Genomic DNA, 68386 nt, shown 5'->3' on the forward strand with positions numbered 1-68386 from the left:
GTAAATATAGTATCGATAGCCATCTAAAGTAAGTTCAAATTATTTGCATAAAACTTTTATGAGGATGCACATATTCGTGAGCCAAGGGTCTATCGGAAACAACCTCTCTACCTTCACAAGGTATGGGGAAGGTTGTGTACACATCACCCTCTTTAGACCTAATCATCAAAATCTAATGGAATATGCAAGTTTGTTTGTCAGTTTACTTTCTCATGCTTCATCGTCAAACTTTTCTTTTTTCTTTTAATTGAATCTCAAATAATCAGATAAGGGGAAGTATACTAGATATGAATTGCATGAGTTTAAAACCTTCACTTAAGCTATGCTATTTCTAACTCAAAATATACTAATGACCTGCATTTGAATTTCTAGTTATTAGTTCAGAAGCCAAAAATATACTTCTGAGACACCTAGAGCAGCGTGCTGAAGAGAAGGTCAGTATTCATTTTTATCGACATTCATTCTTTCTTTATGATGAATATTTGTGATATGGAGCTGATATACCCTCCGTTTAAAAACTAGCCCATACATACCCCTGTCGTTATTGAAATGACACATATATACCCCCACCGTTACAAATTAAAAATAGCTCACATATACCACTTTCATCTTAAGGAAGAGAAAAAATTATTTTTTTGATTTTTAATTTTAAAAAAATTCATGTATGGGTATATATCTTTTTTGAGAAAGTAAAAAAATAAAAAATAAAATTTTATATACCCATACATGTAAAAAAAATACTTAGCAAAGTTTAGGGCTATATATAATCTTTTTCACACATAATTTTTTTTGACTTCTTTAATTATTATTATTTGAGTTTCTAATTCTTATTTTATTTTTATTTTTTCATTCTTGTTGTAAATATAAGAGAAATAAAAAAAAGTGTGAATGGAAAAAAGAGAAAAAAATAAGAAAAAAATTTAAAACTATTTTGCAGCTATATTGTAATTTAAAACTAATTTTTTGAATGCTATATTGTAATTTAGTTTTTGTATCTATAAAAAAAATTGGGGCATGTATAATAAATTTTACAATAAAAGTAGTGAGAAAAATAAACTTGACCATCTAAATAATAAATTTAAATTAGCCGTTGAATCAAAAAAATAAATTATGCGTGAGAAAGATCAAATATACCCCTATATGTATTATTTTTTTTAATAAAAAACTTTAAAAAATAATTTTAAAAATAATTTTTTCACTTCCGTTAGAAAAAAAGGGTATATGTATGGGTATATATATTTTTTCAAAAATAATTCATTTGTGAAAAAGATTATATATAGGTTAGTAAAAAACGAGGGGGAGGGGATATATGTGTCATTTCAATAACGGCAGAGGTATATATGAGCTAGTTTTTGAATGGAGGGTATATCAGCTCCATATCATAAAGTTCAGGGGTAAATCAGGCCCTTTGTCCATTTGTAATTGTGTTCTATTGTGAGGATTCATCTTGAAATGACTAGTTTTACGATGGCTATCAGCCTATTGCAATCCTTCTCCTTTATCCAGTCTTGGGATTGGCAATATGAACAAGCTTACACATAATCAATGAGGATTCATATAACCGACCTTAGCTTCCTTGGGATTGAAGCGTTGTTATTGTTGTTATAAAATGTGTTCTATTCCTTCGCAGTTAAAATGCTTTTTGTGTTGCAGTTGAGACCAAAGCGAGCTGCGGCTGAGAATCTGGCACCCGAGCATGGATCGAAGCATCTTAGGGTATCCAACTGAGATGCTTATCTTTTTGGTGCTACCCCCGGGCGGGAAGAAGATGAGGTAACATGAAGCGTGGCAGTTGCAAACGGGACGAGAGACAACTTCTAAATTGGTTAAAATCTTCTGGTTTTCTGCATATTTCTGTAAATATTGTTGTAATGATGCAGATGCATGTTCATGTAAAACTATGAAGAGCTTGTTTGTCAGTTGCCATATAGCAGATGAGATGTACACTAGTGAAAATGTTGTTGGATGAGATTTCTCTACACGAGTATTGATATAAGTTTCTTGCTGGATCTATCGGAAACAACCTCTCTACTTTGTGACCCTCGGAAACAATTTCTCTACCTATGAGATGTACACTAATGAAAATGTTGTTGGACGGGATTTCTCAGCATGATTATTGATATAATTTTAATGTCGCGGATCTATCGAAAACAACCTCTCTATTTTGTGATCTTTGGAAACAACTTTTCTACCTTGCGACCCTTGAAAACAGTCTCTCTACCTTGTGACCCTCGGGGACAACCTCTCTACTTTGTGACTTGGAAATCACCTCTTTGTTCTCTTACAAGATGGGGATAAGGTCTGTGTACAATTCACCTTTCACAACATTGGGTGTATTGATATAAGTATAGTATATGCATGTAGTATATGGATCTCTTTTTGTTGTCTTAGAAGGTCTTAGATGTGGGAGAATTACTTTATTTATCCACCTTTAATCACAGATCTCGAGTTCAATCTTTATTAAAGATTTTGGGTTCGATATTTGAGAATGAAGAATTTTTTGATAGGAAAGGTCTCTCCCCATTAAATGGACTCTTATTCGATTCAAAATCTAATTGGTTTCTTTAGAACGTATATAGTAAAATCTTTTTATAACAAATGTTCTCTATAACAATATTTCATTATAATTAAAGTTTTTGAAATTGAGTTGTCATGTACTTGTTATGTTCTATTATATATATTCTCTATAACATCATTTTGTTATAACAACTAAAAAAATATTTAGACTGACGATATTACAGAGATGATCTTAACATATGCATATTTGTATCAAAAGACATTCAAAATTTGAACTATTCGAATTCAGAATTCTACCATATCTTACCTAGTTTATTGGATTCAAAAGTTATTATTTTACTTAGTTAGTGGTTTTTTTTTTTGCAAAAGTATAATCAAGCTTTCGTATAACAATATTTTATTATAACGATTGATTTTTTTTAAAATTAATTTTTTATATTATATTTTACTATATATTCTATATAACATCATTTTACTATAATCAAAAAAATAATAATCAGACAAACAACATTATTAGGCAAAATATGCATAAAATGATTTGATCAATAATTCAAAGAAGACTCAGTCAATTTGTTTGATAATTAGAGACATAATTAGTACTTTCTCATCTATTTCCCATTGGCTGTTAATTAACTAATTGCTTAAGCTTATTTCCATTTCCACACTCATATGGTCCTATCATTTTTCTTAGTCAAAAAAAAATAATCCTGTCTAATCTTAGAATTGAACAAAACATTATAAGTTTTGATTAATCCTAGTTGAAGATTCTTTTTTGGTTATTACCATATGGTCTTGTTATTTGGCTTGTCTTTAGACATCTTCTCATCAATAATTAATACAATGTTTGATTGACAATATCAAATAATATCCATGTTAAGTAATGAGAAATTTATATATTCATATAAAATAATATAGAATATGTAATATGAATACTTGTATCAATAATTATACGAAGATAAAAATATTGATAACGTTAAAAATAAATTAGCTAAATCGAATCTATCGTCAAATAGCCGATAGCTAACATAAGTTTTTGATAATTACTAATTCATCATTAAATAGCATTAACAACATGTTTGTTATTTGGTGACATACTTGGTTCGTCGATTTTTATTTTTATTTTTTTGTTTTTTTTTGTAGTGTGGTAAATTATATAGATTAACTTTTCTATCTCTACGAGGTACGGGAAGATCTACATGATACACTATCCTTTTCAAACTCCACTTTTAAGATTACACTGAATATGTTGTTGTGATGATAAATTATACAGATTAATATTAATTCCTTTCTTGTATTATTACTCATCGTGTAACATTCTTTTCTATTTTTTTTTAAAAAATTATATTCAGTATTTGATATTTATATTAAGATTCGATTAAATTCGAATTTGTATCTGACATTGTGAACAAAATGACTAGGTTTTTGGAGGATAATGATTGGAAATAGAGACCAATACATATGTAATATGTGATACGAAGAATTGACCAAAGAATGGTTGTGGAAATAGAGACCCAATTAATTCTTGAAAGGAATATATCATGTGTGAATTGACCAAGAAATTATTAGGCCTAGAAATAATTTCCAACATTAAAATTTTTCCAAAATAGTTAAATTCCTGACCGAGATTTTACAAATGTTGATTTTCAACTTTCAGTGCAAAGTAGGGCTGCATTTATTCCTATATTGACTTGACTAGAAACCAAAGTTCAAACTATAAATTTTTGACTATTCAATATTTAAAATTTGTTGATCTAAATAATTTAAATTTATGTCGGATACATAATTCACCTTAATGGTAATACACTTCCTATCAAGAAGTCGTCAATTCCAAAAGCTTGACTTTAACTTGCATTAAAATCTTATATGTACTTGGTGTTACATCAATCATTCTAATTTTTCATGATTACATATTATTTTCTGTACTTTGATTATTTTATTTTATTTGTGTCGCTTTCGTTATTTGCTTTTATATAACACTTTGAACTTCTTGTACTTCTTAGCAATATCTAACCTCTTTTTATGTTTCTATTGAATCGAGAGACTCTCGAAAACAACCGTCCTACCTTGGTAAAAGTAAGATCTGCGTACACTTTATCCTCCTCAGACCCTACATTGTAGATTAAATACGAATGATTGTACATTAGCTTCGGGTAGTGTCATGTGGGACACCATACTGCATTGAGTATCGATAAAGGGCAGCTCGGTGCACTAAAGCTCCCGCTATGCGCAGGGTCCGAGGAAGGGTCCAACCACAAGAGTCTATTGTATGGAGTCTTACCTTGCACTTTTATCAGAGTCTGTTTTCAAGACTTGAACCCGTGACCTTCTAATCACATGACAACAACTTTATCATTTACTCCAAAGCTCCTTCATTGGGTATCGATATAACAAAAAAATGATCCAGCTTGTCATTAAAGATTTGTTGATTTGATTGCTTCTTCAAGAAAATAATGACACCTATCACGAAAAATTGTTATGTCAATTATTCTACCAAAATCTGGCAGTCAAACTTTGCATATGCATGGATGAATATATATATATACACCTTGCTCTACGTAGTGTCATGTGGGACACCAATACCACATTGGATATCGATATAAAAATGATATAACTTATCATATTTTAATGATTTATTTATTTGATCGCTTCTTCGTAAAAATATTTGGAAATTATAATATCAACCATTCTATCAAAATCGTTAACGGTCAAACTTTGAATATTTAGAAAGTGAAAGCCAAGCAATTTAACTTAATTGACTATGAGAAAATTATCATTAAGTAAAAGCCATCCACATGTTTGACCATTTTCTCCTCTTGAATATATATTTCTATATTTATAATTATTATTATTATGATTATGATTACTATTTGGGCACAAACTCAATGAATGAACCAAAGTCTTTCTAGCTTATGAATCACATGTTTCACTTTTTTCTTCACTTAAGTATGCTGCAAATATTCCTTTTTCTTCTAATGTTTGGTCAATAATAATTTTTTTTCTCATGTTAGTTATTTATGAGAATATTTGACCAAATAATTTCTAATTTAGTGACTATTTGATATTTTAGATAAAAACAAATCACTTAATTAAAATCATGATTACACTGTATTAATTACATGTTCTCCAAAACTAGAAAAAAAATGATTGGTTGATGAAGTAATCTTGAGTGGATAAAATTTAAATTATCATATAGTTGAATAATTTTTATGAATATCCATGATTATATAGTTGACCACTAGCTTATTATGCGATGATAATGGATGTAATATCGTAAAAAATCACATTCATGAGAATCTTGAAATCATGAACAATATTTTAATATTTTTAAGACCATATAAAATCTGAATGAATCAGGCCTAATCAAAGTAAATAAGCAATATTTGTAAATAAAAAAAATTATAAAACAAATTCTTCATGAATCTTGATTGAAAATTCTTCATTTATCTAAGGAAAAAAGTTAGGTAATAAATTATGATAATTCAATCTAATAATGAGTAAATACAATGAATATATAGAGAATAATTAGAATTGCAAATGAGATTAATCACGTTTTATTCCTTTTGCTACTTAAGAACAAACAAGTCAACGTGTTATGTATGGCTCCAATTAATTCAATTTCCAACTCTATATTTTAAGCAAAAATAAAAATAAAAATACATAGCACATGTAACTCCCATAAGTCAAATTGTAATAATTTATATAAAAATAAAAATAAAAATATTTGGTTTTTTGTTTTGGAATTAATTAATAATCTCATAATTATTCCTACTATAATTATAGTATTATATAATAATTCTGAAATTACTAATCACGGGATAAAACAATAAATTAACACATTCGCCCTTCTCCAAAAGTCCAAATCACATCCAAAAAATTTATTATTTCTATAAACTTATATATTCATGTGGACCATTACACGAATGCAGGGGTGGAGCTAGGCAGTGTTGAGGGATTTATTCGAATTTTTTTGATAAAAAATTATACTGTTTATATGTAATTAAAATTATTTTTTATGTATAAGTTGAATTTTCTTTGACTTCTTTGTATATTTATTTTTTCATATTTTGAAGTTCGTTAATAAAAATTCTAGCTCTATCACTACACATACATATGTTGCATGGATAGAAACAAATTTATTTTCTATATCATTTAATTATAAATGCAATATTAATTTGGAGACAAGGTATAATTTTCTACTATCGTCTATTAATATTGAAACATTATAAAATATACACACATGATCCCACAAGATTTTTACTAAAATCTATACAACGTAATTTTTCAACAAAATGCAATAATTAAAACTTGAATATTTTTCTAGGTCCTTTCCTCATATTTGTTGACATGATATTTGAAATTAGAGTCTTTCATAATTCAATATAATTTTCAAGTTTAATTATTTGATTGTGTAGATATTTATACACAGAGAGTACGTAAAAAAATAAATTTTTGGTAGATTTATGCAAATATCTTTTTTTTAGATTATCATTTAAATTTTGTTCCTAATTTTAATATTGTGCGAATACAACACTTAAAAAATTATTCTTCTAAACACTGTTATACTCTGATTTAATATTTACTCACATATTGCTCAACCTTGCATATAAATCATCAGATTGTCAACTACATGATGGTAAATAATTTATAAAATCTTAGACCATGTCAAACTTTCTCTTCTAAGATTTTCCAGTTCGTTCATAAAGAATCTTTAAATTGTGGTCTAAAAAATTCATATACTATAAAAGATATAAAATACAAATCATTTATCAAACAATTATTCCAGAAAGGGGCAATTTCGAAAAATATCACTAAACTCTTAGGAAATTAATTAAAGTTCATCACTAGTGCGCTATTACCATATCGATTACGTACTAATTAATTACTTTTTTGTCTTAAAAATAAATATTTATCCCCATTTATTATATATTCCTTAAGAATCAAGAATTATTAAAAAATGTAAGAATATTTTAATAAAATGGTATTATTAAAAATAATTAATAATTATTGTCTTGAATTTCTGAACACATAATTATTTCAGAACAATTTTTGTTGGCTGAAGCTACATTTATTTTGAAGCGAAAAGAGTACTTTTAAGCAGTCATATACTTCCAAAAGAAAAACGTTTTTTTTTAAAAGTCTATGTCCTCTATTTCATGGAAATTTCTTCACCAAAAAAATAATAATTGAGTCAGAATCAAAGTATTATAAATAGGTCAGTTACTTCATGTCCATTCTACCAACTAACATTTCAAAGTCTCTTTTAATTTCTACCCAAAAAAATCTCTATATTAGCAAATTAGCTACCAACAAAAAGAACTTCCATTTTTTTAAATTAAGAAAATGGGATTAATTTCAGGCAATAATAATAAAAAGTTTCTTTCAAAGATAGCCACAAATGATGGGCATGGAGAAAATTCAGCATATTTTGATGGTTGGAAAGCTTATGAAAATGATCCATTTCATCTAACACAAAATCCTAATGGTGTTATTCAGATGGGATTGGCTGAAAATCAGGTATGTGAAATTCATAAGTAGTTCAAACACTCTTTTCCCCTTTTTTCGATGTTGATTATTCAAATCAGCTTGCATGCACTTGAGTTATTTTATTGCATATTTGGTTTAATTTATCAATGATTCTATCTACTAAAATTTATATAGATGAGAAGAAATTAGCTAGAGCCTCTACTAACTTTCTTGATAATAGTAATCTAGATCAGTTTGCGTGCATCTGAACCATTTCATTAGATACATGTTATTTACTCATTAGCATAGATATCAGATAATTTCGTCCATCAAAATTTAGACATAACTGAAATTAAAAAAATCACCTATAGTCTGTTCAAAGGCATATGTAGCTCCTTATTATGGATTCAACTAAAGTCAGTATTTCTACATGAAATATACACCACTAAATTAAAGTATGTGTTTTTTTAGTAGAGATAAGTATATGAAAGACTATAAACTTTTAATATATGTTTAAGTTCAACCAAAGTTGTGACAATATATAATTTTTGTTTAGTCTAAATTTATCAGAGGTTGAACTCATCAAATTTAAATCTAGCAATTTGTGTTTACTTGTAATGTCTTTTGCAGCTTTGCTTTGATTTAATTCAAGAATGGATAGTCAACAACCCCAAAGCCTCCATTTGTACATATGAAGGAGTTCAAGATTTCAAGGATATTGCTATTTTCCAAGACTATCATGGCTTGCCAGAATTCAGAAAGGTATGACAAACATAAAACCACAAATCGTAATCGAATTCAGAATTTAGAGTCAGTATATATATGTGTTGACAAATTCACCAAGTATGTACATATAATAAACTGTGAACCTAGTAGCATAAATAAGCGATGAATCGCGCAGAATTCATAAACGTCAAATTCTGTTTTTGTGAATTGTGCAGGCAGTTTCAAGATTTATGGAGAAAGTGAGAGGAGATAGAGTCACATTTGATCCAGAAAGAATAGTTATGAGTGGAGGAGCAACAGGAGCTCATGAAACTCTTGCATTTTGTTTGGCTGATCCTGGTGATGCATTTTTAGTACCTACACCATATTATCCAGGGTAAGAATTTACTTTTTTTTAAATTAAAAAAAAAAGTAATTTTTCGATAAAAGATAAATATTCGTAATAAGTAAAAAATAATAATCTAATAAAAATAACGTAGATGACATGTCGACTACTACAACAAGTTAAATTATACTACTATACCATCAGATCACGTAAAAAATAATTATAGGTGCATTCCATAGTTCTCAAATTAATGATCTAAAAAATAAGATAGAAAACATGTTATAACATTCTTTTCTTTAAATTAAACTTTAAATTTCAGTTATATTGGTACTTGGACCAAGTAAATTGATAAATTATTGGTGTGGGACATATATACAACAACTTGTCTACGAGATATTGGAAAGAGTAGGTCCTCTAGTGATAACCTCAATAACTTTGTGGCCATAAATGACAAATACAAAAAACAAAAGACAGATAGATTGGACATAATGTATTGTTTATAATTTGTCCCCCATTAAAATAGGAAACATAAATCAAAATAAAATAAAATAAGAGATCTAGAGAAAGTTGACTTATTGATTAATTTCCCAAAGTCAAAATCAATGAATAGTCAAGTTGGAGTGTTAATATTTTTTATTCTAATCCAATCACAAAAGTATCCTTATTCACTTTCTATGTTACTTATCATGAATACATAATTAAAGAGTTGCAGTTATCTTTTAGGTGATCAAATAATAAAAAACAAGTCTTTTACTATATTTTTGTTACTAAAAAGGATAAAAATTAGCGATTGGATAACTTTTGTTGCCAAATAATAAAAATCGATCGCTAATTCTATTTAACGATAAATTAGCAACGAATTACAAAAGACATGCTATTAGCTAATGGTTGTTTAGAGACGAATTTCGTGACTAATTCTTGTTTTGTATTGCAGATTTGATAGAGATTTGAGGTGGAGAACAGGGGTACAACTTTTTCCTGTTGTTTGTGAGAGTTCTAACAATTTTAAGGTTACAAAAGAAGCCTTGGAAGATGCATATGAAAAAGCTCAAGAATCAAAAATCAAAGTAAAAGGATTGCTTATAAACAATCCATCAAATCCATTGGGCACAATCTTGGACAAGGAAACATTAAAAGACATATTAAGATTCATCAATGACAAAAACATCCACCTAGTATGTGATGAAATCTATGCTGCAACCGCATTTAGTCAACCTTCCTTCATCAGTATCGCGGAAGTTATGGATGAAGTTGTTGGATGCAACGATGATTTAGTACATATCGTTTATAGCCTATCGAAAGATTTAGGGTTCCCTGGATTTAGGATTGGGATTATTTACTCGTACAACGATGTTGTTGTGAATATTGCACGAAAGATGTCAAGTTTTGGACTTGTTTCAACGCAAACACAACGATTGATTGCTTCCATGTTATCGGACACAACATTTGTTGATAATTTCATCGCGAAGAGCTCGATGAGATTGTCACAAAGACATGGTTTGTTTACTAAAGGACTAGCACAAGTTGGAATTACAACATTGAAGAGTGATGCTGGCCTATTTTTTTGGATGGATTTGAGAAGACTTCTTAAAGAGTCAACATTTGATGATGAATTGGAACTTTGGCATATAATTATTAACAAAGTGAAACTTAATATTTCACCTGGTTGTTCATTTCATTGCTCCGAGCCTGGTTGGTTTAGAGTTTGTTTTGCTAATATGAATGATGAAACTATGAGAGTTGCATTGAGAAGAATTAGACATTTTGTGTTACAAGAAACTAAGGGAATTGAAGTTGCAAAAATGAAACAATGTAGAAGGAACAAACTTGAAATTAGTTTGTCATTTAGGAGATTGGATGATTTTATGAGCTCTCCTCATTCTCCAATGTCTTCTCCTATGGTCCAAGCTAGGAATTAACCATGACGTCCAGGTCAGCTTGTACAGGCATCATCGACTTTTCATCGAGTACCTGATAAGCGTTCAATTCGGTTTATGCACACGTTGACTATTTCAGTGAGTACCTGATGAGTTCTTTAATTAATTGCAGTAGTTGTTGGTAAGTCTAGTTATATATAGGTATTCTTTGTATTTATTTTTATTAAGAGTACTTTTTTTTTGCCTATACTATGATTGCAAAAAGCAATCAAATGGGCTTTTAGTTTATTGTGAAATTATTTTGTTCTTGTATTTTTTTTCTGTATACCTTCTTGTAATTAAAGGGAACTCAATTTGTAACCTTGAGTTCAAGAGGCAACTGCAGAGGATATATATCTATCAATTTTTTAATAATAATTTATATTGTCTACTCTTTTTTTTGTTTTAGATGTATAAATACTTGAGGTAAAGGTAAGCAAAACGAATAGTGAAATAATAAATGTGATATAGAGAGAAAGCAGTGATCGAAAGATTACACAAAATACGTAGCAGAGATAGAAAGACTGTTTTCGATAGATCTACGGTTCAAGAAAATCAGTCTAAAATAGTCTCGAAAAAAAAGTAACTGAAGTACAAGAAGCAACAAAAAATACGTAGCAGAGATAGTAAAAGAACAAAAACTACAACAAAACAATATAATACAATAATCAAGTTATATACAAAAACCAACATATAGTAATAGAAATTGAAGGACAAGAAATTACAAAAGCAATAGTACGACTATTAATCATATGATGAACAACAACACAACGTAGTACCGCCACCTACTAACCTAATCCATATCTGAACTTCGCAACTTCTTTCTAAGATCATGTCCTCGATAAACTAAATTCATCATATAATATTATTCGCGAAACCAGGCATGGCTTAAAGCAGCTTCAGCAGTAATCCTTTTATTTGGATCATAAGTAAGAAATTTGTTCAAAAGATCAATGCCAGAATTAGACAATACAGTATTTGTGAAGGATATTGAAGGAAATTTCTTTCTTAATAAATAATTATGCTTTTTGTTTACAAATTTAAACTTGTTTATTCCAGGAAGTTCTGTAAATTCTAGCCATATTTTCTCATCTGGGGTTCCAAGAATTTCAAAAATCTTGTGAATTTGATCAATTTCCGATTTCCCATCGAAAATCGGTCTATTGGTTAGTAATTCGGCCATGATACAACCTACTGACCACATATCGATTGCAGTTGAGTATCGTTTCATACCCATTAAAAGTTCTGGCGACCTATACCACAAAGTAACAACGTTATGAGTATAAGGTTTCAAAAGATGACGACTTTGAGTACGTCGTGCCAAGCCAAAATCACCAATTTTCAACTCACCTTTGTTATTTATAAGTAAATTTGAAGTCTTTAGGTCACGATGAATCACCCAATTATCATGTAGGTACCTGACACCTTCCAAGAGCTGGAGCATAAGACATTTGACTTCCCTCTGAGTCAATCGACGTTTCATCTTTTCTATTAATACTTTCAAGTCGTGTTCCAAATATTCCATCACAATAAAAACTTTGTCGAGTTTGATCCCTACGACGACTTCTTTAACATGTACAATTGAAGGGTGATGACAAGTGCGAAGAATGTTTATTTCCCTTAGAAATGTTAAAGGAAACCCTTCTTCTTCTTCTTTTTTTGATATTTTTAACCTCTTTAGCACAACAATTTCTCCTGTCTTTTTATCTCTAGCTTTATAAACAACTCCATATGTACCTTCACCTTGTTTTGGATGGTTGTTCCGTTGTATTGTTAGTTTAAATACAATGTGTTATTTTGACTATTTTTTTAGTAGTGAAAGGATTATATCTAAAATTACATATGAATCGATCGTGTCTGAAATTCATCTAGAAATTACCAACCTATTATGCTCTAATCAACACCTTGTTTTGGATGGTTGTTCCGTTGTATTGTTAGTTTAAATACAATGTGTTATTTTGATTATTAGTTAAATTTTATTGTATCATATAGTTTAAATCCATCGTTAGGTAACGAAGAAAAGTATCATTTTGTATAACAACCGATTCAATGTGATCATGTCATTATCTTAATATTTTCTTTAATTATTATTTAATAATTCTATTTTAAACTTTATCCTATATTTCTATAGTAGATGTATCACGTACCTTACTTTTCCCGTAGATTTATCATTCAAATTGTTGACATATGATATTATGTAACAACACAAAATGATTCAATCTATCCAAAAAAGTGTATTCATTAAAACGTTACAGTATCAATAATGGAGGGACTACAAACACTGTTACTCCATCTTTTGTTGAGACAAATAAGTTAACCAATAAGAAAAAAGGGGGAAGTTTGACATTTTCTTCAAAGTTTGAGGGCTAAAGTGGTCAATAAAAATCTTTTTAGGGTTAATTACGCTCATCTCTCTCAACCTCAAGTGCCAAAGTAGACGCCATTCACATCTCCAAAGAGTTTAATGGAAATCTCTCTCTCTGTTTTCATGCAAATCTCTCTGTTGTTAAGAGGTAAAAAAAAAAAAAAAAACTTAAATCCCATTTGTGTATTTATCAATTCTTGAAAAAAAAAATACAAAATTTTCACATTATCCCATGAATTTTCTTGAATTAACGTTGACCAAGTACTAGGTGATGATCCCATGTTGTTGTTTTCTTCACTTTTATTGTTTCATAATTATTATTTTTAATTCTTGATCAAGTGTTATTGGATTAGTTTTTTTTGGGGGGGGGGGGGGTTTGGTTTTGCTTTATGCCGGTGGTTAGTTGATTAGTGCTTCTTAATTGTTCAAAGAATTGAACTTTATCTGTTTAATTGTGAATGTAGCTTGATTTTTATGGTCCCTTTAAGCAAATTTTCTTATGGGCTTTTTGTTTTTAGATTAATTATGCTTTTGGTTTACTTGATTATCCCTTCTTGATATTCCAAAGACTGAAACTTTGATTAGTTTTGTTTTTGTTTTGTTTTATGCCTTATGGTTAGTTGATTAGTGCTTCTTACTTGTCGAAAGAATTGAACTTTATCTGTTTAATTGGGAATGTAGCTTGATTTTCATGGTTCTGTTAAGCAAATTTTCTAATGGGATTTTTGTTTTTAGCTGAATTATGCTTTTGGTTTACTTGATATTCCAAAGACTGAAACTTTAATTGTTAAATTGGAAATGTAGCTTGATTTTCATGAGCCCATATTTGTTGTTTTTTCACTAATTTTTTTGATGTTTCAGAATGAGTTTTTTCATTTATTGGTATTCCTGATCGAGTGTTATTTGATTAGTCTTTTTTTGTTTTTGTTTTTGGCTTTGAACTTTCCCTGTTTGATTGTGCCTGTGTAAAATTGATTAGTGCTTCTTAATAGTCCAAAGATTTGAGCTTTATCTGTTTAATTGGGGATGTAGGTTGATTTTCATGGTCCCATTAGACAAATTCTCATCTTGGTTTTTCGGTTTTTGCTTAATTATGCTTTTGGTGACTTGATTATGGCTTCTTAACATTCCAAAGAATTAAACTTTTTTTGTGCACCCAAGGGTGAGTCGAGGGTTTATTAGAAACAATCTTCTATTTCCATGAGATAGTGGAAAGGTCTACCTCTCTTGTGGGATTACACTGTGTATGATGTTGTTGTTGTGCACTCAACGGTGTGGCCTACTGGTCAACAAAGTGGGTTGAGAACCACAAGGTCTTAGATTCAATTGCGCAGAAACACTAGGTGATTTTCTTCTCATTTGTCCGAGCCTTGATGGATAGAGTACTTGGTATCCATGCTGGTGGGAGATAGCATGTGCCTTGTGGAATTAGTCGAGGTGCGCAGAATTTGGTTATTCTTTTGGTGACTTGATTATACCCTCTTAACATTCCACAGAGTTAAAACTTTATTTATCAAATTGGGAATGTAGCTTGATTTTCATGGTCCCATTGATTTATCTTTGCTGGTGCATCCATTAAATGCCTCTGCATAACAAAATTTTCTTCCGGGTTCTTTGTATTTAGCCTTAAACTTTCCCTGCTTGATTGTGCATACGGCTACTTGCCTATTGCTTCTCAACGATCAAGTGACTTCAACTTTAGAAATTGAATTGGGATTTTTCTATTTGCAGTTGCAATGTCATTTTTTGAGCTCTGTGACAATGGAATATTCGTTTAGCTGGTGCAGTTTATTTGTTTGAAGTTATTTTGCCGGCATAATGATGGCCTCCAAGAAAATAATTGCCATATGTCAATCTGGAGGGGAGTTTGTTACCAACAATGAAGATGGATCTTTGACATATGTTGGTGGGGAGGCATATGCACTAGACCTTGATCACCAGACACTTCTGGATGATTTTAAGCAAGAAGTAGCGGAAAACTTTGAGTGTAGCACTGATGGAATGACAATTAAGTATTTTCTCCCCGGGAATAAGAAGACACTCATCACAATTTCTAAAGATAAGGACCTCAAACGTATGATTAACTTCTTCAAGGATTCTGAACAAGTAGAGGTGTTTATAATTGCAGAAGAAGGTGTTGCTCTAAGTACTCCGAATGCGACTGCCAGTAGGTACTTACTTCTCTTTATATTCAGTTCAATTTGCTTCTTTTGTTTCCTCATTGCATTTGTCATACCTTGAGTATTTCCTTGAATCCTAGCATGCTAAGTTTCTATTTCTTTGGATTGTAGTGGGGTTTTATACGCAATGTGTTCCAGTGAGTGATTTGTTTTGCTACATTTATTTGTTGATGACTTAAATTTCTTTATGACTTGTTTAACTTTGAAGGTCAAGCAGGACAAACGTATCCGAGCCTGAACATACTCCTGCTATACCCATGGATATGATCCACCCTGATGATCTGTTTCAAGCACCCGTTGAAATTAGTCCCCTAGGTGTTTATCCGAGTAGCAATGATGAGAAGCATCGCAAAGCAGCTATGCAGTGGGAGAATGCCATTACTGGCGTGGGTCAAAGATTTAACAGCTTTTCTGATTTCCGTGAAGCTTTGCATAAGTACTCAATTGCCCATGGATTCACTTATAAATACAAGAAAAATGAAAGTCGCAGAGTAACTGCTAAATGCAAGTCAGAAGGTTGTGCTTGGTCAATATATGCATCAAAGTTGCCTACCACCGAGCTAATATGTATTAAGACAATGAACCCGAAGCATACATGTGATGGAGCTGCTGTAAAAGCTGGGTACCGGTCCACAAGGGGATGGATGGGAAATATAATAAAGGAAAAGTTGAAGGTTGCTCCCAATTACAAACCTAAGGATATTGCAAATGATATTGAGCGTGAATATGGCATTCAGTTGAACTACTCTCAGGCAAGACGTGCAAAAGAGAAGGCAAGGGAGCAGCTTCAAGGTTCTTACAGAGAGGCATACAGTCAGTTACCTTTATTATGTGAGAAAATTAAAGAAACTAATCCAGGTAGTGTTGCTATAGTTTCCGCAAAGGATGATTCAAGCTTCCATCGTTTATTTATCTCGTTTCATGCCTCAATATCTGGTTTTCAACAAGGTTGTCGTCCTCTTCTGTTCCTTGACAGCACTCTTCTCTATGCAAAATATCAAGGAACATTATTGGCTGCCGTAGGTGTGGATGGGAATGATGGTGTCTTTCCTTTAGCCTTTGCAGTCGTAGATGAGGAGACAAATGACAACTGGCATTGGTTTCTTTCGGAACTTAAATCTGCTGTACCGATGTCTTGTCCAATAACATTTGTTTGTGATTTCCAAAGGGGCATAAGAGAGTCCTTGCATGATATATTTAATGAAGAGTGTCACCATGGTTATTGCCTGCGCTATCTTGCAGAAAAATTGAATAACGATTTGCAAGGACAGTTTTCTCATGAAGCTAGACGTCTTATGATCCAAGATTTATATACTGCTGCTTGTGCCCCAACACTTGAGAGTTTTGAACGTTGTGCTGAGAATATAAGAGCAATCTCACCTGATGCATACGATTGGGTCACTCGAAGTGAGCCTGATCATTGGGCAAATGCCCTTTTTGGTGGGGCAAGGTATGGCCTCTTGACATCAAACTTCGGACAGCTCTTTTATGATTGGGTGATGGAGGTGAATGAGCTGCCGATAACTCAAATGGTTGATGTATTACGAGGGAAGATAATGGAATTGATCTATACTAGGCGTGTTGAGTCCAGTCAGTGGGCTACAAGATTGACACCGTTGATGGAAGAAAAACTTCAGTGTGAAACCTCAAAAGCAGGGTCACTTCATGTGTTACCCTCACATGGAAGTACATTTGAAGTTCGTGGTGAGTCTGTTGACGTAGTTGATATTGATCAATGGGATTGTAGTTGCAAAGGTTGGCAACTAAATGGGATGCCTTGCTGCCATGCTATTGCTGTTTTTGAATGCATAGGAAGGAGTCCATATGATTATTGTTCCAGATACTTCACAACCGAGAGTTACCATGTAACATACGTTGAATCAATTAACCCCGTTCCTAATCTGGAAAATCCAGCAAACGGTGAAGTTGATGCAGCAGTTATTATTACTCCCCCACCAAGCAAACGTCCACCTGGCCGACCTAAGATGAAAAAGGTCGACGCTTTTGACATTGTTAAAAGGCAGATGCAGTGTAGCAAGTGCAAGGGCCTAGGTCACAATAAGAAGACATGTGGGTAAGTTTACTAAACTCTTCTCTGATGATCATGTTTCTTCTTCTTTTTTTTTTTTTTTTTTTTTTTTGGGGGGGGGGGGGAATTGGGGGTAGGGGAAGGGAAGGGGAAATGGGGGAGCTGGGAGGTAGAGAAGTTGTTTCTGATAGGCGCTCGACTCGAAAGAAATGTTTCCGAAGCAGAATTGCCAGAATAATTAATATATACATATATATGTCGTAATATACATTTATTGGTCATATCCCTGTATCCGTTTCTGCACATCCATAGAGTCTGTACCTAAAATTTATGTGTTGAAAACTTCAAACCTCTTGTAGCCTGTTTGGATTGACTTATTTTTAAGCAGCTTAAAAGTTGAAAACTCCTTATAAGTTAAAAAAAAAGTAGGTGCAGGCCAACTTTTTTTTTCCGACTTATAAGCTATTTTCAACTTATAAACTGCTTAAAATAAGTTCATCCAAATAAACTCAACTATTTATTGGGGCTTATTTTAAGCACAAAATGACTTTAAGTTGGCCAACCAAACACTCAAAAAAAGCTGAAAGCAGCTTATAAGCCAATCCAAACGGCCTCGATCTTCTCCTATATTAGGTATCTTCACCGGTCCTAGGAACATAGATGTGTACGCAATGGGTGAGGATTGAATAAATGCCTGAATTGATCTTGAAGCCTACAACTTGATTACTACGAAACTAGGGAAGCTCTGTGCACTAAGCTCCCGCTATGCACAGGGTCTATGAGAGGGCCACACCACACGGGTCTACTGTACTCCACTTTCAAATACTCCACCTTTTCTCTTGAATTGCACTTCTTTGTACAGTGAATTTCAGCAAGGAAACTTAACAGTAATTATAACTCTTGCATGTTTCGATTTCATCATAAAGTTGTATATATTCTTGCTACTATTTTGAAGTTTCAAGAATTGCATTCTTCCATATTCAAAGTCTGCCTGGGCAGCATAAATCATCTTTTTAATTTTAATATCACTGTCTGCATATCTTGCTGTCTAGGACTGAACAGTGCTTCGTCTTCTTGAAACAGGAAGGTAAATAAGTTCGATGAATCAGATCCTCTACTCCTCACGGGCTTGGAAACTGAAGACCTCGAAGTCACAGAGTGATGTTTGGTACCTTGTCTGCTCGAGTTTTAAATTATAAATCTTTTAGTTAGATTTCGAGTCCAATTATAGAAACATCTGTCATCTCTTGTAGTAGTTTGCTTCATTAGCCAGAACTTATCACTTAAATTCGCGCATTCCAGTTTTATTGTTGTCCCTCTCCCTTGAACTGGAAATAAAATTGTAGAAAAAAGCATTACAAAAAAGGGAAGAGAGGATATAACAGTAGTGTCAAAGTGAAGGCATTTGATACTGTCAATTGTCAAGAGTATACTTTGTTAGTGAAATAGAAAAGGCTTTATACAGATTTCTGATTGGAGTTACCCTGTGGATTAGTCGAGGTGCATGCAATTGGCCTACACATTGTCCGTTATCCGAAATTTAAATATTGGCTATGTGCATTATAGGTGCCTCAATTTACAGGTTTCTTGCAGATCATCGGCGTAAGTATCTGTGTTGTTTCCTTGTTTTGCCATCTCTTGTTTGTGATTTCTATTACTACACGTTGTTCCTTTAGCCGTGGTTATCTTATTTTTTTGTTGTTTCTGCTTGTTGCTACTGCCTCTTTTGGTAGTTCTTTGAGTCGAGAGTCTATCGGAAATTCTATCCTCTTCTGACCCCACCTGTGAAATTACATTGTGTTTGTTGTTTGTGATTGACCAAGATATGCATTAGTTTGTGCTACCATGTAAATTGGTGTGTTAGCTGCTGGCAATGCATTTCGTGAGCAGTGGAATAGCAGAATTCAGCATGACAATTAACCTCATTGTCCATCGAGTTTCTAATCGTGCTCTACTTTCTAGATTATAGAAAGAAAAAAAAATCACGAGGATCAAGGTATTGCCAGCTGAAACTCTTTTATAAAGGTGGTGTCCGACCAACTAGACTATTTCACCCGATACGTGTATCCACACACACGGCCACACGTGCAGGTGAAGAAATTCATTTTTTCCTGACCATATCCACACACACGGCCACACGTGTAGGGGAAGAAAGTCATTTTTTCCGTTTGGAAACTCTAGTTTGTAGTGTCTTTGTTTCAACTCCATCAACTACTAGGTCATCATACCTTGATATAACTATTTATGAGTTCATTTTTTAACCTACCAATAATAACATCAATTCGAACCAATTGAACGATAATGAAAATTCAGCATTTGGTACTCCTTTCATCCCTATTTATATGACGATGTTTGACTAAATGCAAAATTTTGAACTCTTTTGAAGCTTCTATAAGGTAGACTATCAGCAAGTTATTTTCTTCCCTATAGATGTGCTATGAGCTCTTTAGCTTCACTATCCATTTAAAATTGAACAAAACGCGATAAATATGGGGGGGAAATATGGATATATACTCATTATACACACATGAAACGCAACCAGATACAAGAAATCAACAATAGAAAAAAAAGGACAAGTCCGATACACAAAACATGTATTCACACAATTTTATGCTACACACCCCAAAAAGCTATTATGGAAAGCAGCCTATACTAATGCAAGTATGAGTAACAAAGCCAACAAAAAAAAAACTAAATACAAAGCCATGAATACCACCTAGCCAATCTAATCTAGAGGTTGAACCCATTGGTTACCCTCTAAAGTTGGCACCAACTACATTTTGTTCATTTTAGACACCTCAAGTAAGGTCCTGATGTGTCATTTCGACATTTCTTTGACAATCACCCAAATATATAAAGTGTGTGTAATGCACTCGTCGATAACGTGTCAAAGTGGCGAACTAAACGAAGACGCGTGGCATATATATGTCAAAATGACGCATCGAGACCTTACTTGAGGTGTCTAAAATGAACAAAGCCTAATTGAGGTGTCTAAGTGAAAGTTAGTGCCAACTTTAGAGGGCCACTAATTGGTTCAAACAATATATTATACACCCAAACATACTTAAATTTCTCAGACAAAGCCAACAACAACCAAAAAAAAAAAAAAAGAGCTTAAACTGGTAGAGTAGATAAGACACTTATATTTATTTAATTGTGTATTCCATATGATTCCTCAAATGCTAGTTTAATTTTTATGATGAATTAAGCACGTGAAAATTCTTGTTTTGATAATCAATAGCGGTGAGACTCGAACAAGACCTTTTCCTATTCTACTAACATGTTGAAATGTGCGATTACCTGACTTAAAAACTTAAATAATTAGGAATAGTAAATTAATTTATTAAAATTAAAATAATAAGAGAAGTAAGTAAGCTGTTTGGTGAGTCAAAGGTAAGGTGAGTTCCATGATTAAAAAGTTAATTGAGAATGCTACTTACATTAGCTTATAGACATGCCAAAGGGGTGGTTGAGTAGATACAGAAATTATCAAAACATTTTATTTCACATTATAATATGACACAATTTTTTATTAGAAATTTACTTATATCGAACGTTTACATCAAATTAATGAATGTAACGTATTATATTTTGGGGTTGAAGAAGATTCAAGAGTTTAATTATTCACCAACTCAAATAGTATGTGAATTGATTTATAACGTCGTGAGATAGCTCAATTCCTATATCTGTCAGTATTTTAAGAAAAGAAAAAATCCAAATCAAAGAGACAAAAAAGGAATTAAGAGTACAAAATTCACATGGAAAATTATAATAATGTTTTTTTCATGATTGTTAAGGCATGGACTCAATGAAGTAAGGACACGACCATTGTTCTCTTGTGGAGGAGATGTAGGAATAAACAAACAAAACATAATCACATTTCGATACAAGTAATTTAAGGATTAATTTACTATTTCAACTCTTATGGAGTATTCATTGAAAATGATTCTGATGGAGTTAGTGACTTATTAAAATAGAAGACGCTCTGACGTTTAAATAACAGTTTGTCCATAATTAAATTATTTATGCACAAAATATAAGAATATAAGTAAAAGAGTTTATGTTTTGTAAACTAATAATATAAAGAATTTTAACGTTTCATTAATGTGATTAATGTATATTTACAATGTCTGAGATTATTTGGTTGGTGGAAAAAGAAATTTAATCACCGCATAGAACTTCGTACTATTATATACTATATTGTTTGGATTTTAAAAAAAATTATGTACGCTATTCCAAAATTGATGTATTATTTTATGTATGATATAATGTGAAATACAAATATAGTTACTAGTACTAGTATTATATATCAAGACAAAATAACAAAAATAGCCTCACACTCTTCAAACTTGTTATTTTCTTTTTCTAAAAAAATATTCAACATAACATCATGTTATGTTATATTATAATCTCGATATAACTTATCTTCCAATCAACCGATAATCCCTACCAAACACAGAATTTATATAAAACTCATTTATTGTTTGTCTACATTTTGCTCCTTTAGACTAAAGAGTCACAAACACAAATGTTTGTTGCACATGCTGTGACTTGGATTTTATGTCGATTCATATTTTGAGGTTCGATTAAATTAGATTTGTGTCAAAAAAAGATATTTTAGATTAGAGGCGAAAAAAATATTTTTTATGAAGAGTTAAATTCAAAACCTTTAATTAAAGATGGAGAATTATCTATCAGTACTAGAGGTGTACATGGATCGGGTTGGTTCGGATTTTTTACAAACCAAACCAAACCATTTGTGTCGGGTTATTAAATCTATAAAGCAAACCAAACCAACAAAAGTCGGGTTTTTCGATATCAATTTTTCTCGGGTTTTTCGGGTTTTTTCGGGTTTTTCGGGTTTTTCGGGTTTCTCGGGTTTCTTGGGTTTTTTCGGATTTTTTTGGGTTTCTCATAGTATCTAATAAAAAGCACAGAGCAGTGCTTCTTAAAAAGAGTTCTACTACAAAATATCAACATATAAGATGGAGGCACAACACTGTTTGAAGTTTTAACTTTATAATATAACTTTATAAGATAAATTTTTTTGTATATTATTTAGATGGGCTACTTAAGTCCAAATCTAAATGTAAGAAAGAAAACAAAAATTATGAAAAAATTTTAAAAAATATTTATAAATTACATTTTAATAAATATTTTTATGTATAACATAATTTAAAAGTAGTATATCTATAATCGGGTCGGTTTGGGTTCGGTTTGACTTTTTTTAGTTAAAACCAAACCAACCCTATAATGGTCGGGTTTTTTTTTCAAACACCAAACCAAGTCAAACCAAACCACTAGTCGGGTTGTTTTTCCGGTTTGGTTCGGTTTGTCGGTTTGGTGCAGTTTATCGGTTTGTCCTGTACAGCCCTAATCAGTACCATATCATAGTCATTGGTGGTGATGATTTAAGATTTAATTTTTGGCATCGCATATTGACGTCCCCTCTCTTTTAGAAATAAAACACTTACCAATAAAGACGACATCATTTTCATAATTCAAATTTATGACTTCTGATTAAAAATAAGCAATAAATATTTATTTATTTTTCTTCAAGATAACATAGTACGTTTGGAAGATTTGTGCTTATCCATAATTCATGTTCTAATCATATTTTATTTGTATTAAGCTGTTCAAGGCGTGAATGCCATTATCTGCTAATTATATTAAATCTAGTGAGAATGATCATGACTTTTTATCAATTAATATACCATATAATATAATCTTATCTCCCTATATCTATCCTTCGCAATTCACATTGAATATGTTGGATTCAATTGAACCTATTGTTATTCGTCGTATCTCTCGCTCCTATGCAATAGCTCGCAAATCATACAAGAGAGGTAACTCGTATTAGGTAGATTTGGTGTGACGAGCTCGACCCAGAAGACAAACTCTTACTTTCACTGGTAAGAGATTTCAAATTGAGACCTCCAACATGAACGTCTGAAGCTCAAACCACTGGACCACCTCAAAGGGTCAACATGAAATTAATTTAATCGATTGTAAAATAGGTTATTCTTTTATTTTCAGATTACCATATATATAATACTTGCTATTAAGATTGATTTATGAATTTAAGTGAACCTAACCTAATTAGATACATCACACTTCTTTGGATGCATTTTTTTCCCCGAATCCCGCATGAACATGAAATATATTATGTACTGAATTGTCGTTTTTAACCTAATGGTACAAAAAAAAAATATAGGCAGTGCACAAAATTTAAACTCGGAATCAATTACTTTTCCCCTTTTAGTGATTAATCATCAATGTGCACTAAGATGTCTATTAATTCATGATTATCAACTAATCTTTTCTTAAGCTCATGCTTATCAACAAAGATACTTTCTGACATCCCTTGTAAAGCAGCTTCTAATATTTTGTTTGGAAAAGGCAAAAAATACTCCTAAACTATATGAAAAGGTTTAAAAATATCCTTTATTTATTTTTTGGTCTAAAAATATTTTTTTTACTCATTGTTTTGATTTAAAAATATCCTTCCATCCACCTTTTTGGTTAATTAAAACCCTTGAAACTAACAACCCTCATTTTATTTTTTATTTTTTAAAAGTATTTATCATGTGTCATTTTCTTATTGGATGAAATAAAAATCTCACCTCCACTAAATTTTTATACCTCTTCAAGATCCCAATTTTTTCTTTAAAAAAATCTAATAGTTATTTTTTTGATGTAGCTTTTTCTTCTTATTTTTCTATAAAGTTTGTTTCGGGATCATGAAGAAGGATATTATTTTTTTGGATAAATTATGTGGAAAAAAATTTAAAAATAATTTTTTTATTTGCTGTAGTTTTTTTTTAATTTAATTTTTTTATGGTTATCAAACATGTATATTGTTTTGGTTTGGATAAATTATGAAAAAAAATGAAAATTTTATTTTACAAAATCTTTTAGTTATATGTATTATTACAAGATAGTTTTATAATAACTATCTAAAAACTATCTTGTAATCAAAAAAATTTATATATTTTTAACTATATTGTAATAACTAATTTAGTTTAAAATATTTTTTTACTATCTTGTAATAACTAAAAAATAATTTAGTTATACGTATAACCAATTTTTTTTAGTTATTTTATTTATACGTATTGTAAAAAATAAGTATTATTAAACAGTAAAGAAAAATCAAGCCAAGAACAAAAAAAATCTAATTTTTTTTAGTTAACCAGATAAAAAAATGTAGCTTTTAAAAAAAATTGGAGGGGGGGGGAGGGGTCTTGAAGAGGCATATTATTTTTGGCTTAGATAAATTATGAAAAAAATTTAGTGGAGATGGATTTTTATTTCATCCAATAAGAAAATGACACATGATAAATACTTTTAAAAAATAAAAAATAAAAAGAGGGTTGTTAGTTTGAAGGGTTATAGTTAACCAAAAAGGTAGATGGAAAGGTATTTCTAAATCAAAAAGATGAGTAAAAGGGTATTTTTTAGATCAAAAGGTGAATGAAGGATATTTTTAGCCCTTTTTCGTATTTTATTTTATTTTATTTTATTTTATTTTTAGTTCTATTAATTTTTAATTATGATAATCATGATCCAAATGTTTGGAACTAATTAATTAACCACCTAAAAATCTGATTTCGATCATCATTGAAGTTCACTTTCAATTTTTTAACTAGGTTGTCTGGATAGGGATGGATATATTTAATAACTGTGATATTCGAGCTAATTTGTGGATAACTCGATATATTTCACCGTATACTTTTCACTTTAATTTCCATCAGCAATATATATCAGATAAGTATTGGTTACAAATTTACGCAAACCTTTGTAATTTTGGTTTAATTTTGTATATTTAATTATTAACAAAATTACAAAATATCTTAACCCTCTCGAGGAGCTCCCATCCTTTTTTTTTGATAACTCGAACTCACAACCTCGATATATTTCACCGTATATTTTTCAAGAAAAGTATTTAAAGTTTAGGAGCCAATAAATTAACTACTAAAAGCTACTTGTGATATTCTTCTAAGAAATTAACAATTACTTTAATTTCTTGAAAAAAGAAATTGAAGTGGATAAAACATTCATTTTCTAGGTTTGGTTGTTTTTAGAAGGAAAAAAAATTTGTCCTACTCTTTTATTTATATATACATGTTATTATAAATTAAATAAATCTAAGTCTATGTTGTAGGCCAAGCATTTAAATACAATTTACACACTTTTTCATCCAACACATTGCTTTTAAGTTTTGAGTATTCTAAAAAAACACTATAATTACTTCCAATTATGCAACTAAAAAAGAATACAAATTAATACATGTCACCTAATTCTTGGAAGTTGGAACTTTAATTTATTGAATAAACAATAAGTTCACTTTTTTCCAATTCTTTAGAGAAATCTCATAGGACTTTTTTTTAGGTATGCAGAAAGGAAGATTATGAAAAAAAATAATATATAAATAAATAAATTCCCTTGCAAGATATAACAAAGTTATTAGTTGTGTTACAAAGTTTAAGGATGATCAGTTAAATACTTAAATATATTTCGACGTTTGAAAATTTATATTTTAATGTATTTCAAATATTATTTATATATATATTTTGAATGTCCATTAGCAAAACTTTTATTTCACCACTGACTTACATTTAATGAAGTGGTTAAAAATTATGCGACAGTAAAATTTGAAAATCTCAATATAGAAACTAGAACAATGCTTTGGTAACTTAACTTTATCTGCATAAGTTTTGATGGACAAAAATATAATTCATAATTATGATAACACTTATAGAAGAAGAGACATCATAAACTAATTAAAGCACATGCAAGCTAACTCGAATATTAATATTATTCAAAATATAATAATATAGGTTATTAACAATCAAGAAATATATATTTCAACTTGATGAATTCGATCAGATTTTTAATACGCACTATGCTTCTTATATTTTTAGATTCAGATGAATTCGATATCAAAATATTACTAACAATCAATAAGGACAAAGAATGGGGAAAAAATTAAACTTAACAAAATTGAATGGAGATTGTGAAATCTGATGAGTCACATTATTCATCAAAAATATGATTTTTCACTGCAATAAATAAAGAATTTAGAGATAATTACTTAGCGACAATAATAAATATGGATATTTATAATCAGTACTCTATATAAATATCACTAAAGACTTTGATGACTCTGGATGCAATAAAATTAACTGAATTGCCGTTTAATATTTTTGCTACAAAAAAAATATTAATTATCACTAAATATCTCTTTTGTTATAATGTTTCTCTATTTTTAATTAAAAATTTTGTATTCAAACAGAGAAAATGACAAAAATTACTAATAAAGAGTACTTTATCGAATTTTTTTTTAAAATAGACACCAAACACTATTTGGAAAAAAAAGTACGTAAAACAATAATTGGTCGGCGGTGGAGGGCCATAAAATGGTAATACATTTTCAAGATTAAAAAAAAAATGATTGTAAGCTAATAATATAATAATTCTATTCTTATTTGGGTCACTTTGTCTTGGCCTTATAAGACATGGTTAGAAGAGGGAGACTCCTATTTTATCTTTTTTTTAAAAGAAAAAATTATATTATTTTTTATATTATTGATGGAAGAATGAGGAGATTTAAATTTGTATTCGATATTTACACCAATAAATAAGAAAATTAAAAAGTCTAAACCTTCATTTTAAATTCAATTTTTTATTCATTATATTTTTTATTCAGTCATTTCGAAGAACACTTGTCTCTCTTTTAAATATAACTTTTCCCTTAAAATTATAATAGACTAGACTATAGCTAGTTCTTCGTTTCATCACGATTGATCAGGGAGATCAGTCACTACCAAAAGAACGGTAATTTTCTACGAATGTCTCATCAGAATTTGGCTTGTCAATAAGGGATTTCGGATGAAAAATCTGTTAAAGACATTATTGACGAGCCATATTTTGAAGAGTCCATAGAGATTTTCTAATAATAAGTATTATTACATGAATTCTTATCTTTTTTCCTTTTTGTTGAAATCTCTTATCAACGAGTCAATTTCTAATAGGCATGTTGATTGAAAATTAAAATAGAGCATGGTAATATGAGTACCCTACCCACCCACCATAGCCAAGAAATTGTCATGCTTCACACTTGATAATCTCTCCCATGATCTTTGTCTGGTTGGTGTGACCTTGCATACATGATCGGTTTTAAATATAGATAAAAAAGGAGGATTACGATAAATTGATAGTTCACATAAAATCTATTCATTCATGAAAAATCCTCATAATACAAAATTATGTGATCCCATTTACTTGGGACTAAGGCATAATACTAATAATTATTATTATTCTATATATGACCCACCTTTTTTTTTGAAGCATCTACATGTGTATAGTTCAATTATTTTTCTACCAAAAGAAATGCAATAATTATTATTATTATTATTATTATTATTATTATTATTATTATTATTATTATTATTATTATTATTATTAGGCACCTAGCATGGGTAATAATAGGAATCAACATATTGTATGCATGTTGCCATGTATATATCATTAAGGGAAATTTACAATGTTTGGGACACGATGTGACACCAAAACATATCATAAGGTGTGATGGAATCAAAAATTCTAACTAAGAGATTTTTTTAAAAAAAATCAAAAATAATATGCACATGAGATTTAAATTGGCATATTTCAAATTGACGGAATTCAATATCTTTTATATATACTGAGTATATAGAGTGCATGCTTTTATTTAGTTATTATAATTTTACCACGCTCCCTTACATGTGAGCTTGTTTTGTTTTTCAAGGTCAAGTACGTAAAGATTCTTTTTGATGATGAGTGAAAATGAGATTCGATCTTTGAATCTCAACTAAAGTTTAAGCTGTTAGAAAGAACACATTTTTATTTACTTAATTGTATTCTTAATGGTGATCAGTATCGGAAAAATCTGATAGAAAGCATTTCTTCCTTTAATGGGTTGTACGTTAAGCGAATTCGAATTAATCGAGCTCCAACGCAGGTAACCAAATATAGGAGGGAGGGGGGGGGGTGAAATAATAATAATTGTTCTATGGTTTTTCAAGAAGATGATTTGGTGGGTCTTCAATTTGGTTCACTTAGGTGTTTGTGGGTTTGTGAAAGGGACTATTGCACTTGCAGGAACCATTTGCCCCCACTTGATGCCTCTTGATATTGCACACACCTTCATGACTTTTTCTCCATTTTGGCCCATGGTTTTGATACTTCAACTTCTTATCAAAACTATTTGAAAAAATAAATCCAATATATATTTTTAAATTTTTTTTAATATATACGGTGTTTTGGTACTCAAAATTGAAGTCTAGCTAATATGAATTAGCACTACAAAATTTCACGTTATGATCAAACATTCCCTATCAAAAACGACTTTATTTTCAGAAAAATTCACTATATGTTTTTTGGTACATTTTATTTAGATATTGTTCGTAAATAATAAAAAAGATAGCTTGTGATATGTAGCGCGCACTTCACTTTTCATCGTTCCCTTTTCAATGTATATTTATCTAAAATATCATGTATATCCTTTTTCAGAAGTTTTCCAGCCTAGAAGCATATCATATCAATTCTTCTATATGAATTGTCCTTGTCGGTCCGTTCTCTATCATGAGCGTCACATTCGTGATAGGAGATAACCATTTATATAAACAAGATTTCTTCTCTTTTTTCTTTATTTATTAAAATAAACTAAAATTGTGGTCAAGTAACAATGTTCCAATTAGGCTAGTGGTCAATTATCAATCAATGTACTTGATAGATTGATAATACTAGTTTTGAAAATACATATTTTGGTCTAGTGGATTTCAAATGAGTCCTTTTCTTATGTTTCTTTATTGGTACCTTCTAATAACAAGTCAAAATCATTTGATTATTTGTGTTGAGCATTTGAAAATGTGAAGTTACCTAAGTTGTTGTCAAAAGAGTACTATAGTACCTGTAATTATTAAGAAAGTTAAATATAGCACATGAATTTGTATGAATTAGTACATTATACACATCATCATGTCCATAGGACTATATACATCAATGGCCCCAAAAGAAAGCAACATCAATTTTGTGTACAAATTTAGCACAAATATAGTCGAGAGATGGATGTTGGTTTAAATATACGGATTCAATAGAGTTAAATAGTTCTGATCCAAATTCTGTATAGGTTAGTAAATAGTATTGAAATCAAATTCAAAAACTAGTTAGCCTTTGAAATCTGTCATTGTCTTAATTAAATTTGCATATGAGTATAATGTTCGATAAAGTTGCAAAATTCATTATTATTTTCTAAAACAATTTAGTAGTTTCCTTTTATTTCAAATTGTTATAAATTGACAGTTCAAAGATTGGTGATTTTATTCTCTATCATTTGTACTTTTCGAAAAATGAAGTTTAATTACTTTGATTTAACAAAAAAATAAATTATATTTTTAGTTTTCATTAAGATAAAGTCTGATGTATGGAGATATAAATTGACAATTCAGAATGTAAAAAGCTGAAGAGCCCAAATCATAGGACAAGTCTCCTACATCTTGGAATAGGACACACACACACTTGACACTCTCACATCCCTATCTCTAGCCCATCCATACAACCCCCCACTTACCAAAAAAATATATTCAAAATTATGTATTCATTATATTCCGTCGCTGATCTCGAATTTGAATTTTATAAATAAAATTATTTTTAATAAGGAGTGTTTTCGTCTAAAGCGGAACTTTCAAGGCATAAATTTTAATTAGTTAGGGTACAATCAAACATCAAATTAAAAATTGAAAAATGACAAATATGCTCCTGATATATTATTTGAAATTGAGCAACTTTGTCGTTTGTTAAATTTTTGATCTAATATTATCCATCACACTATAATAGAAATAAAGGATTTTCAACTGTAAATCAATGAGAAATCCATACAACAACAATAACATACTCAGTATAGTTCCACCAAATAAAGTCGGAGGAGGATAAATTATACGCGGACCTTATCACTCATTATCTTATCAAATCAATTCGATATAATTTTATTTTTTTTAATTCAATTTCAATATTTTACAGTATGATAAATTAATAATCGTAATTTATTAAACTTCAACATACACATAATCATATACTAATAAAGAATAACAAGTTCTATTTTTCAAAAATATTTTATTTTCAATTTCAATATGATAATTCAATATCTACCGCATATAGCAGAACCAAATAAAGTCGAAGGTGTTTATTTCATACCCCTTTGATAGAACATTTATACTATTGATATATTATTAAAATTATTCTTTATCCACTGTGACTTAACTCTTCGTATTTTGAAAGTAAAAATTTTGAATTTGCACTCGGCAAATCACAAATTTGAATACAATAGGGGCAAATTTGAACATTTACCTAAAGAAAAACCACTATATAAATCCCCATTCCGCCATTAACGAAGAATCTCAGCTCAGCTCAAAATCTCCCTTTTTTTACACACACTATTTACTCACAAAAACACTTTTTTCTTAATGGGTTTTCCACTAGGCTACACAGATCTCAGTTTCCCCAAATTATTCCTCCATCTCCTTTCAATTCTAGGTTTCATCACAAAACTCATCTTCAATCTTCTCACAGTTCTCGGCTTCCCTGATTTCATCGAACCCGAATTTCCATACCCGAACCGAACCGGAGAAGAAGAGACGACCCGGTTGTGTTCGGTGTCGGCGGCGATAATCCGGGAGATATTACCGGTGGTGAAGTTTACCGATATAGTTGACCCGCCGGAGAACTGCGCGGTTTGTCTTTATGAGTTTGATTCCGGCGATGAGATTAGACGGTTGATGAATTGTCGACACGTGTTCCACCGGAGCTGTGTGGACCGTTGGATGGATCATGATCAGAAGACGTGTCCGCTTTGTAGGAAGGAATTTATACCGGAGGATATGATGGGGATTTTTAATGAGAAATTGTGGTTGGCTTTTGGGGTTTCTAATTTTTACGAAGAGTAGTACCATTAGTGGTTCGTAATACAGTCAAACTTTTTTATAACCACGTCGTTTTATTTTTTTACGGTGAAATATTAGTAGGCAGAACATAACGAAAGAGGATTACGAAATCTTGGTGATCTTCTCTATCTTTCGTAACCCAACGATATAGTATATATTACATAGTCTATGGATTGACAACTTACTCATTCAGGGACGAACGTTTTCAAAATGGGGATTATCGGAAAAATTTAATATAATAGACGCATATTGACATTTCAGCCTTCCTTATCCCTTTCAGGGTCTATCCAAAAGAGAATCTAATATTTCTTGATCGTGAATATTTAAATTGATTATTTGATACTTAAGAATTCTTGTTTAGACAGTTATAAAGAAGTATTACTCATAATCATACGCATATAAGAAAAGAAATTGTAAAACATTTTTGTTGGTGATTGGGATTTTGGGTTTCTCTCTTGGTATATGTATTCGCTATCGACTAACTCAAGTTCGCATAGGAATAATTTAACGTAAATTATTCCTACTAAAAAGGAGTGGATATATATAAGGTTTGAATATGAGATCTCTTTGATTAAAATGAGAGAATATTTACTAGTATATATGCTTGAATTTGAAAACTTTAATTAAAAATAAAGAAATTTTTGCAATTCTATCACGACTTTGATGATTTGTGGTTGGATTTGGAATTCTTTAAAAGGCAATTCATTAAGTGATTATATAAATTCAAGTAATTTTTTAATATAATTATAAAATTTTAATAAAAGTTATTGAGTTATCTCGTAGCTTTCTTTCTATCTCGACCCTGCATGCAATAAGTTGGTAATTTTTTCTCCATACAAGCTAGTGTCAGTCTCAAGTAAACATTTGTTTCTACACTTGGGAGTTTGCATATAGGATCATAGGTCTTAGGTTTTTATATTTAGCTTCCCTAACCTAGGATTCCTCAAACAAAAAAAGAAAAGAGAAAAGACTATTTCCTAGCTAGGTCTTGATCAGTGAGTTAACCAATAAGTCCTAGTTCAATTTTATCAAAAACAACTTCAGTTAAAAATGTTTGAAGTTGATATTGAAAATATATAGCACCAAATTTCAAGCAAAAATGTTTAGCCTTCACAATTTCATACATCAAACAAAATATTCTAAGTTAGATGCGAGTTTTCAATTTTAGACACATACGTCTGAAGTCGTGTCCCAAGTTAGTAAACTTGCAAAAATTCTTTAACATCGAGAATAAATTAAATGACGAGCCTAAAAAATGGATATTTGTGCACTTCTCCGCTTCTAATTGGGCGGGTAAATGGACTCGGACCACGACTTGCATATGGGCCCGGACTAAACTGATATTTGGGCCGATTTGGTTGGGTTTGGCCCAACCCAATTGCCAGGGATGTATTGGCCCACTATCATAAAAAAACATATGAAATATGATGTAGGATAAACAAATTGTGAATATTAAGGTTCTATCAAACGGAATGAGGTGCATTTTTGGAGTATTTAATATGGGTGTGATAATATATTTTACTTAAGTCCGAGCAACATAAAAAATCATCGTCAGACGTTACGCAAAAGATAAGGGGGTACCTGCTGAGTTAGGCAAAATATAGATAGAGATGTATTTTCGAAATTCATATCGGATGGATTATAGTTTTGTTTCGTTTTCAGGCTTTAGTTTAGTAGCAAGAGAACAATACGTGATAGGTGAGTTAAGCACACATCACAGGTTCACACTGATTTACATCAAACAAAAACTTATTTTTTTAAGTGTTTGATAGAGAAGCACACCCATTATCCATCGAGATTTAAACCGTACAATGTTGACCCTCAAAATTTTCACAAAAGGAGCTTCATTTCAATTTGGCTTTCTGCCTTTATATAGGCAAAAGGTAACTTCTTACCAACAATATTTTTTTTTGGTCAGAAGGAACTAATGAGGGTGAATTAGTTATAGTTTGGGCCACATCCCGGCTCAGGGATAAAATGTTTTCAGCTTTAATTATTCTATTAAAAAGTAGTTCCTACAATGTCTGTCTGATAAGCTTCTTCAACACACGCTGAGGGAACTTCAAAAAATGTTGAAACATCAAAAACTTTCATCTGCAATCCTTTCTTTGTCAAGGCATCAACTATCCGGCTCTGTTTCCTGTACACATGCACCAACAATATTGATCGTGGTAGTGAACTAATAGTATTTCTAATTTTTAACAAAAGATCGCTAGTTTGAACCACATCCATCCCCAACCTCTCCCTTGTAATGTGGGATTTTCTAGTGGAAAATCAAACTTTTTTACTCCTACAATATTTGTTAACAAGTTTTAAATTTTTGTTCCTAAAAAATTCTTACAAAATTGTAACATTTTTCAAGTGTAATGCATCTTCGACTATAACTTTAATTTCAAATAATGTTATTTTTAAAAATAAAATATCATTTGATTCATGTCCAAACGTTTATGAAATCTTTTATTAAGAAAAATGATATAGTGCACAGCTGCTACTTAGCTGTGCCATGATGATAATGATATTGTATTTGTACATATTTAACCAAACTCTTAGTCAACTTGTATTTATTTGATACATACATTAATGCATTAGTTATACATGAACATATTAAATCACGTAATTACAATTATTTTTTCTATATTTCATTCCTCCAACTAAATGATTAAATTTAGGTGGTGCCCGTAGGATTATATTATTATTATTATTGAATTTATGAATAAATTATTATTATAGGTTGTGGAATTATACCAAGCCCGCAACAACTATGGTTTCACCCTTGTTTCCAACTCTTAAGGGCTCGTTTGATTCGTAGACAAGTTACATAAAATTCATATATTAATTCCTATCTTATTTGTGCATATATTTTTACGATTGAAACAAAACAAATAACCAAATATTGTATAATTTCTTATTGATTTTTAAATGAAAATTAAATTTCCTCAAACGCAACCAAATATGATACAAATTAATAATGAGTTTTATTTGGAGATTATGAGCCCGTTTGCGGGAGTTTTAGTGCACCGGGCTGTCCTTTTTTTTTATGAGCCCGTTTGGATTGACTTTAAGTTGGTCAAAACCAACTTAAAGTCTCTTTTTATCTTTTGGACGTGTTTGCCTAATGCTGACTTTAAGCCATAAAGTTCTTAAAGTCAGTCAAAAATGAAAAGTTAGGATTCCTAAAAAAAAATTCCAAAGTGTTTAAAGTCATTTTCTTTGACCATGAAAATTACTTTTATATCCTTTATATTTTAACTAAATTCTCAAACTACCTTTTTTTATTCTTTTAACCCTAAAATTCACATCATAAGCATTTTTATCCAAACAGTCAACTGCTTATTTATAAAAATAACTTTCAGCACTTCAAAGTTCTAAAATCACTTTATACATAAAAGTTACTTTTTTTAAGCTCATCCAAACGGGCTCTATATCTCCTCTCACCTGAGGTGATTACACAAAACATTCACTTGTAACTTATCGAGGATATGACCTAGATAAAAGGCTATAAAAAACGAGAATTAGTATAGAAGGTTAATTAGCGGACAGTTTGGCGTCATTTAGTTCCCCTTCTATGTATTATTATTGTTATTATGCTCCTATTATCTTAGCTTATGCTTTGTTTATATTACATATGTCATTTCATTTGCCTTAGTAAGCATGTTACTTATTGTTGCTATTGGTTTTTCGTCTAATATATTCATTTTTTACAATTTTTGATATGTGTCTACTTGAATCGAGAATCTATCGAGAAACAATCTATCTATCTTCACAAGATAGAGGTAATTGTATACACATTATCCTCTGACCACATTTATAAAATTAAACTAAATATGTTATTAATGTTATTATTAGATGCTGTTTTTTTTTATAAAAAAAATCTCAACTAATATGAAAGCCTACAATAAAACTCTAATTAAATTTGAATCGCGCTTTAAAGAGTCCATTCAAAAGTGACACTCCACTACCACCAGAAATTGTCTACAAGACTTGTGTCATTGTTGACCATCAGCCACCATTTTACAATCTCCCCCCCCCCCCCCCCAAAACCCCTCTTATAAATTCCCTCATTTGTCAACCATTCTTGATTCAACTTCTAGCAAACTCAACAACCCATAATTTAGGTGTTTGGTTTTGTTTCTATTTTTGTATTTTTTTTGGGTACCATAAATTTGACATTCTTGAAATTGTTACTCTTCTTTCTCAGGTTTCCTCTGCTTTTGTCTCAAATTTTCTCATAAAAATGCCACCTTTTGTTGGATCAAATCCTCTTTCAAATGGGTTCAGACAAAAAAACATCAACAACAACAACAAGATAGATTCAAATTCCAACATAGTCACCATTGATGTTGGTGGCCAACTTTTTCAAACAACCAAACAAACCCTAAATCAAGCAGGTTCAAAATCCCTTTTTTCTACAATTTCTAACAATTTAGATAATAGTTCAATTCCATTTATAGATAGAGACCCTGAAATTTTCTCTATTTTACTATCCCTTTTAAGAACTGGAAATTTACCTTCAAAAGCTAAAAACTTTGATATTCAAGATTTGATCTTTGAAGCAAAATTCTATGGTGTAGAACAACTTATTTTGAATTCCCAATCAAACCCATCTCAGTTTGAGCCTTTTGATCTTGAAAATTCTCTTCTTTTACCTTTAAGTGGTAGAGATTCACCAACAGCAATTTCCACAACAGAAAATGGTTCAGTACAAGTAGCTCATGGTTGTAAAATTACCTCTTTTGATTGTTTTTTGAAGAGAAAATCCACAATTTTGACTCAATTTTCAGTTATTGATTCTATGTTGTGTTTGAATTCAAGAATTGTAGCAGTTGGTGCTGTAGACTTTTCTGGTTTGCAGATTCTTGATCTTGTTAAGGGTATTGTTGAAAAGAATCTTAATTGGGAAAATGTGACTAAGTCTGGTTCAACAGTACAAGCTATTGGATCATCAAGTGAATTCTTGTTTACGAGTTTCGAATCATGTAGGAGGAATTCGAATTGCATTATGATATATGACATTAACGATGATTTTAAACCTGTTACTAAGATTGGTCATTATGAAATCTTTGGTGCTGAATTGGATTCAGCAATTCCAGCTACTAAGTTAAGATGGTTACCTAGTCATAACTTGTTAATGTCTGCTGGTTCACATAGTGGTCCTTCTGGTGTAGTTGGTAATATTAAGTTTTGGGATTTAAGGTCTGGGAATTCCGTGTGGGAGATAAAGGAAAACGTTGATTGTTTCTCCGATATCACAGTTTCTGATAGCTTGTCTGGTATTTTTAAAGTTGGAGTACACTCAGGTGAGGTTTTTCTTGCTGATTTGAGGAATATTGGTTCTGAGAATGCTTGGTTTTGTCTCGGTGATCAAAGAAAGGTAACGAATGGTAAAAAGGATGGAATGTGGTGCAAAATCGAAAGCCATGGGAATCAAGTATTTTGTACTAAAGGAGGAAATATTGAGTTGTGGTCTGAGGTTCTTCTCGATGATTCGATAAAAGGTAGGTTTGGATCAGAAGGCAGAGTTTTTAGGAAGAACTTCATGGGAAGAGCAAAAGATTTTTGTGGAAATAGGATAACTCACATCAACTTTGGAGGAAACAGAATGTTTGTTACAAGAAAGGATCAACAATTTGTTGAGGTTTGGCAGAGTTCAGTTAGGGGATTTTAGCCGTGGCGTTGAAGCCAACTTGTTTGAGACTGAATCGCAATTCATTGTTTGATTGATTGGTAAGAGAAGGTTAGTGACTGGTTGAAAAAGCTGCTAAGAAGAATAGTTTTCTTTTCCCTTGCAACCTTTCACGCCAAGGAGGGTTGAAGGGATCGATCTCAATAGCCTTTCCGATAACAACTTGTGCTACCAAATATTGTATCTATTACCTTCCATCGACACAAATAATGAGGTCACTGTGTTCAAGTTTGGACCAGTTTGCGAGTACCTTAACTAATTTTATGGCGTACTTGTAACCTCCCACCAGCTCATTGTGTCCGTCAAAACTTGAATACAAATAAGAAGAGATCATCTAGTATTTTGTTGTTGCCAATCAATGTATATATTGTTTAGGTGAAATAATGTTGTTTTGTGTTGGTTCTTAGTTCCGTCTTTATGTTGATTGTCATCTTATTGTATAGCCATAAACTGGAATCAACTTAACCAATGCTTTAATTTTTGTGGATAACCTAGAAATCCTCGGGGAAATGGCTTACGGTTTAAAACTCGATGGATATTTGGTCGACCCTTCTACCATTCTAATAGTGTGAGACTTTTGAGAAACCGTGTGGGCATGGTCCAAAACATACAATATCACACTATGTTAAAAGTATATTTGAATTGACTTGGCCCAACAAACAAAATACAAAGACAGAAAAGAAAGACATGATAACATAGTCAAATTAGGATTTGATGAACTGAGATTCTCAATAGGGGTGACAAAATTAACTCATGTAAACATGACTCGCCTACTCCATCCGAGTTTAACCTGTCCATTTATTAACTCCCCACGTCTTGATTCGTCCAAATTCAAATTGACTCGCCCATTTTACAATCATAATGCCAATCATATAATCACTTGGGGTTGGTCAAATCCAAGCTAAATTCCCACAATTTCTTTGCTAAATTTGAATCTTTAGCCAAAAAAGTAGTTGTGTTTGTAGCTATGTTGTTGTCTGAAAAGTACTCACCACTTACCCCTTTCACCTGTGGATGCAAAGCCACATAACATGTAGTTGATGCTCCCTATAATCAAAGGATAAATAATGTAAGTCAAAATACATATATATATTTAGTATAATCATACGTAGGGAAGAAACTATAGTATTAAGCAATAATGTTAGGAGAAACAAATTCAAAAATTGACGATAAATGCAGGGGCGTAGCCACAATATCAAATAATAATGTTGGGGGTGGGGGAGTGAGGATCAAGTTTGGCGATAAAAGTAAGGAACGTAGCTATAATATTAGGTAACAATATATAGTGGGGTAGGGATGGGGGATCAAGATTTGGCGATACATGCATGGACGGAGCTACAATATTAAGTAACAATATATATAAGGGGGGAATTCAAGATTTGGCTATAAATGCCGGGCCGAAGCTATAATATTAGATTTGGTGATAACTGCAAGGGCGGACTACAATAATAAATAATAATAATGTAAGGAAAAAAATTTCAAGACTTGGCGATAAATATAAGGGGCGGAGCTACAATATTAAGTAATAATATAGAGGGGGTGGGGGTGCATATTCAAGATTTGGCAATAAAATACCCTATGTTTTTCCTCATTGAAAGTTAAATATTACCTGTTCAATATTCTTGAGCACATATCTCCCAATCCAGTTAACTATTCCTGTACAAGATGGATTCAATCCTAAGATTCTTACGACTGAACTCGTTACATGTTTAAAATTATAAATTCAGAATTTAATATTTGTTGAAATTTAAGTGATTGTATAATACTTTATGATCTTGCGATTTCTGTACATGGAGAATATAAGGGGGACCCTTGGCTACTCATTAAGGAAAACCAACCAAATTACTCTATTTGTTGTTTTTAGTTAAAACTTAATCGATATTCCTGATTGGCACAGAAATCTCTCACTTATTATGTAAGAACCACGCATCTTTTTATGACAATTCCTACATTTGAACCTTTATTTGTTACACATGTTGTGAATTTATCCACATATTTTGCTTTAGTTGGATCCAAAATACCAATGAATTTTAAATGAATGATGGAATATAAAAAAAAAGTGAGTTAAAATATTTTACCATGAAGGATAGTGTTGTAACGCATAATGTTTGTGGCAATTGGCCCAGGATGAACAGAATTAACAGTTATATTCACCCCTTCTTCCTATTTATGAAAAAAAAAATTAACAGAGGCGGAGTCAGAATTCTAACTATATAAGTTCTGAATTTTATAATGACGACTTTAAGCGATAATACCTTTAATTGCATAGCGAGTTCATTTGCATGCAGTATATTAGCAAGCTTTGATTGGCCATAAGCATGAAATCTATTGTAGCTGAAAACAAATAAATAAGAAATATTAAAATTCTAAAAATAGGATTGTATAGAATATAAATATAACACATGTGTTTGGTTTACGGTATAAATAAATTGGGATATACTTTTATTTTTAATTTTATAAATCTTAATCTTTTCAGAAGTTTTGATGAGAAATAAACACAAAATAAAATAATCTTATATTTTATCATTTTGAATTAAAAAAATTGCAACTAAAAAAATGATAATTAAAGAAGTTATTTAATTGTGGATTATATATATACCTCTCTTTGCCATTAATTTTATCAAAAATAATTCCTTGAGAATATGCAAAATCATGTGCTGCCGATGCAACATTTACTATCCTTCCTTCTTTTTTGCTCTTTTTAGCTGTATTTTTCATGTTTTCCAATAAAAGATTTGTCAAAAGAAAATGACCTGCACAAACAAAAAATGTTAACACATCATATTAATATTTTCATCTCATCTAAAAGATAGAAGGAGAGTCTTATCGTAATTGGTAAAGTTGTTGTCGTGTGATTAGGAGATCACGAATTTGAGCTATGAAAATAACCTCTTACAGAAATATAAGATAAGGCGGCATAGATCCTCGTGATCTGACCCTTCTCGAAATTTCATACATAACGAGAGCTTAGTGCACCGGACTGTTGTTTATCTCATCTAAAAGACTAAAGATAGAGTAGAGTTTTATTTACTTAGTTTATGTCTTCAAAATGTCATCACGTGAGTTTGATCACACTTATATTTACTTAATTGTATCTTCAACAAGTCCCTTCACGTGTGGGTATGACCGTCTAAGCACACGTATTGAAGCATATATTTTTATCTACTTAATTATATTTTTAATATGTCGCTTCACGTGTGGACCTGACCACCTAAGCACACGTATTTAACATATACTTTTATCTACTTAATTATATCTTTAATATGTCGCTTCACGTGTGGACCTGACCACATAAGCACACGTATTCAAACACATATTTTTATTTACTTAATTATATCTTCGATATGTCGCTTCACGTGTGAACCTAACCGCCTAAGCACACGTATTGAAGCATATACTTTTATCTACTTAATTGTATCTTCAACATGTTCTTCATATGCAAACTTGGTTCTTTAACATGAGCTAATTAAATACAAGATCATTTTTTAATATATTTTTTTGTGAGACTCAAACTCATGACTGATATTTGCTCTGATATCATATTAAAATATGTTTAATTATCTTATTTAAAAGATTAAATTATTGTAAGATCATAAATTTATTTAATTAATTTATATCTTCAACAAATTAAACATAATTGAATAAATTGAGTTACCTAAATGATTAACTGCAAACTGCAATTCTATCTTGTCTTGAGAAAGTGTGAATGGTGGAATCATAACCCCTGCATTATTACTTGCAAAGCCAAACAATAATATATTAAATAATATTTTATTCAAATGGTCTATTGATATTATTATCAAACTTTTTTTGAAAAATATTTTTCACTCTCCAACAAATATTTTAATTTTTTTTTAGAAAATAAGTCATTCTCTGGAAAATAAAAAAAATGACTTTAGTCATAAGGAGGAAAACATTTTCTAGAAAATATTTTTTTAAAAAAAATAAGTCATTTAATTTTCGGGCAATCGATTAATACCAAAAAAACATCATTAAAAAAGAGAAAAATGACTTTCTTCTCTTATTTTTTTCAATTGATATTTCAATTTTAAATAGTTTTTGAATTTTATAAAGTGTTAGAATAGTGAAACAAAAAAATTTGAAAAATATTTTCCGTCATACCAAACACAATATAAAGCTTGTACATATACTGTTTCTTACATCAAAAGGTTCAAAGGATGACCAGCAGAGTTATATTCTTTGGAAAATTTTCTTATGGACTCCATAGAACTGAGATTTAATTCCATAAAATCAATTTTAGCATTTGGAATGGATTTAAGTATATTTTCTTTAATTTTTTTTCCATTTTCCATATTACGAATTGCCATAATTACATGCACGCCGTGCAAGGCGAGGACACGTGTCGTCTCTGTGCCAATGCCACTTGTTGCTCCTGAGATAAGTGAAAACGTAGACAAAATTTAGTCGATGATTCGACTTTAATATCTTATAATATGTTAGGGGATTGGAATAACAAAGCATCATATGAAAGTTAACAAAGCAAATTATGAACAACATTCAGTCTATTAAATAAAAGTTAGTTAGAAATCGAGACTGAACTTGATAAAGACTTGATTTTTAGAAAAAGTAGGTGACATTATATACATATAATCTGTTGAATCTCTTTCACATAGTATAGCGACACCTACTTTTTCTAGAAGTCAAATCTCTATCAAGTTCAGTCTCGATCTCTAACTAACTTATAGCTAATAGGACGGATAACGTAGTTTGTGTATCTGTTATTATCGTTCTATTCTTTCTCAATTGCCTAATATTCTTTCCATACGAGGAGGAGTCCCTCAACAATAATAGCTTCCTTGAGATTGACCTCCCCAAGTGTCAAATATAAATATTTTTTAATGAACTTCATACGGAACTACTTACTCACCTAAAATTCACTTTGAGAGATATTAACAAAACTCAATTTCCTACTTTATCCAACATAGTCGTAGAAAGGATTGCCCCTCACGCGAACTATATTCTTCTATTGGTAAAATTGTGTCAAACCTTTTGGAATTTACCAAAATGAGTAGCTTTTCTTTTGCTAATTGCTACTAACACGACACACTACTAGAAAACAAGGAATTAGTGACGTGCAAATTTCCGTAGTTAAACAGCAAAAATCTCATGTTAATCTCATTTAGCTATGAATTAATGATGGATTATAAGAGAATTAATTTAGCTAGGAGCTATTTAGCTTCGAATTAGCTGGGAATCACCAAAAAATTCTGTACCTAATTATGTGTTTTCAAGTACTCAAGTGTACAACATCTGCCGTGCTAACTAGGTGCCTTCTTTCCTTACCTAACGAAAAAAGTCTTATAAATAGGGATCGATGATGAAACAAAGAACAAAATTTTACAACAGCTTTTTCGTAGACGTTCAATATTCCAAAATAGGAAAATCAAACATAGAGAAAAGTGAGGCAAGAAAAAAGAAAAAAGTAACCTGTAACAATGGCAGTGAGTCCAATTCCATTAATTCCTTGAGTAACTTCCTCAGCTGTTGAACAAGATGAGAAACCAGACGTTCCTTTTCTTCCAAATATCCACATTTAATTTTAGTTTTAGTTTTAGTTTCCCCTATGAATTATATTCTTGGAAAATTCACTCACAAAAATTGATGACAAAATGATAAAGGAAGTGCATTTTTATTTGCTCTATGAATTCTTGGAGAATTCACTCATAAATATGTAAAGGTGTTTGATTCGATACAGGGTTTAAGAATTAAATGAAGATTTTTTAGATTTGTAGTTTAATACTCTCTTCGTTCCACACTTATTAAGAAAACAATGATTGATATAGTGAGTTTACCATTTTATCTCTATTAATTGATAGAGTTTTAAATATTTATTCACTACTTTTTTCAAAGACATTAACTCAATATTAATAAACTGAGGATATAAAGAGTTAAAGTAAAAAATTTAAAATTAATTTTTTACGAAAATATAAAAATATGTCATTTTTCTCGAGACTAATTAAAAAGAAAAAAGTGCCGCTTGTGTTATTGATGGATAGGACAAATAAATCGAGATAACATTTACTGAAGATATATAGATTAATTAATGTGTTGAATTATTAAAGGTATACTGCCCCGTCCATTTTTACTTGTATACTATACTAAAAATAGATGTTCAATAATATTTGTCCAATTTATGAAATCAAGAGATGATTTTAACTTAGTTTCTAATTTACTCTTATCATTAATTAGTAGTCATTTTCCTTTTACATTTTTCAAGATATTGTATTTATTATATTCCAATGATGATATGGTAAAATTACCCTTTTATTTGTAGTTTCTTAAGAATTGTGCAAAGTCAACAGTGGACAAGTATTGTTGGACGGAGGGAGTATATAAAGGTATAAAATAGTTATCTCCATGTGATCTTTAGGGCACGATTTCAAATCATGGAAACAGTCATTACTATTTGTATAAGGATAGACAGTTTATAGTTCTTTTTTGAATCTTATGTGAATACGAAATGTTTTGTACACTGTGCTATCCTTTATTATTGTTAAGAGGAGAAATCGAGAAAGAGTAAACAAAACTTCAATATTTTTTTTAATGTTTTACTCTCTTGTTAAGGGAGAAATCGAGAAAAACTATAGACAATGAACATAGATGGCTAAAAATATCAAAGTTTTTTTAAAAAAAAATAAAAAATATAACAAGATCTAGAAAAAAGAATCATATTATAATATTCAATAAGTACTTTCATTATATATATACAGTAGTAAAAATTACGATGAGAGTTACATTTATAAAGTCGAGAAACTATTTTAAAGGCGGAATAAAATTCGAATTATGTAATTTTACAAAAAAATTAAGCAATAATAAAACTTAATTTCGACGGCACTAGGGAGAAAGTGTTAAAGGCTTGTCATAATGAGTAAGAGGAGAGGTAGAAGTAGGTCGAAATAACTAAACAGGATATGAAACACTTGCAACTTACTGATGATACGACCCTAGATAAAAAAATTTGAAGGTCGAAGATCAGGCTAAAATGTTAGTAAAAGTAGTTGAGTGTTGGGCCATTGCCTAGTCCCTGTTAATAATATTGTTTTATTGTTATCCTATTATCTTATTCTTCAATTTTATTATCTCCTTGATTAAATTATTTGTTGTTAGTGTTCTTCTCCTTTGTTTAAGTATTGATTCTTCGTTATTGTACTTAATTTCTATATCGCATCTCCTTGATTAAATTATTTGTTGTTAGTGTTCTTCTCCTTTGTTTAAGTATTGATTCTTCGTTATTGTACTTAATTTATATATCGCTTTACTTGAGTCGAAGGTTATACTAGAAACAACATTTCTACCTTCTCAAGGCATATATAATACAGCATACACGCGCCACCCTCCCCGAACCTCATTTGTAGGATTACACGGACTATATTGTTGTTGTTGTAAGTACTTGATAAAATAAAACCCATTCATCGCCAAAGCTTTTACATACAACTTGATAATTTATTTCACATAATTGACATTTGAATAGAAGAAAATACACAGTTTAGAAAGAGAAGAAAAAAGGTAAGAGACTCTCAAAGAAACTTAAGCCCTGCTCTTGAATGGAATGGCTCTGATGATTATCTGATGGTAAACTGCAGCAAGTGCAGCTCCAATGAATGGTCCAACCCAAAAGATCCACTGAAAAAAATCAACAAAAAAATAAAAAAAATTATTAGCTATGAAAAGAAAGAAACGAAAGCCTTCGTGGTAGTTTAGTGGTAAGAGCACAGCACGTGATGTGTGATTATGTGAATTAGGCACATGTCATGAATTCAAGCCAGGTGTTTCCTATCAAAGAAGCATTGGTTTAACTTAACTTATAGCATAAAGGCATTCGAACCGTGTTTAAACTAAATGTTGGGCAAGGGGAGGTCAAATATACATCCGAACTATTCAAAAAAGGGTCATTTTTACCCTACGTTATATTTTTGGCTCAAAAATATTCGAATTGTTACGTTTTTGGCTCAGAAATACCCTCTAACTATCAAAATAGCTCAAAAACACCCTTCTTACTAATGGTTGCTCCAAAACAAGGAAAAATGGGTCAATTTTTCCCTTGAACTATTTGATACAGTGTAATTTTACTGGTTATCTCGGTTATCAAAAACAAAATAGAAATGGCAAGTATGAAATATGATCATCACATGAATGTAGGTTAAAGGGACTTACATGGTCATCCCAAGCTTGGTCTTGGTTGAAGATGATAGCAGCTCCAAGGCTCCTAGCAGGGTTGATGCCAGTTCCGGTAATTGGGATGGTCGCCAAATGAACCAAGAACACCGCAAATCCAATTGGAAGTGGTGCCAAAATCTGTATGACACAAGTACAAAAGTTAAGAATGTGGTTCTTTTACTCTTCAAACAACAACAATCATGCCTAAATCCAATGCAAGTTAGGATTTTATGCATTTGTTATCAAAAAGTCATTTTCTTTGTTGAATAAAATTGGAATCAAGCAGAAGTCTGACTTTCTGAGATAATAACGATTAGTTGAGTGATCATTTGAGAAATCAACCCCTATGGTAACTCATCGATGTGAGAATCAGTATCTTCGCCCAAATCCCTAGACCATATTATCAATGGTGTGGTCTCCCATCACATAACTACATCAACCAAAAGCACTTGCTGACAAACCATGATAGACATGCTAGTATGGGCATGATTTTCCTTTTGATGAGTTGGTGATTGGGCCAGCCTACATGCACCTCAACTATTCCACTAGGTATATGCTACCTCCCGCCAAAAATAGTGGGAGGCATCACTTGCTGACAAACTACAATAACACATGCTAGTATGTGCATCATTTTTTCTAAGACCAAGAGAGTATGCTCTCAATCATTCTACTCAATCAAAATCTCCACCTATGTTGTTCGGACTCTTCAAAAATGTCAGGTCCCTACTAAGCAGAATTCGTAAACTATGCAAAGGCTCTTTGAAGACTTTTTCCAAAAAAGTGTCTGATCCTCCAAAAGTAGTGTATTTATGAAGGATCCGACAACATGTGCAGCAAAATTTAGGATAGTCCGAGCAAAAAAGCTCCCCACACCCTCCCCCTTTTTCCTCCCTTTCCATTAGCAAAATCCTTCAAAGAAAGGAAAAGAGAAATCCTTGCAATATGATGATCCAAACACATTATCAGTAAGAAACAATTTTTCGATTAAAAGAAACAAAAATAAAGTTATCGGTGGGGCAAGAAAAAACTTACGGGAACATGTGAATCTCTAGCGTTCCTCTTGGCATCAGTGGCAGAGAAAACAGTGTAGACAAGAACAAAGGTGCCAATAATCTCAGCACCAAGGCCATCACCTTTCGTGTATCCGGGATTAACCACATTGGCACCACCGCCAAGTCTCTGATACGGACCCTGCATGAATCCCTTAACAACACCAGCACCGCATATGGCACCGAGACACTGCATCACCATGTAGAACACTGCCCTGGTTAAGGAGAGCTTCCTTGCTAAGAACAGACCAAATGTCACAGCTGGATTAATGTGCCCTCCTGTTTCAGTACAAAAAAGTCAATTTCTTGAAAGAAAAAAAACAAAAAGGTAAAAATCTATGCTATTGATCCTCTTTGATGGCGTGGTGGGGGAAAAAGTTGACATTTTTAGTACTTTCAAGATACCACGAAAAAGTTCACATTTCTAGAGCAAGAGAAGAGAACAAGGGCAGCAGTATGAACTAATTTTGAGCTACCAAATCAAAGAAAGCTGAAAACTTTTTGAGGGTATAATATTCAAGAATTCATAAATTTAGTTTCTAATAACAGGATGAAACATAACTAACCATCAAGCTAAAGAATGGAAAACAAAGAAAATCAGCCCACAAAATTACACAGCAAGAAAAAAGTTGACATTTTTAGCACATGATAAACAAAAAAAGTTCAGATTCTTAGCAATTAACCAACCTGAGATACCAGTAGTGCAATACACAATAGCAAAGAAAGCTAAAACTTTTTATGGGTATATAATCAAGAACTCATAAAACTAGCTTCTAATAACAGCATGAAACATACCCGATGATACACACAAAAAGAAGTTGACATTTTTAGTACCAGAAACAAAAAAAGTTCAAATTTTTAGGAGCATTTAACTAACCTGAAATACTAGTAGTGCAATAGACAAGAGAAAGAAAAGCTAAAAACTTTTTTGTGAGTAAATAATCAAGAACTCATAAAACTAGTTTCTAAATAACAGCATGAAACATAACCCCATGATACACAAAAAAAAAAAAACTGACATTTTTAGTACAAATACACTAAAAATATTTCAACTTTTTAGAGAAAAATGAACTGACCTGAAATACTAACAAAGGAATAGACAAGAGCAAAGAAAGCTAAACTTTTTATGGGTATATAATCAGAACTCATAAAACTAGTTTCTAATAACAGCATAAACATAATAACCCCATGATACACACACAAAAAAGTTGACATTATTAGTACAAATACACAAAAAAAAGTTCAATTGAACTGACCTGAGATACCAGCAGTACAGTAGACAAGGGCAAAAATCATACCACCAAAAGCCCAAGCAACACCTTGAATACCCACAGAAGAACACAAAGTATCAGATCTTTTAAGACCCATTACAGTCAAGATTGTGATGTACAAAAACAAGAAAGTTGCCATGAACTCTGCAATTCCAGCTCTGTAAAAACTCCATGATGATAGTTCACCAGGTTCAAATAAAGGGGCTGCTGGTGCTTCATTGTAATCTTTATCTGTTTGTGCTGATGTCCCTAAGGGTTGTGTTTCTCTGAATTTGTTGGCTCCAAGATTAACATCTTCTTCCTTGTTTTCTGCCATTTCTTCACTCACTAAGATTTCTTGTGTTTTTTTTCTCTTTCTTGTGTGTGCTCTTACTCTTAGTAAAAGGAGGAGTTGGTACTGAGAAAAGAAAAGGGATTGTGTCCTTATATAGTGGAGAAAGTCATTATTTGCTAGATTGTCCAAAGTCATTAAGAAAAGGAAAAAGAGTTGTCCAAAGTTACTATCTTATAATAGATGTTTAAATTATCATAATATTAGATAAGTAGACATACACACTCACAAATTCTTATGCTAAATAAGCAGTCACATATATTCAACATAGTAAATCTTATGTGATTTGTCATGATAATTGAAGTGTCTACTTGTGCACGCCTGAAATTGAAGGATGTACATGATTAAGGTCAAGTTAAAGTACATATTTATGTATTAAGAATATGTTTGAATTGACTTTTGGCTCGTGACTTATAAGCAAAACGCATAACTTAGAATTTCTAACTTACGGCTTTTGACTTATTTTTATTATTTTAGCTTTAAAATAAATGTTTATAAGCACTTTTTAACTTTACTCAAACACTTTAAAACTGCTTAAAAACTATTTTGGCTTAAATGCGCCTAAAATAAGACAATCCAAACGGACACTAAGTCTTTTCAAAATTTAAACAAAAAAGAGTTGACAAAATTAAGGGTAGATTAATGTGTTAATTATTGAATCTTCAATTTCACTTTTGATACCATAATCATAATATAATACCTGTTGAAATATATAATATGCACTTTGCACCTAAATTACTTTTAAAAGCTAACTTAAGAGGGGATAATTATCCGAGTAAATGTGAATAATTTATTTGGAGATCTAATATCGAAGGTATGATTCTAATATTATGTTAAGAAATGAACCTTAAACGTAATTTAATTTAAAAGATAGCTCATGAAAGGATGAGGTTTTACTATTGAGGAATGTGTGAACAATCTATTTGATTGGGCTGAAAGGGGGGTGATACACTAGCTCTGATATCACGTAAAATGAATCTTAAATCTAACTCATTAGCTCAATAATAGAAGATTGTCCAAGTCATATTAAGAATCTTAAAAAGTCATTGAAAACATTAAATTGATTGAACCAATAATTATATTCTCCATACACCACTGAGTGTTACTTCATTATTTTTTTTGGTAACTAACTATAGTATTTTATTATCAAGAACAAACATTACAACCAAGCAGCTATCACAACATGCTTGACTTAAGACTCAGTAGACAAGAGTTCAACATTCTATTGCTCAAAAAGTAAAGCTATTCAATACATTTCTTAAGGTGGACTTAGCTCTAACTATAGCGATGTAGACTATCTCTTTGGCCATATACTCTACAAAGCTACTCTTCTTCTGAAATACTCTATTGTTTCTCTCAATCCATATCGCATACACATTCTGCCAGAATGATTTTGAAGATTTGAGTTGCTACCGTCTTCCTTCTCCCATGCTGAATACACCATTTCAAAAATTGATTCCTATTAGCTGGAATAGGATCATGGTTATGGCTCCATGTAAGTAACATGTTCCATAGGCAGATGGAGAATTGGCATTGCACAAACAGATGCTCTATGATTTCATCTGTCATTTGACACAGCACAGTGTTACTTTATTTCTTGAGGTAAAAATAAAAAAAGTTTAAAGTAGATCAAAAATACTTAATTGTTTATGTTATTTTAACCTCTTTTGACAATAAAATATAAATGTTTAGAAATGACATAAAAATGTGATTATATTTTATTGATTTATAAATCAAATTATTTAATTATTGATATATTATCAACATTAACAGAAGGGAAGGAGTTGGCAGATTCTTGTATGGTTTTATTTCTTTTTCTTATTATTCTAATTTAGAATATCACATTATTTATTTATTAAACATATATGCATTTTATTAGCTGCTCTGGCCCTACTAATTAATCATCTAATCTTCAAAAAATTCTGATAATGTGGGCAGCTAAGCCAAAAAAAAAAACAATTGAGATTAAATTTCCATAAAACTTTGTTGATTTTATCATTAATCTTAACTAAGCAACCTAATAAAAGCTCTAATGTCAAACTTTAAAACCTAATTATTTTAATTTATTTTTTATATAAAAAAAAAGTGGGAGAATCACAGACACAATTCTTTAAAAAACGATTTTCTGTTTTGATTTTTATGGCAAAAAGTCTTTCCAAAGTCCTTTTTTTTGCCTTTTATTTTATACTCAATATTCATTTTACGATCCATTAATTCAAATTTACGATTCTTTAGGTTTAATTAATTTTAACTTACATCGATAAGTCTCTTTGAGGATGAAGCATCGGGTTCATTTTTAGGGCTCAAATCAGAAATATTTGATTAAGCATTCATTTATGAGTTAATATAATAGTATATAGTTCCAAAAGATGAAAATTTTGGATGCAAGAGAGAAAAAGACTATCCTATCGTAATACGAATATAACATTAGTCTCTATTTTTACGGTTCGAACTTGTGACCTACCGAACAAAATAAGCCGTCCAAAACCTTATCAAGATCATTAATATATTATCGACTATTGTCACAAAAATCATTAGTAAAATTTATTTATTAACAGAACCGCCCTAATCAAACCGACCAATCAATAATGTTCCATATAATTTTATAAGATGTAATTGATTAGGAATACCTATATTGGATATATTATTTACTGGCCAACTCTTAACTGTTTCTTATTAATGAATATACAATGGTAATAATAATGATTATAATAGTTCACGTCTTAATCACTACAACTATATTTTATTATAGAAAAAGTTTGTTACCACAAGTTTTTCTTATGCAATTAAAAAAAATTATGTCAAAAATTATGTTTTCATCAAAATGATTGTTTAGTGCTTAATTTCTCATGTTATATAACATGAAAGAAAATGTTATATCAGTTTAAATTTTGTACACTAGCAACGTATAATATTTTATAATATCGAGTTAAGCTATTTATAATAATAGGTAACTATTTGTAACAACTCATAAACATGATAACAAAATGAGATAGAATCATTAGGGTCTTATACATTTAACCAGACATCTCGTATTTGAATTCTGAGAATGGGATAAGAAACATTTCTCCGTTAATGGATACTATGTGGCACAAATCTGAATTAATCAGATCAGTAAGTCGAATGTTAGAATTGACATTAAAGCGTTTTCGCTTTAGAAGATACTAGGTAAAAAGGCAATGTAATTCCAACTAAATATCATGTTGCAAGGGGCAAAATTCATACAAAATCCAAAATTGATCACAATTAGCAATAGACCCTTGTGTTCTCCTGATAATAATTGTTGCCTCTCAAGTAGACACTTCCTTTGATAAATATAGTGTTTCCTGTGGAAGATTGTACTATGTTTGATAGTATCCATTAATCAAAATTCCTCCTGCAAAAGTGACATAATTCTTAGAGATTCCATATGATCTAAAATCAATTAAGCATATAACATCAATGAAGTAGAAGGAGAAGCATGAGATCTCGGGTTCAAATCACAGTGGATGGCAACAACACCAGGTTATATCATAAGTTTTGGTGGCAGAGTTGTCTGCTACATGTGTTGGCAGGAACAAACTCGTAAATATCATAATAAGCTTTGGTGGCCAAGTTGTCTAGTACATGTGTTGGTGGGAACAAACTCGTAAATATCATATGTTGACCAACACAAGAAATGGATTTAGTTGAGGAAGCAACATTCCCAAGAAAGAAAGAAAACTCTTGATCCATTCAAAATAAAAAATAATCAATTTTTGGAAGTTTTAAGATGAAAGGCAATAGATGGCAACAAACACTAGGTGAATACATATACCAGCGTAGACCAACACAAATAATGGATTTAGTTGAGGAACCAACACTCCCAAGAAAGAAGGAAACTATTGATGCATTCAAAATCAACCATAGTCAATTCTGGAAGTTCTAAGAGAAAAAACAGTAGACCATGTAAAACTCTAAAGCAGTTAACAACTTCTACATTGTATTTGGCACTTTTGTGGAACAACTGTTCCTTCAGTTAAATGGTGCTCTAAGAAAATGATCTCATTTCGATGCCCCATCAGCATTTCACTTCTTACTTCATAGATTATCATTTACCTGATAAAGACAGTCGTGCAAAAGATTTCCTGGTGGATGCCTTCAACACTAAGCATTTCCTTCTACAACTTTTTGGCGCGACCTCTTCCTTTTCTTCCTGCTTCTCACAGTTCCCTCACCATTCTTGCTTTCCTGCACTTGGAACTTCCACATTCACCAAGAGGGGGGGAAAAGGTGGGGAGGATAATATTACAGTTTATTACACTAATTCAGATAATTCGGTGGCTTAATTACTTACCAAGGGGAGTGAGGGAGCAATTTTCACATGTGGCTATCAGATTTATCTCCATGGTTTTCCTTCATTTAGTGGTGCACGTATATCCTTAGTAGTACTAATCTACACTTGTAACAACTTCTAATCTCCATTGTTTGTAAATTTCACTTTTCAGAACCTCACTATAAGTCATAGTAAAAATATTGTTCTATAATTAAGAAATTTGTTGACTTAGAATATTATATCACTCTGCCTAGATAGTTAATCAAAATTGGCATCTTTTTCTTTTTAACTTTATACAATTTTGAAAAAAAAAAGAATTATATTTTTTTCATGTTTTAATCTATTATTCGATGTTTATATTATTAATTAAAAACTATCAGTGGAGTTTACACCTGATCAATGATAAATACAATAGCCCGACTTCACCTGCGCTTTTAAACACAGGATGTAGGTCTTTTGAGACAATTTTCTTTCATATGATTTTAGGTCTACCTCGTCTCCTACTATAACCTTCAACCATCAATGTCACACCTAAGAGAACTACTATGCGTGGAGGTAAAAACTATGTCAATATGCAATGGCAAGTTACTGCAAAGACACATCTTTAATTATTGGAAGAAAGTTGCCCATCATATTGTTAACACAAACCTCATTCTATACATCAGTAAAATTTACTGTCACCAAGCAATTTTTCATTTTCCCTGATACTTAAAGAGGAAGAACGGAAGATTTGCTCTATCGTTTTTTCTAAAGATAACAAACTAATAAATACTCGATCAGAACTAATCAAGTCAAACCAATTTGGATAGTGCATACCATCTCCCTGCAGATATTTATAGAGGTCAAGCGCTATAGTAATTAATAAGTGAATAATACAAGAACTACTGACAAATTTTACGAGGTGTTGAATGTAGACGTTCTTTTTTCTCTCTTTAACAAAGGAGTGGTCAAACAGGCAGAAAAGAATGAATACCCTTCATCTCTATATGAATAAATTAACCAGCTTGACTTCAGTTACTTTAGAAACTGAATCTCACCTTTCCCAAGGTCGAAAAATTTGTATCCAGAGACTTCTTTTTCTTCTTGACTGAGAGTGGATTTGGACCCTGTAGAAGGGAAGGCATAAACCATAGAGTCATTCAGGGACACGTTTAGCAAAACATGCCTTATGGCAATAACGTCCATGAAACAAATATTATGGTCCACCATTTTCTATTTTTATTTGTAGAAAACACGTGTACTTGGGAGTCCCTGATGATTAAATAAATCAAGATTTTACCATGACTGCAATTTTAGAGAAACGTGAAAGAGAAAGCCTATGGGGTCGCTTCTGTAAATGGATAACTAGCACTGAAAACCTCTTAATCAATTTAGAGAAGCAACAGGTAAAACAATTCACTTACAACATAATACATTCATCTCTGTCAATATCTCTTTCAACTCAAAGTTAAGAGAGGGCGATGCACACAGCAACAGTTAAATGCAGAAGTACACTTAAATGATATAATATCACTCACACGAAAAAACATAACCTCTTATTTCGAATATATATCTAGCCATCTCGCATAGAGAAAGAAAAAACCTTTGCTGAGCTTAAAGATCACAATTTGCCCACAAGCTAAAATAAAAAAGAAACATTTCAATTTAGAAGAAGAAAATCATTTTTTATGAATCAAGAATATTCCGGAGTAACTTTTGTACCAGCAATCATTCATGAAATGACACACACGGAAGTTCGTGTCAAAAAACAGCAAAAGATGCATTTCCAAGGAATTGGCGGGGATGAGTTTTGAAGCCCATGTCTTTCTACATATACCCGTCACTATCTTAGTGTATTCTGCTTTAATAAAATGTTTGCTTACCTATCAAAAGAGAGAACTTTTAACCAAGACATTGAACATTAACATGTAATGTTTCACATGATAGTGGAGAATTTGTTCCTAAACAACAACATTTTAATAGGATGGGAGAAGCAACAAGTTAAATTTTAAGCTGTGCAAGGGAAAATAAGAAATTATTATGAACCCTAACCTTAGCCTTCTTTCTCTTGAAGCTAACTTTATCCTTGACATCAATTCCATTGGTCTTAACATTTGTATTGATGATCTGAACCTGTGAAATATCATCTACCTCTTCCTCTGATGCATCAGAAGAATCCCCGTGTTTGTCATCAGACAGTCTCCTCTTTTTCCTCTGTCTAAGCATATTGAGCTCCAGGTCAGTCATATGAAGACGTTCTTCTTCAGCAGATTTGGCAAACTGACGTTGAAATGATGACGGTTGTTCGAGAAATAAGGCATTCCTAAGAGCAAAAATTACAGGCACACCAGGTATCTATCCCGGATCAGGAAAAGGAGAAACAGAAGGTCAGAAAAAACAGGAGAAAACCAGTTGGTATATAGTATATACATAACAAAATTGTTCTCCTAAATGTTGGAGATCTTTCCAATTCATTTTAAAGTAATGGCCTGTTTTCCCAAGCTTCCAAAATATGCTTATTTTGAGAAGTGTTTTTCAAAAAATAAATTTTGGAGAGTAGCAGTTTGTGCTTAGCTAATCAAATTGAAAAGCACTTCTGCCAATATTAGAGCGGCAATTTGTGCTTGTTCATGGTTTCAAAATTGTTTTTGGGAAAAAAATTACTTTTTTTGCAGCTTCTGTTGCTACTTAGAAGCACTTATTTTTATCCTAAAAGATTGTCCAAACACCTCAACCCTCTAGAATAAGCACTTTTTCAAAAAATAAGTAGTTTAGACTTCCGAGAAGCTTGTCCAAACAATCTTATAGAGTTACAGATACAAAATAGATTCTGGTTATACTCTCGCGAGTACATAAGATACCATTCAAATTACCAAACAATGTGGAACTGTTAATCTTACCCCCCCCCCCCTTGCCCATGGCAGGAGACAGAAATATTTGACAGTTTTATCATTGTAGTCCCACATACTAGGAGAGAGGAGATCAACGAGTGAACCACGATATAGTTTTGTAGATGCACAAACGTCTCTTGTTTTTACCACTTCCCACTTAGATAGTTAAATATCTTTTGACTACTCATAAAAGTCAGAGATAAGCAAATTTAGCATTTTTTTAAAATGGATTAGACAAGTAGCTGCCGAAGATTTTTCTGACAAGACATCCTAGAATATGGGATTTTCCAGTTCACATGTTTTACTAAGTGATATGACTGATATTACAATATAGGACATTATAAATTGAGGAAAGTAAGTTCAAATACCTTTTGAAGACTTCTCCGCAAATCGGCATCTTGAGTAGCAACAAAAAAGTGTTCAGAATTGTTCCCCCCGATAACTTCAGTTATGCAATCTACAGCACTTTTCTGCGTCTCATGATCACATCTACAATAGAGTAAGATTCAAATTATGCGGCATAACTCAAAAGAATGTCCTGAGAACTGAAGCAACACACATCATGCTTTTGAGAGGAGCAAGCAAGAAAAAGAGCATAAATGGCTAACCGTGCAGTAATAAGGTTATTAGCTGCATTCAGTGCTTCCATATAGGAACCACCAAGGCTCTTCAACTCCGCAAGAACGCATCTGCAAGCAAAAAGGACAGGAAGTGACCAAACAGTTTAAAAGTGAAACATATTTAGCTTGTCCTCTAAATTAATGCAAACAAAGTTAGATCGTGTAAAGACCAAAGCAGAAGAGAGAAATGGAGCTGTTGAAATAAACCTGGTTGTAAAAAGTTTAACTGTGGCGCCTAGAATATTTGTCAATGCAGTATCAGCAGGTGTTATGCGATTAACAACAAGATGATGCACAAATGTTCCATCACAAAGGATTTTAAATGGCTCTCTAAACCCGAAACAAGCTGTGTAAAACCTCACAGCTCTCCTATGCCGCTTCTGCTTTTTCACTCTCATCTGTCAGCAGGCAAAAATAAAGAGAAATAAACTTCAACAGAAAAAGATAAGGAATACGGATGAAGCTAAGTGTAAATTTTATTCATTAAAATTTTAAGAAAATTATTCATAAACAAAGGGATATCTTATTTGATATATGCATCCATAAATTGCAACGACATACAGTTATAACTTATAAGAAGCTGAAGGAATTTTCAACTGGAGAAAACTACAACACTCCTAGTAATAAAATAAAGAAAAACTCTAATCTTTTTTTTGAGAAGGGTAACTTTATATTCACAAAACAAGCTCATCATCCAAAAAAAAATGATGAGGCTCATCAGCTACATACCCTTGCTGGGCACTGCAAAAGGCATAAGCACTAGACCATGTTTCATTACAGTTTTCCTATAAAATCCACAAAAAGTTCTATATCCCCCACCATCCTGTTTACACCAAAAATAGAGTAAGCTAAGCCAATTCATCTTGATTTTCTGGATGTTGTTACTCTTGTTTTCAAAGCATCTTGCATTCCTTTCCTTCCATAAAGTCCACCATACGCATGATGGGATCAGTTTCCCACCAGTGCTCCTCTTTTTCTCTTCTCCCAATCTCCTTCCAGCTAAGCAGTAACCCCTTAGTGGTCTTTGGCATTACCCAGCACACACCCAAAATACATAAGAACATGTTCCACAGATTTACAGCTGTTTTGCAATGTAGAAACAGATGTCCATTGACCTCAGCCTCTTGTTCACACATAAAACACCTTGAGCAGATCTGTCTACCTCTTCTCTGTAAAACTTCATGTGTAAGGCATGCTCTCCTACATACCAACCAGGTAAAGCAAGAAACTTTCAGGGGGATTTTGATGTTCCAGGTAAATTTCCAAGGCGATAAAGGACCTTGTGCTTGAGGTACATTCCTTCTCCAGTAACAAGACTTTACAGTGAATATTCCTCTGCTATGGAGCTTCCAACATGCCTTATCTGGAACATCAGAGATCCCTGGGAAGGTGCTAAGAAGTTGAAATAAGTTTGCAACTCTGACTATCTCCCAGTCATTAAGAGGTCCTTCTGAAAATAAGATTCCAACCCTGTGGACTCCGCACCTGAGAAACAGTGGTTCTGTCTTGTTGGCTGAGAATGAATAAATCAGGAAACTTAGCCATAAGGCTCTCCTCCCCTATCCAGTTCTCTCTCTCCAGAAGTCTATTTTCATTCCATTCCCCACCTTGAGAGAGGTGTTGGCCTTGAATTGGGGCCATAGTCTTCTGATGGTTTTCCATACATTGCAACCAAAAACCCCTAGAGCTTCTTCAGTGGTCCAATGACTCATTTGGCCATATTTTTCTATAATAATTCTCTTCCAGAGAGACGTGTCTTCATTGCAAAATCTCCACAACCACTTTTGCAGTAAGCATGAATTTTGTAGCCTGAGTTTCTTAATGCCTAGTCCCCCTTGTTTCATGTTGAGGGTTAAAACATCCCATTTCACCAAATTATAGCCTTTGTTCTCCCTGTTTCCATTCCAAATGAAGGTCCTTCTGAGATGGTTGATTTTCTTTACTATACTTTTGGGGATAGGAAACAGACTCATCATATATAATTGCAGGGCATCTAGCACAGATTTCACTAGGGTCAACCTACCACCCAAAGATAGGTATTGGCTCTTCCATCTAGCCAACCTTTTGTCACATCTCTCCAACACTTCACTCCATACTTCCAACTCCTTATTTATTGCCCACAATGGCATTCCCAGATACTTTGTGGGCAAAGATCCAATTTGACATCCCAAGTTGTTAGCTAGCAAACTCCATGTTGCCTACTAGGTTTACTGGATATAGAAAGCTCTTTTGCTAGTTAACATGCAGACCTGAAATAGCTTCAAAGATGGTAAGAATTGCCCTAATATGCCTAATCTGAAGAACACCAGCTTCACAAAAAATAAGGGAATCATCTGCATATAGTAAATGAGTGGTTCCCAACTCATCATCTCTATTCCCCTATATCTGAGCCTTGAACCCCTTTAACCAACCATTGGTATTGGCCTTTCTGAACATAAGATTAAGTCCTTCCATAGCTAGAAGGAAAAGGAAGGGTGTAAGAGGGTAAAACTCTAATCTTTTACTGCATCAGAAAAGGGAAAAGAAGTAGAATAAAACTAAAGACAGAAGGAAAGGACCCCAATAGTTCATGGACACACAGAGGCCTAATCTCAAGGCTCAAACTTCAAATTCATTACTTGCAAATACATATGTCGAGAAGTCATAGATTCATCAAATTCATTAGTATTAAAGTTCACATAGGAACAGAAGCACCAAAAGAAAAAACTTTTCAGGCCTTACGTGCAAGCCAAAATACAGAATTCTACATGAATGTAAAAGAGTTGCAATGCAACTTGAGCAAGTAACTTCTTTTAAGCTGTTGCAGCAAGCACACAACGACAACAAGAAATTAATATTAATATGGATAGGAAAAATATGAAGCAAAAGAGAAAAGACTGAAAAGAGAAAAAAAAAAGTAAAATAACTAGAGGCCTTAGTCTCAAGGCTCAAACTTTAGAATTGTTACCTGCAATATATTGACAGGTCAAATATTTATCAATTTCGTTAATATTGAAGTTCACATAGGCAATAGGAGCACCAACAGCAAAAAGAATTCCAGGCCTTAAGCACAGGCCAAAATACAGAATTCTCCATGAATACGACAGAAATTGAGAAAGTAACCTTTTTTAAACTGTTGGAGTGACATACAACTAGAAGGAGAAATTAATACAACAACAACAAACATAACCAGTGTAATCTCACAAGTGGGGTACCTTGTGAAGGCAGAGAGGTTGTTTTCGGTAGACCCTCGGCTCAAGCAAAGTGTATAATATTGATAAGAAAATATGAAGCAAAGGAGAAGTCTGAAAAGAAAAAAAAATAGAGGCCTTAATCTGAAGGCTCAAACATAAAAATTGTCACTTGCAAGTTGCATTATATCAACAAATCAAAGATTTATCAAATTAGTTAGTATTGAAGTTTACATAGGGTAATAGCAGCACCAAAAGAAAAAACTTTTCGAGTCTTGGGCACAAGCCAAAATACAGAATTCTACATGAATTTCAAATATTTATCAATTTTGTTAGTATTGAAGTTTACATAGGCAATAGGAGCCCCCAAAGCAAAAACTTTCCGATCCTTAAGCACAAGCCAAAATGCAAAATTCTACATGAATATAACAAAGTTGCAATGCAACATGAGCAAGTAACTTCTTTTAAACTGTTGCACCAAGCAGACAATGAGAACAAGAAATCAAATATTCATCAATTTCGTTAGTATTGAAGTTTACATAGGGCAATAAGAGCAACAAAAGCAAAAACTTTCCAATCCTTAAGCACAAGCCAAAATACAAAAGTCTACATGAGTATATCAAAGTTGCTTTGCAACATGAGCAAGTAACTTCCTTCAAACTGTTGCATCAAGCAGACAACGAGAACAAGAAATCAAATATTCACCAATTTCGTTAGTATTGAAGTTTAACTAGGGAAATAAGAGCACCAAAAGCAAAAACTTTCCGATCCTTAAGCACAAGCCAAAATACAAAATTCTACATGAATATAACAAAGTTGCAAGGCAACATGAGCAAGTAACTTCTTTAAACTGCTGCATCAAGCAGACAACGGAAACAATAAATCAAATATTTATCAATTTCGTTAGTATTGAAGTTTACATAGGGCAATAAGAGCACCAAGAGCAAAAACTTTTTTCGAGCCTTAAACGCAAGCTAAAATACAGAATTCTACATTCATGTAACAGAGTTACAATGCAACTTGAGCAAGTAAGAGAAGGTGAAATTGCCATTGATAAGAAAAATATGAAGCAAAAGAGGAAAGTCAGAAGCTTACCTGGACCGGTTAATCGTCGACCGACGATAACTGCTAAAGAAGTGAAGAGTGTAAACTGTGAAGCAATGGAGACTCGACGATTTGAAGGTTGACAGCAGTCGGCGCCGGCGTCGGCGATTTGGAAAAATAAAAACCCTAGAATTCACTGAATTGGGGCTTTTTGTTTATTTGTATCTTTACGGGTCATGGGAATTTTGTGAATTTGGGTTTAATGGGCCTGACTATACACTATATACACTCCGTATATTTATAAAATATTTGATTAAAAAAATATATTTTTTGAAATTATTGTAACACCCGCTAAGAACATTATTAGCTTGTTTGGATTGATTTATTTTTAAACAACTTATAAATTAAAAATTGCTTATAAGTTAAAAAAAAATAGATGCAGGCCAATTTTATTTTTTTTTACTTATAAGCTGTTTTCAACTTATAAATTGTTTAAAATAAGTTCATCCAAATAAACTCAATTATTTATTGGAGTTTATTTTAAGCACAAAATAACTTTAAGTTGGCTAGTCAAACACTCAAAAAAAGCTGAAAACAGCTTATAAGTCAATCCAAACGACCTCTATATATGGTGTTCCAATTCTCGATGAAAATGATACTTCTTCTGTACTTTGGACATAACTTTTAATAGGATAATCCAAATTAGGTGAGTCAAATTCCTGAATAATCCGAACATCATTACCTACAACTTCTTTGAAGACCATATTTTAAGTTTCGGAGGTTAAGTAAGTCAAATAAATTAATTGTTGCAAGACATGATGTTGTGATGAAATGGAGTATTTCTAGAAAGAAAATCATATATCACTGTAGGATGCTCCAAATTGGTTGATTCTTGAACGACATGAAAGTATACTTCTATAGCAACAATTCATATGAAGACACTAAATCCTAATGAGGAAGTTATCTTTTTCAAGCGCAGCTCCGAAAAAAGGTATTCCGTTAAAGGAAGGTTCATCTCACTTACCATAGAAAGATCTAGATCCATTTGACATCATCATGACATCAATAGTCCTCCATTTGACATCACTTATGACATCACATTCTTCCATTAAATTTTTAGATTTTTCTTTATAATTATTTTAATTATTGTTAGTTCTCTCTTTCACATCTATAAATACCCACCTTATTTCATCATTTTGTTCATCAAGCTTTCTCAAGCAACTACTGTCTCTATACACTTCTTTACTCATTCTCAAAATATAGTTTTAGTTCTTAGTAATGTACAAATACTATTTCGGTGATTCATATTCTACGGTAGTACACCAAATGCTGCGGCGAGGAGAAAAGGTTAGGATTCAAGAGTGTTCACTAAATCCTTCGATTCTGAGTAATGCTTCGGATTTCAGGTATGTAAGGCTTCAATGAGAGTATTTCTTTCGCTCTCATGCCTAAAGTATTTTGATTAAATAATAAATTATATTTATTTTCTTTAAGCTTTACTCTAAGGTATGTGAGTATTGATTTATGGATCATTTTATCCATGAAGCTCAAATGAATTATCAAAGTTTTCTATTTAATTCAAGTATGAAACTTTATGGGTTTTCATATCATGATTCTAAATAAATAGATTATTAAGTATTTTAAAATTTAATTACCTATCTTATATTAGCGTATGTAAGGTTTCAATGAGAGTATTCCTCTCACTCTCATGCCTAAAATATTTTGATTATATGATAAATTATGTTTATTTTTTAAAAGTTTTACTCTAAGTTATGTGGATGTTTATCCATGGGTTCTTCCATCCATGTAGTCCAAAACTCTTTCAACTAAATCTCTTAATTTCAAGTAAGATTTTCTTATGGGTAATTCTTATTTCTACTTAATAGCATGAATCATGGTTAAACTAATGATTATTGGTCTATTTTGATCCAAAATGATTTCATATATATGAATTGATGGTTTGCAAGTATTTTCTCTATTTAGCTCTTTAAAGATTCTTGAAATTCATGATGGTTGTTTAAAGCATGATTTTTAATAATGGATTTCAAAGTATTTATGCATAATTTCATTTACATTCATGTTTGAAAGTTGAAATAATTTGAATTCACCTAGTTTTACTATGTTTTCAATGAAGTTTGACTTGAAAGCGTTGACTCCAAATGAATGTTTATGAAAGCAATGTATATGATCAAAAGGGAGTCTTATGAAATAAAAGAATGATGAAATGATATGAATGATGGATTTTTTATGTAATAAGGACAATTCTTGCATATTTGAACTACCAAAGGTTTTAATGAATTATTCTACCGAATATGATGTTTTGAATTCTCAAGCTATATACTATGACTATATTGAAGTATTAAACTATTCTGTGGGATTGACTTAGCACCGAATGGGTCATTGAGGTGGGATTCAGTAAGGAAATCCTAGTAGCAACCCTTTGTCTCATTAACTATGTGTCAACATAGGAGCCTTTGTAGGCTTATGCTAATGGATCCACAAATAGCCCTTAAAGTTAAAGTCAAAGAAATGAATGAAGTTGACGGAGTTCTACCCGGCAATTAGTCTCCCCGGCCAACGTAGGGGGTTAGGTTGGATTTCATGTAAGCTCGCATGGTCTTAAATGTCGGTTATGGTCATTTTTCCACAAAATAAATGTTTTAAAGGATATCTATATGATTGATTATGCATACATTGAATTACGTTTCTTATTACATAAATGTTTTAATGTTTCCTCAATATTCATGCATGCTTATATACTTAATACATTTAAAGTACTAACGCATATTCTTTTGCCTACATGATATCACCGTGTAGGGACCGGTGTTCCTCCTTGTTCTCCTCCACGTGGCTAGTTGAGATTTCGTTTGAAGACTATTTTTGGTAAGTTTTCATGTTCCGGAAATAATATTTTTTTTATTTTTGTAGCTTATGATATGTTTATTGGGTATTAAAGGTGTCAATAGAAAATAAAAAGTTGTGACATTTATGAAAGATTATGCCTTTTTCAAAGAGTTGTGGCTGTTCCGAAAGATTGTGACTTTTCAAAAAATTGTGATCATTCCGAAAGATTGTGATTTTTTCAAATAAAATTATGACTTTTTTAAAAGGTTGCGACTTTTCTGAAAGGTTATAACTTTTATGAAGAATTGTGACTTTTTCGATAAGCCACAATAAGCATCTGTTCACACTATCCTTTGTTGTCTATAAATAGAGGATTTTTCTCTCATTTTTAAACATCAAATTTCTCCCTCTTCTGAATCTATATTTTTTTACAAATAAAGTTGAGTCTTTGTGTGAATTTGTTGCTGGCTTTTGAGTTCGCTCAAATTATTGAAGTTTGAGGTACTGCTACTTCTTTAATAGTTTATCCATTTTATCATGGGAGGAAATAATTCATAACCTCGGGTACAGTGAGAGGATTAAATTTCTTAAGGACACCCAATAAATTATGTGGACTCGGATACTATTTTTTATTTTCGTCTTTATTATTTCTGGTTTGCTAACTTTGATACAAAAATAACAAGCTTAAGGAATTTAATTTTTTTCGGTATCTGAGATTTTTGAAAAGGGACACGAAAGATCTTAGAAGCCATTGTCATGATATTTATATAAATTTTCTATATTTAAGCAAGTATATTATGAAGAAATCTTAGACTTGATACTACAAAGTAGTATTTTTTTTCTTTACCATAACCTTGGTCAAATTAAAGATGATTAAGTTAAATAATGTGTTATTGTCTTAATAGTTTTGACATGTGATAAAATTGAGAAATACTTTAATGTGTATTTCATCCATTATTGAAGGCATATTTCAAGGATCTTAATCCAAGAACGTAGATGGCAAGATATTTTTTTTCAGAAAAGAAGAAGAAAAGAAATGTTTAATATTCAATTTGAAGAATATAAAAACTTCATCGAATATTAAATTTATTTCAGAAAAGAAAATATTATTTGATCTAACTATGTGGAAGCTCCATAGAATTTATCATTCATAGATTTGAAGTCAATCCAACAAACTTGGTAGTGAGGGAATTTTTTTTTGAAAAGAAAATCACATCCCTATGATTTTCTAATTTTATTTTGGAGACTAAAATTTGTATAGTTTTCTACTCTGTGTGGAATTCGATTGTGTCTGGTGTTTGAAAATCAGACTGTGCATTTGGTTTGAAGATTATATAAAAACTTCACTAATTTATTAAACATTATGTTTGAATGAATATTCCGACTTGAAGAGTATAAAAGCTTCGTCAAGAATATAAAGGGTAAACGATTTGAAGAATATAAAAACTTCATCGTTAACTAGAAACAGTGTTGTATTTTCGGTTTCTGGAGATTAAAACCTCTTGATTTTCTGCTCTGTCTTAATTTAAAATTTATTTGAAGTCATAAAAACTTCATCGGAGTGGTTTGTCTAATTGTGACAGAAAGAAAAAAATACTAATGGCATAAAGTTAATGATTTTGTGCTTGTAATGAATATCTCTATAAATTAAACTTTGACAATATGTAAAGATTGTCAGAGGAAATGAAAACACTACAATTCTTTTGTAGAATATTATTTTTAAAAGAGGTTTATGCTGTCAATATGTATTTTGATAGTATACATTTGAAAGCATGAGAAAATAAATATGTGAAAAAATTATTTTCAAATACTTGGAAATATATTTTTGAGATCATATTTAAAATGTGGGGGTTCTTTGCTTGTAATAAACATAAAATTAGATTTGGTGTCTAATTTAAATATGGAAGCACAAGATATGAATTCAATGAAATTCCTATATTATGTTAGACCCACAAAATTCTTGGAGTATATATTTTGGTTGTTGAGTTTCTCTTTAACTAGTATATGATATGATATGACTAGTATGAAACTATCAAGTTTTATATATATACTTGTTCAAAAGAGTTGTGTTCTCTTATAAAAAAGTGTCACTTAAAATGTTGTGATCTTTTATAAAAATACATGTCTATTAAAAGTATAATTATTTGTATAGCCATGAATATTGGTTTGAAAAAAAAATCTGTCATGTTTTCTGCTATAAAGAAGCATTTGGTTCATATGGTCGTACTGGACCTAATGAGACTATGTTCATGGTAATTCTGCAATAACCAAAATTGAAAGATATGGAAAAGTCCTCTTGGAAAGGACATCTAACAAGGTATTGACTTTAAACAATATTTGTATTTGACAAAGTTGTAATAAGTAAGAACAAAATATTTGAAGGAAAATATTAACTTCATGGAGGGTCTTTTCAAACTCAATATTTTTTGTCCTTCTTACTTTTTTGAATCAAATTGTTTATGGCTCACGTTTGGGACATATCAATTACAAAACCTTGTGAGAACTGATCAACTTAGAAGTTTTACCTAATTTTGAGTGCAATAAATCAAAATGTCAAGTTTGTGTTGAATCTAAGTATGCTAAGCATTCTTATAAATCTATTGAAAGAAATGATCCATTTGAGTTGATTCACATTGACATTTGTGATATGAAGTCAACACCATCTCGTGGTGGGAAAAAATATTTTATAAATTTTATTGATGATTTCACTATTATTATGTTTATTTGGTGAATGGTAATGATGAAGCAATAGAAGTATTCAGGCAATATAAAACTGAAGTTGAAAATCAGTCGAGTAAAAAGATAAAAAAGATAAGAAGTGAAGAGGTTGATAATATGAACCTCATTTTGCAGAAATATGTTTGGAAAATGGAATCATCGATTAAACTTCTGTCCGTTACTCACCTCAATCTAATGAAATTACAGGAAAAAAACAACTCAAACTTTAAAGAAAATGATGAATGTCTTACTTATAAGAGCAGGTTTTACCACAAAACTTGTGGGGAAGCCATCCTCACAGCAAAACACAGTCAATTCTATATGAGAAATGAAAAGGAAGAAACCCCAACTTTAAATATTTTAAAGTGTAAGGTTCAAAATGGATTTTCAAAAGAAAAATGAAAGCTGATGGAACTATTGACAAATATAAGGCAAGACTTGTCGTCAAAAGATTTAAACAAAAAAAAAACCTTGATTATTTTAATACATACTCCCCTATAACTAGGATTACATCAATTCGGATGTTAATTGCACTAGCTGCAGTATATGGCCTTAAAATCCATCAAATGGATGTAAAAACAACTTTCTTAAATGGAGAATTGGAGGAAGAAACTTACATGGAACAACCCGATGGTTTTGTGGTTCCTAGTAAAGAAAATAAAGTTTGCAAACCTGATAAGTCACTTTATGGACTAAAACAAGCACCCAAACAATGGCACGCGAAGTTTAACCAAACCATATTGACAAATGGATTTAAGATTAATGAGTGTGATAAATGTGTTTACATTAAAAACACTCTAAACAAAGTTGTTATTGCTTGTTTATATGTGGATGATATGATAATAATGAGTAACAACATTGCAAACATAAATTCGAATAAGCGTATGCTTTCTAGTATGTTTGATATGAATGATCTAAGAGTTGCCGATTTGATATTGGGAATTAAGATTCACAAAAGTCCTCAAGGTCTAGCATTGTCTCAAACTCATTATATCCAAAAGGTACTTGAAAAGTACAAGTACTTAAACTTCAAAAGTGCAAAAACACCAATTGATGTGAACTTTGATCTTACTAAGAATAAAGGTGAAAGTCAGGCTCAATTAGATTATGCAAGAGTATTGGGAAGTTTGATATACATCATGAACTGTACACGATCAGACATATCTTGTGCTATAAGTAAATTGAGTCGATACATAAGTAATCCCAACTAAGATCATTAGATGGCAATGAAACGAGTTTTGGTGTAGTTAAACATACTCAAAACTATATTTTGCATTATAACAAATATCCAGTAGTATTAAAAGGATATAGTAATGCAAATTGAATCACCGAGTCAAATAAAGTAAAATCAAAGAGTGGATATGTATTTACTCTTGGTGGAGGAGCAGTCTCTTGGAAATCATTCAAACAGACATGTATCGCTCGCTCTACAATGAAATCTGAGCTTATCACTCTAAATAAGGCCGGTGAAGAATCCCAATAGCTCCGAAATTTCTTGAAAGATATTCTTTTTTGGCCTAAGTCTTTGGCACCAGTATGCACTATGATAGTCAAATTGCAATATGTAGGGCAGAGAGTATGATATATAATGAAAAGTCTCATCATATAGGACGAAGACACAATATCATCAGACAACTACTCTCTAGTGGAATTATCACAATTGACTATGTAAAGTCAAATGATAGTGTGTCGGATCCACTTACAAAAGACCTAACAAGAGAGGGAGTTGAAGAGATCATCAACGAGAATAGGACTATGGCCGAGGACAAATCATTGTGGCGGTAACTCTACCTAGAAGACTGGAGATCCCAAGATCTAGGTTCAATGAGATCAAACAAAGTCATTGATGACGGTTCAACATTGTCAAAATAATTTTTATGATCCATTCTCATGATGCGACAATGTTTAGTAACAAGGATAAGGCATTAGGATAATGATATCTAAGTTTGATACAGGGCACATCAAATAGTGTTTCTACAGGATAACACATTTAGATATCACCTATGTAAGTGTAAAATATAAGCCGCTTCAAGGAGAATCCTGTAAGGCCAGTTCTCTACGCACTTATGAACTAAGAAGTGTTCATGGCTGAAACGAACAAAACAATGAGAACCAAAAATAGTTAAAGAGTTGATTGTGTGACTTATGTTGTCTAGGTATACACAAAGCTCGATGATTCAAAGATATCAAATCTACCAATTGATCGAGTATATCCGATATATGTTCACTACGGAAAGTTCAAAGGAAAACCTATTTATTCAGATGCAATTAATTCTTACTTACAAATCACATAGTTTTTTATGCATATGTTTTAACAATAGTCATTTCTCCATTTATGTGGGGGATTGTTGAGTTTTAAAGGTATGAATGAGAAATAAAAGATTGTGACATTTACGAAGATTGTGCCTTTTTCAAAGGGTTGTGACCGTTTTAAAAGGTTGTGACTTTTCAAAAAGTTGTGACCATTCCGAAAGGTTGTGACTTTTCGAAAGGTTGTGACTTTTCCAAAAAAAATTAAGATTTTTTTAAAGAGTTGCGACTTTTCTGAAAGGTTGTGACTTTTGTGAAGGATTGTGACTTTTTCGATAAGCCACAATAAGCATTGTTCACACTACCCTTTATTGTCTATAAATAGAGGATTTTTCTCTCATTTTTAAACATCGAATTTCTCCATCTTCTACATCTATATTTTTTTACAAATAAAGTTGAGTCTTTGTGTGAATTTGTTGTTGGCTTTTGAGTTCGCTGAAATTATTGAAGTTTGAGGTACTGCTACTTCTTTAATAGCTTATCCGTTTTATCTTTGAAGAAAAT

General features: G+C 31.5%; 9 protein-coding genes across 14 annotated transcripts in view; 5 read left to right on the forward strand and 4 right to left on the reverse strand.

The window, feature by feature from the left end:
- LOC129888674 (DET1- and DDB1-associated protein 1) overlaps positions 1–2110 on the forward strand; it is a 6361-nt gene extending 4251 nt beyond the window's left edge. Inside the window, exons 3-4 of the mRNA XM_055963632.1 lie at positions 373–434; positions 1654–2110. Coding sequence (XP_055819607.1) covers positions 373–434; positions 1654–1728 — 137 coding nt within the window. The 3' untranslated portion in view covers positions 1729–2110. The remainder of the gene's footprint in view (positions 1–372; positions 435–1653) is intronic.
- Positions 2111–7766: 5656 nt separating this feature from the next.
- Positions 7767–11317, forward strand: LOC129888675 (1-aminocyclopropane-1-carboxylate synthase-like). Its single transcript, XM_055963633.1, has 4 exons — positions 7767–8031; positions 8611–8742; positions 8922–9082; positions 9966–11317. The coding sequence occupies exons 1-4, from the start codon at positions 7858–7860 to the stop codon at positions 10948–10950; spliced, it is 1452 nt and encodes a 483-aa protein (XP_055819608.1). The 5' UTR covers positions 7767–7857; the 3' UTR covers positions 10951–11317.
- A 228-nt stretch (positions 11318–11545) lies between these two features.
- LOC129889675 (cyclin-dependent kinase G-2-like) lies at positions 11546–13391 on the reverse strand. Its single transcript, XM_055965084.1, has 2 exons — positions 13352–13391; positions 11546–12690 (listed from the first exon to the last, which is right to left on the reverse strand). Exons 1-2 carry the CDS (start codon positions 13389–13391, stop codon positions 11813–11815), a joined length of 918 nt encoding a protein of 305 aa, XP_055821059.1. The 3' UTR covers positions 11546–11812.
- On the forward strand, positions 13371–18999 carry LOC129888676 (uncharacterized). Of its 4 annotated transcripts, none has more exons than XM_055963636.1 (4): positions 13371–13460; positions 15044–15483; positions 15701–17566; positions 18605–18999. In XM_055963636.1, the coding sequence occupies exons 2-4, from the start codon at positions 15131–15133 to the stop codon at positions 18681–18683; spliced, it is 2298 nt and encodes a 765-aa protein (XP_055819611.1). In that variant the 5' UTR covers positions 13371–13460; positions 15044–15130; the 3' UTR covers positions 18684–18999. The 4 variants fall into 4 exon arrangements, with proteins under 4 accessions (XP_055819611.1, XP_055819610.1, XP_055819609.1 ...); XM_055963635.1 differs by lacking the exon at positions 13371–13460 and adding an exon at positions 13496–13580; XM_055963634.1 differs by lacking the exon at positions 13371–13460 and adding an exon at positions 14266–14749.
- Positions 19000–30927: 11928 nt separating this feature from the next.
- Positions 30928–31771, forward strand: LOC129890307 (brassinosteroid-responsive RING protein 1-like). Its single transcript, XM_055965876.1, has one exon. It carries the CDS (start codon positions 31024–31026, stop codon positions 31501–31503), a length of 480 nt encoding a protein of 159 aa, XP_055821851.1. The 5' UTR covers positions 30928–31023; the 3' UTR covers positions 31504–31771.
- Positions 31772–35603: 3832 nt separating this feature from the next.
- On the forward strand, positions 35604–37660 carry LOC129890308 (BTB/POZ domain-containing protein At5g41330-like). Its single transcript, XM_055965877.1, has one exon. It carries the CDS (start codon positions 35735–35737, stop codon positions 37163–37165), a length of 1431 nt encoding a protein of 476 aa, XP_055821852.1. The 5' UTR covers positions 35604–35734; the 3' UTR covers positions 37166–37660.
- Positions 37661–38059: 399 nt separating this feature from the next.
- Positions 38060–42737, reverse strand: LOC129890309 (short-chain dehydrogenase TIC 32, chloroplastic-like). 2 transcript variants are annotated; one of them, XM_055965879.1, is made up of 9 exons: positions 42632–42737; positions 41345–41576; positions 40839–40918; positions 40597–40601; positions 39783–39901; positions 39439–39517; positions 39262–39346; positions 38793–38839; positions 38060–38230 (listed from the first exon to the last, which is right to left on the reverse strand). In XM_055965879.1, exons 1-9 carry the CDS (start codon positions 42735–42737, stop codon positions 38060–38062), a joined length of 924 nt encoding a protein of 307 aa, XP_055821854.1. The 2 variants fall into 2 exon arrangements, with proteins under 2 accessions (XP_055821854.1, XP_055821853.1); XM_055965878.1 differs by lacking the exon at positions 40597–40601 and having other exon boundaries at positions 39783–39936.
- Positions 42738–44591: 1854 nt separating this feature from the next.
- LOC129888678 (probable aquaporin PIP-type pTOM75) lies at positions 44592–48086 on the reverse strand. The gene is made up of 4 exons (XM_055963638.1): positions 47667–48086; positions 46394–46689; positions 45359–45499; positions 44592–44827 (listed from the first exon to the last, which is right to left on the reverse strand). Exons 1-4 carry the CDS (start codon positions 47995–47997, stop codon positions 44732–44734), a joined length of 864 nt encoding a protein of 287 aa, XP_055819613.1. The 5' UTR covers positions 47998–48086; the 3' UTR covers positions 44592–44731.
- Positions 48087–50989: 2903 nt separating this feature from the next.
- On the reverse strand, positions 50990–60253 carry LOC129888679 (uncharacterized). Of its 2 annotated transcripts, XM_055963641.1 has the most exons (9): positions 60062–60253; positions 58991–59080; positions 56004–56194; positions 55785–55865; positions 55545–55665; positions 54338–54640; positions 53344–53412; positions 52090–52221; positions 50990–51388 (listed from the first exon to the last, which is right to left on the reverse strand). In XM_055963641.1, exons 3-8 carry the CDS (start codon positions 56192–56194, stop codon positions 52138–52140), a joined length of 849 nt encoding a protein of 282 aa, XP_055819616.1. In that variant the 5' UTR covers positions 58991–59080; positions 60062–60253; the 3' UTR covers positions 50990–51388; positions 52090–52137. The 2 variants fall into 2 exon arrangements, with proteins under 2 accessions (XP_055819616.1, XP_055819615.1); XM_055963640.1 differs by lacking the exon at positions 58991–59080.
- Positions 60254–68386: the final 8133 nt, after the last annotated feature.

This window comes from Solanum dulcamara, chromosome 5 (genome assembly GCF_947179165.1).
Source record: "Solanum dulcamara chromosome 5, daSolDulc1.2, whole genome shotgun sequence".
Lineage (NCBI taxonomy): Eukaryota > Viridiplantae > Streptophyta > Magnoliopsida > Solanales > Solanaceae > Solanum > Solanum dulcamara.

Excerpts from the sequence above, each read along its gene's own strand:
- LOC129890308 (XM_055965877.1), top strand. The coding sequence starts at position 35,735 with ATGCCACCTTTTGTTGGATCAAATCCTCTTTCAAATGGGTTCAGACAA.
- LOC129888679 (XM_055963640.1), bottom strand. The coding sequence starts at position 56,194 with ATGAGAGTGAAAAAGCAGAAGCGGCATAGGAGAGCTGTGAGGTTTTAC. Across the intron at positions 55,666-55,784 it reads AATAACCTTATTACTGCACG|ATGTGATCATGAGACGCAGA; the intron begins GTTAGCCATTTA and ends ACTCTATTGTAG. Across the intron at positions 54,641-55,544 it reads TGCGGAGAAGTCTTCAAAAG|ATACCTGGTGTGCCTGTAAT; the intron begins GTATTTGAACTT and ends GATCCGGGATAG.
- LOC129889675 (XM_055965084.1), bottom strand. The coding sequence starts at position 13,391 with ATGGCGTCTACTTTGGCACTTGAGGTTGAGAGAGATGAGC. Across the intron at positions 12,691-13,351 it reads TGAGGTTGAGAGAGATGAGC|GTGAAGGTACATATGGAGTT; the intron begins GTAATTAACCCT and ends ATCCAAAACAAG.
- LOC129888676 (XM_055963636.1), top strand. The coding sequence starts at position 15,131 with ATGATGGCCTCCAAGAAAATAATTGCCATATGTCAATCTGGAGGGGAG. Across the intron at positions 15,484-15,700 it reads CCGAATGCGACTGCCAGTAG|GTCAAGCAGGACAAACGTAT; the intron begins GTACTTACTTCT and ends TTAACTTTGAAG. Across the intron at positions 17,567-18,604 it reads CACAATAAGAAGACATGTGG|GAAGGTAAATAAGTTCGATG; the intron begins GTAAGTTTACTA and ends TTCTTGAAACAG.
- LOC129890307 (XM_055965876.1), top strand. The coding sequence starts at position 31,024 with ATGGGTTTTCCACTAGGCTACACAGATCTCAGTTTCCCCAAATTATTC.
- LOC129888675 (XM_055963633.1), top strand. The coding sequence starts at position 7,858 with ATGGGATTAATTTCAGGCAATAATAATAAAAAGTTTCTTTCAAAGATA. Across the intron at positions 8,032-8,610 it reads TGGGATTGGCTGAAAATCAG|CTTTGCTTTGATTTAATTCA; the intron begins GTATGTGAAATT and ends TGTCTTTTGCAG. Across the intron at positions 8,743-8,921 it reads GCTTGCCAGAATTCAGAAAG|GCAGTTTCAAGATTTATGGA; the intron begins GTATGACAAACA and ends TGAATTGTGCAG.
- LOC129890309 (XM_055965878.1), bottom strand. The coding sequence starts at position 42,737 with ATGTGGATATTTGGAAGAAAAGGAACGTCTGGTTTCTCATCTTGTTCA. Across the intron at positions 38,840-39,261 it reads TTACAACACTATCCTTCATG|GAATAGTTAACTGGATTGGG; the intron begins GTAAAATATTTT and ends CATCTTGTACAG. Across the intron at positions 38,231-38,792 it reads TGCTCAAGAATATTGAACAG|GGAGCATCAACTACATGTTA; the intron begins GTAATATTTAAC and ends CTTTGATTATAG.
- LOC129888678 (XM_055963638.1), bottom strand. The coding sequence starts at position 47,997 with ATGGCAGAAAACAAGGAAGAAGATGTTAATCTTGGAGCCAACAAATTC. Across the intron at positions 46,690-47,666 it reads CTGTACTGCTGGTATCTCAG|GAGGGCACATTAATCCAGCT; the intron begins GTCAGTTCAATT and ends GTACTGAAACAG. Across the intron at positions 45,500-46,393 it reads CTAGAGATTCACATGTTCCC|ATTTTGGCACCACTTCCAAT; the intron begins GTAAGTTTTTTC and ends TGTGTCATACAG.